Source organism: Pararge aegeria, chromosome 11 (genome assembly GCF_905163445.1).
Source record: "Pararge aegeria chromosome 11, ilParAegt1.1, whole genome shotgun sequence".
In the NCBI taxonomy this organism is placed as follows: Eukaryota; Metazoa; Arthropoda; class Insecta; order Lepidoptera; family Nymphalidae; genus Pararge; species Pararge aegeria.
The window spans coordinates 6,222,946-6,295,034 of record NC_053190.1 but is presented as its reverse complement, the minus strand read 5'-3'; the positions used below and the strand labels follow the sequence as shown (position 1 = coordinate 6,295,034).

Genomic DNA, 72,089 nt, shown 5'->3' with positions numbered 1-72,089 from the left:
GACTAGGTCTTGTTGTGAATTTAACGGATTTTTTTATCAGCCACCATGTACAAACTGGTAAGATATATAAAATTTATTTATATTTCCTTACAGACACCTATTTCTCAAAATCAAAACTTATACTCCTATAGTCTATCTATACCTACTTACTAATATTAAAAGTGCGCACGATTTCGACTATGTAAACTTACTGTAAAAAAACTTCTCCAACCCACTGCAATTCCTTTATCCTATAGGAGGAGACTGACTTAAATTTAAAACAATTTATTTCAATTCAAACTTATCCCCTATCCTATCCTAGGAATAATCAGATATTTTACTATTTTACCTTAATTCAGATGTAAATGTCTCAAACTTTAAAAGTTAGATTTTATGTTATACCTACATAATACATTCCATCCTTTATTTCACCATTATGGCTACGCGCTTACCTGTTAGCACCGTTCCAACTTCAAGACTTACTATTAAAACTTAAAAGTAATAATTATGTAAATAGTGAATTATTTTAGTAATTATGCTAAAACCGTATAGTGTAAAATCGTAAATAAGTTTAATGAAGGAAATTGTTTGACTGTGCAAAAATCTAGCGCATGCTTAAAGTTTTATCACCTCATTATTTTACTAACAACCCTAAATGCCACCCTCTATGATACAATCCTGCTGGCGTACCCCTCTCACCTATGACTTATGACAGAAGAAGTAGATAGATGGCGTTAATATAGTCCGAGGATGATAATGGGCATCATCAGGCATCCTCTTTCACAAGAGCTTAGATATACTACGTGACTACTGACTCCATATTGAGTTTTTGGGGTAAGTTACGGGTTAAATAGCACTTTTCAAAGCAAGAAGGAAAGGTAAATACCATACGTGTACGCATCCCGTAATCTACTTGGATCAAAGCTGCTTAACTAACGCATCACCATCCTGCATAATGAGGTACCAACAGTTCCATACTTACACTTTTCTTTTTGGTTCCAGTTGTTGCTGATCTTCGCAGCCTCGTTGCTTGTATCCTCGGTGGTCGCGAAACCCCAGGTTCTTTACGACTACGGTTACTACGCTCCGGCCTATGTATCCTCCTACAGCGCTCCTCTAGCGTACACGTATCCTTACGCCTACGCTTACTCTTACCCGTTAGCCTACATCTAGGCAGAGGTATGGGTACCTATAAAATACGTCACTAGTGCTTAAATGGTAACCTTTTAAAATGAGAAGAAACGAGTTCATTAATTTAAATAATTGTGATATTAACCACCATATCTAATCTAAGGTTATAAACATATGTACACCTTAATGTATATTTTATTGTAGTAGTAGATACTTTAATAGATAAAAATGCCAACTTTTTTTATAGAGCACTGACCTGAATATAATGACCACGATCACGATGATGATGGGTCGAAATATCGACATGTTCAAATAATTATCATGTATTTACCTACCATTTACTTTGGAAATGTACGAAACATTAACTCATTGTTATGACAAAGTAGCTTTTATGCCACCGCTGTCCGTATACCAATTGTGGCAAAACGCGATAAAAATAGTGCCTATAGCAGTCTATTGTAGTATAAAAATAGCGCACTAATTGTACTATAATATATATATAAGTATTGTACCAAAAAGGGTTCATTTCTCGGCAAAAGCTCAGTTTTACACATTCGTAAAACTGCTTCCAAAATCCACCACCACACACCAGAGGGAATATATCCTATTGTCAAAAAAAATGTTTTTCTATACCTAATGTTCTATAACTTTTTTATCTATTATTATGATATATGGTCTATGTTCACAACAATGAAATAAATGTTAAATAAAAAAATTATTATACTTTTCATTTTAAAAAGACTTCCCTGGTGAGAAACTTCTCATTTAAAGTTGACATGGGATGGTTTTAAGTATATAAAATAGGTATAAAAAAATAGGTTGAAGAATACTGATGTTAAATTTTCATTAAAACAATCAAATGTTTCCATGAAAATTTTTAATCCTCTGTTAACACAGCTTCAAACTTTTACGCCCCATTTAAAAGTGATTTTTTGAAAACTATAAACCTAAATAACGTTGATGTCAGAGTAAAACATCGAAAAATTAGGATTTCATTCTACTACCAACCATTATTTCGCACTCTTAGTGGAAAATAATCCGTAATGGATTCTTACTGCATAGAATGTTTCCTATGGACTAAGTGTAAATTTCACAGACATTAACCGACTTCCTTGTACACAGGTTGCCATTACAAAGTTCTGCAAACATATTATATCCAGAAATGAAAGTCTATTTATTGTTTTAAATGGTTAACCGGTCTACTCGGATTTCTATTCGAATTTCTTACTTACGATAGGTATGTATAGTTTATAGGAGCTGTGTGATGTATTACTTATATAAATATTTAATTCATGAAATAGGTCATGGATAAATCCGGATTCGTTTTATTTAAAGGAAGATGACATAGTCCGTGACACAATAATCGTGGTATGCTCAAGGCTTCCCATCATTCATTCATCATTAGTATGCAGAGATGGGAGCGATTTGACAGCTCGCATGGCTCATTTAATTTACCTACCCATAATGCATTTGTTGTAAACGCGTTTTGCATTCCACTAAATTTTTTTAAACATGTCATATTATGTAAATAATCTTAATTTTCTTTTTAGTCTAAAGTCGCAAGATTGAAAAATACTTAAATAAAATTATTTGTTTTTATTTATTTCAACATATAATTTTTCTGCATTTATAAAACACACTTTACACTATACAGTTATAAAAAGATGGTTTACATAATAAGATAAGTTATAAAATAGACTTTATTTAACCTCGTCACCTTTATACGGTTCTCAGTCTGATACGAATTCTCTTTTCGATGAGAACTTAGGGCAAATAGGTATTTGTAAATTGAAATATATTATTTTAGTAAAATGCAAAGTTTTGTAAGAAATCAAGTTAGCCCATTGACTACCTATCGATTTTTGCGAATACAAGCAAACGGAAGATACATTTTAATACCATCTGTATGTCTAATTGGACGTACAGTCAGTAATGCAACATCATTATCGATGTATATATTCGATTGACGTCCACTGCATAGTTCTTTTGTAGGGAGTTCCAAAATCCACGGTTCTGGTCCGCTTGTTCCCAGCGGCAACCAGCGACTCGTTGGATTTCACTCATTCGTCCACTGTCCGTCGTCCGACACGTCCGTTGGAGGCCAACCAACGCTGCGTTTACTGGTGTGTAATTCAACAAATTTATGTCATTAAAGAACTTTTAAAGTAGGCTAACTTATGGGCTCTTTTTAAAAAACAGTCTATCAAGACCATGTGTTACAAAGAGATTGATTTAAGACTTGACAAATTATATAGAAAAATAGCTGGCTTAACTTAGCAGTTGCGAATATATACAAATTGAATACTTTATATACTTAGGTCTGCTGGATAGTAAACCTACGATGTTCCAATGCAAATTATTTTTTAAACTGTACTGTATAGTTGGAAATTTCTTACAGAATCTGTCTCCTATCAGCTTTTAGCCCGAACGAGTACGGTGCCACACTGATTCTAGTAAGTATCAGGTAAATAGAAAAAGTATAATAAAACAATTGATAGCTACGTATATCAATTTCATTGTATGAAAATACGTTTGCAGTTCAAAAATATTACAAGCGCTAATTTGCTCGTACATTAGAGTTCAACGAGCTTTTCTTGATACAAAGGTGTAAAACCTCTTTAGTTATACTATGACAAAAAAATGCTTTGAACCTTGTGCTTTAGATCTGGTGAAGTAATTTATTTACATGCCTGTTTGTTTACGTGCTATTTATAAATTAAAAAGAAGTACGAAGTTAAAAAAAGAAATATGTATTAAAGAAGACCTCACGAGAATTAAAATAAAAGACGTATTTATTTGTTACTTTAGTTATTTATTGTTAGTTATCACTATTTTATCATTGCCAATACCTAGAAATATTGCGTATAATATACATAAGGATATATTTTGCAACTATGGATATTTACTTTGCACAATTACTGTTATAATATAATATTGAGATATCTAATAGCTTACCTATAATCTATTAAATCGGAATTACAATGGTAATATTTTATACATAGTGAATAGTGATGAAAGATAAACCCGTTAGTTCGACGCACATTGTTTTTCTACCTTACAAAGATCGCTAGTATGTGTAGGTAGTAATGCAGTTTTAGTACTAGCCTTAGTACAAGATTTGCTCGCTCGCAATCGAGAGTCGTTTTTAAAGGAGTAACATGGATCTTATTTGCATTCGTTTATAGCTCAAATTTGCCTGCAATTCTTTAGCTTGGGCTTTGTCACAACGTTTTTAAAAACAAAAATTTGAAGTACCGGACTTGCGAGTCTTAAACGAATGATTACGTCCATTTTACTTTGACAGAGTGTAATACTCGACGAAAAACGACTTCTATCTTGTTCTAAGGCTACTGATAAGAGCATTTGTTTAAATTAAAATTGCATTCAATCAGACGTGTTACAATGACGCAATACCGAGCTTATGTGGACAAAAATGTTTGGCTTGAGGGAGTTCGTAAATGAAGCTGAGCCATGAATTCTAAATAATACTTGCGCGACCTTAATTTTTTAATTTCTATACTACGGTGGTATTGTCAGAGTAACTCTAATTGGAGAGAGCTATGGTAAGAGCATCTCCGCGTGATCATATCAGAACTGAGAAGAACCTAAAAGGAACTAGAGTTACTGGCATAGCTCAGCGAGTCGCGGAGGTGGCACTAGGCGGAGAACCGATGGATGTTTGGATCTAAACATGCTCGAATACCGATCCCGCACCGGTTAACGAAGTGGGCCCCCAACGAGTTGGATATACGACATCAAACTAGTCGCTGGAAGCCGCTGGAAACAAGCGGCCCAAAACCATAGATTTTTGAACTCTCCACGTCGATCGGTTGAGTGAAGATGATGATGGTAATATCTTACGAAATTTATTTCAAACATTTCTAGAAGTTTAGGGTCCAGATCTAGATTTAGTAAGTTGTTTTGTATACAGACGTGGAAGTGAACCAGTGTGTTTTGGCGTTAATGATACTTAATTATCATCGCAAGAGAGCCTATTTTTAAGCAAAACTCAATTTAAGTTCCTTGTTTATATTTTAAGCAGAATTAGAATAGGATAGCGTAATATATGTTCATAGTAACCTTACAAAGCCTTTAAACTTTTTAGAAATTATGCAACAAATAAAAATGAAAAACAAAATATTCAGAGCAGTTCTAGGCATCTTTTGTTTCATGAAGATTGTTTCCAATCATGTGTTTCGTTCATTTCTTATCACGATTGGTCCAAAAACATTCAAAGGACACGGGTGCTTGCTAATGTTGCAAATAAATTAACATCCTTTTCATAGTGTTCCTTAAAAAGAATTAGTAGTAACTATTGCAATTTATTCTTCAAAGAAAAGACAGGCACCATTTTAGGACCCCGTCTCCCGTCCCCTACCCCCTCCCCTCTTAGGTCTTAATATTTTTCAATTTATGGGATAAGAAACTTTAACTCTCGTAATGCGGACGTAATTCTCGTTTTTAGTATATTTTAATACTATGTTAGTTAAAATAAGTAAATTTTATTTAGATTTACATTTCGCCCCCCTGTCAAATAACAAGTGAGACTAACATAACCTTATTTATAACGAGCCTCATAATGATTAAACATTGGAAAATCGTTACGTGAGATAAGTTAATATGTATTTAAAATATGTTAAGTTTATGTAATATCCTTCTATTAAGTAGTTATGGCAAGAATTAAAAAAATAATAGAATTTAAGTATTAAAAACGTTACGAAACGGAGCATTTCAGCATGTGGCAGCGAGTTTCTGTTATTTACTTTATAATCTTTTTGATTCTATAGTAATATTTTGAATCAACGGTTCTTTTAGTCATCTGCACTATACAATATCCATAGGCATGTTGGACACAGTTGAGGGCAGGTCTTAGAAATCGTTAAAAATTTAAACTTGCTTCGGTTTTTAACCCTGGTATTAGTATCATTTAGGTTAAGGTTTAGGTTCGGTTTATTAAACCGGTTGAATAGAGAAACCTTGACTTATTAGATTTCGCTAAATTAACAGGTATTAACCGGATTGCCGGAATAAAGAAATACGTTTTTATAACATGCATCCACCGGTTAAGGAAGGTTTATGGAGCGTTAGGATTATTTTTAAACCCTTCGGCTTACTGTGCGGTTTCCAACTAGTTTTTATATATAAATATAAAAGCGGTGATAGCGCCTTGGGCGGGAGCTCGCCTTCACTTTTAAAGGTCCGAGTTCGAATCCCAGCTCGCACCTATAACTTTTCCAAGTTATGTGCGTTTTAAGTAATTAAAATATTACTTGCTTGAACGGTGAAGGAAAACATCGTGAGGAAACCTGCATGTCTGATGATGATGATGATAAACAATATGACCTTGGTAGGGGATGTACAGGGAGATGAATCGTGAATAGAACGCTTAAGCTACGTTTAAATTCTCATTTAAATCAGAAACTTTACTACAACTTATCTAATAAATACAATTAAAATCAATAACTTAAAATCACTATACACTTATTATTCGAAAATGGTACAAGTTATATTTACTATTATAGGTATGCAGGCACTCTATGTACCTATTTAGTTTTAATTAGCATAATCAATACTTATTTACAGACGGAGCAAATGATTCCTGGGAAATATAGCTAACGTTTGCCCTAAAAGCTTTTTTTTATAAATATAGCATTGTCCTTCGAGTCCTTAAACGTTTACATATTTGTGCACTTTATTCGACAATGTCTTCGAACTTTTTTAGAACTTTCAACAGTTTTTTATTAGTCATTCACTTTGCACTTTTATTTTACTTAGCACTTATGCAACTTCAAGATCAGAGTCTTCGGAATCGTCGGTGTATGGGCGAGGGGTTGGTGGAGCAGGGAGCTGTGGTCGCACGGGGGACGAAAGTCGTGCCCTCGCTGACACCATCGCGCGGCCGCAAGCTCGCTCCTCCTGAAGCTTACGAAGCCGCTCTTGTTCTTCGCGCTTTTGTTTACGCCATTTCGCTCTCCGGTTCTTGAACCACACCTGAAATCGAATGAACTTTTAATAAAGATGTTGTTAAAATTTTATTTTAGTTTTAATTATTCATCTTTTACTAATGTACAAAGATGAACAGTTTGTTTTTGTGTTTGTTTTAAAGCGTTGATCTCAGAAACTACTGGTCCGATTTGAAAAATGATTTTAGTGTTCGAAACTATATTATATCATGCTAAGACCAAAAAGACTAGGAGCATAGCATCACTGAAGAATCATTGAAAATAGGGGTATTTTCACTTTTGAGGGCTTCCACTGCATGCGATGATGCAATGATTTCATGCAAACTTTAACCGTTTACACAGTAAACGGTTAAAGTTTGCATGAAATCATTTATGGTAAAGTTTATCCCTTTTAAAAGATCTAAAAAAAGTCCACGACAGTAAGTGTCTATCTTTTAAGGTTGACTTATACTCAGACGATTTCGCGAGGAACCACTAGTGTATTTCTACAAAAAAAAAACCTATGTACCAATTACCAAAATAAAACTAAATATAATCTAAAACCGCATAGTAAGGCATAGTGCCTAAGATGCTGGCAGCGTTGCCCTGTTTAATGGCCAAACTAATCCTTCAACGGTAGACTCGTTAAACATTTTTGAAAATTCTTTATAAATAGCTCGAGCCCCTGGTCCCCGCGGTCATAAAGTCTCTACTCCAAAAGGCACAAAAATGAAACTACTCTTAAGGTTTTCATATTTGCGCCTCCTTGCCTGCTCGGCACCGGTCGTAACCGCAAAAAAAAAACTACTGTTAAAAGCCTTTTTTTATTTGCTGCCCTGTGTCCATCGACCAGAGGAGTCAGTGGCGTGCATAGAGGGTATGCAGATGATATAAAATGAAGAAAATCTCGAGTATGAGTTAAAAATACTTGTGGGTAGGCTTTTTATAACTCTTACAATGCCTATCCTTAAGTTTTTTATAATTCGTACTGGAGATTTTCGTCATTTTATATCATCTGCATACTCTGTGCATACCCTCTATGCACGCCACCTCTCAGTGGCGTGCATAGAGGGTATGCACGTGTTAAGGGTAGTAGGTGTTAAGCCTCATTTAATTACACCGGCAACCACGCCCTTCAGACCGAATCAAAGCAATGCTGCTTGACGGCAGAAAGAAGCACGGTGATAGTGTGGCTATTTAACTTACTACTATATTTTGTAACAGAATTAATTAATTGACTCAATATATTGACCTATTTAACATTGCAGTACAAGTTATTTACATTCCTATTAAATCTTCTTCTTCTATCTATATATATAAAAGAGAAAGTGTGTGGGTATGTTCCGTATAGGCTCCGAAACGGCTGGACTGATTTCAATGAAACTTTCAGGGAATCTCCGGATTGACCTGGCGAGTAATCCTGTAAAGTTTGGTGACGATCGGAGCACTCCAATTTTTGAACTGTCAAACTGTCAGATACAGCTTTTATTTACTAGGATGATATTCTATTGTTGGGTGTGCATGGGTGTAGATAATGATCTTCACCCGCTCGAGAACAGAATAGAAGAGAATGAATACGGAGAGAAATAAATGATTTAATATATTATGACACTTAAATTTAAAATTTAATGATGTAAGTTTATTGTTGGCTGGGTACGCTAGTGGTATTATAAAATTTGGAATATCATTATTACAATCAGTTAATTACCTACTGTCTCATACCTGGTCACTGGTCTCTCTCATAGAAGAGAAATAAATAGAAAAAGATCTACCTACTCCAATGTAAGTTGATGGGTTAGCTAGCTTTATCGATTATTTGCTACCACAATATGTTAGTGACGACTGAAGGAGCTTGATGCTAAACGCGATGAGCTAAAGGTCGGACCACCAGCGGCCGTATTATATAACCATATTGCCGGTGTGGTAATGTGTAGCGAACCCAGCCGCACGTTTAGCACTAAATCAGGTTATGCGAGTCACCTAAGAGCTCTCCAGCGATGCTCTCAGCCGGAATCCGAAACAGTCACTGTAACCGAATACGGTTAGGATTGCTTGTCTGATGTTAGTGATAGGTTATGACCCATACTACGACTTAAAGTGTTCTTCGAGACACGAACGTCAAAGTGCTAACTCTGGTTCGGAAATGAATACAAGAGTTCTTAACCGAAATCCTAATTCCACAAAATTGTTTAGCCCGAAATTTACCACATCTTATTTCTAAAAAAACTCCTGTATCCAATCGAAAAAGAAAATTAAAATGCGATATATACAAAATAATTCAAGTATGAAAGACCTACGTATTCTCAAAAGATCTTTTAAATATGAATCTTCAATACAACATTCAATTATTATTTGTTGTATTGTACGGTCCACCAATATGTTTATAATACAGCGTGTTATTCAGGACAATTGTGCGACCCAGTTTTATTTAGCGATGCCCTCGCTACTGTACTAACACTGGAAGTGAAAAAAAAACTATTTGTTGGACGATCAATGATGTTCTCAGTACAACTGAGACGCTTCCACTCGACTTGGCGCGCACAAGTGTCGAAAAAGTCGAACTGCGGGTGGTCGAAGCGGCTTACAAGCATACTTTAGTCACAACACTAGCGGCACCTTTGCTACGCCCACTCATTCATAACTTCGGTGGATGACCCATTATTATATTCACATTCACAATTACTCAGTTGTCATTAAAAAAAGCAACCGGAATATGTGTATACAATTTAAAATTTAGTTGACCATACCTACTATGATTATTATTCTAATTTTTATAAATAATAGGCAAAATCTTTATAATACTTAGTCCGCGTGCAATTGATTTTACGTAAAATCAACCAGTACAAACTTTTACCGTGTACCGTGTGTAGTAGTATTTTTAAATAACCCTGAAAGGTGTTTCAGGGTTATTTAAAAAAAAAATCTCTGGTCAACTCTCGTGGAAGGATTCGGCCATGACAAAGGCATGTCTTGTATTAGAATAGAAAAAAAAATGCCGTATCTCAAAAACGCGTAGATACGTACGCCAAAACAAATGTATAAAAACAACCTATGTATCTTTCCTTCCCCGGGCAGTTAAAGGAGCTGAATCAATGTAAACTATAATCTACTTGCCAATCTATTCTGTTTACAAGTAAAGTCCGTCACGTAACCGTAATATTTCTTTGCATCTCAACTTTAAATACAAAATGAACCGGCGAAACGCAATAACAAAACGTGCCGTGTTTTAATAGCGTTGGAAGCTTATAAATAATTCGTTAACGATACCACCATTGTCGGAGTTAATTGCATTACAAGTGTCGGTCGGGAGCTCGACAAAAGCCCCTATTAACTTTCGGAAAATGAGTGAGGAGCTTTCGCACTCATCGAGCGTGGCGGTATTGTGTTGCACTCATGCGGGAAATATGGCCAATGCCACCGCCAGACCTCAGGGCTCCTTCCTGCGTCTCCATTTCTGCTGTTTTAGTCATCGCCCGCCCGCAACAAGATTAGCCGACGCCCTTTTATACGATACTCATTGTACTAGGTTTTAACCCATTCATTGTTTGTTTTTATTGAGTTTGATTCATATCTTTCATTTATTTGTTAACAATAAGAGTAGGAATGCTTATGTTGGTTTCAATTAAAACACAAAACTATTGTATACTTAAAAATACAATAAATGTAATAGACATGTTTTGACGATGGAACGATGTTAAAAAAATCCCTGGGATTTATGTAGTCCCAAATCACTATTTATGCCATAACCCTTTTAAAAATCTATATATTATAAGTATTTATGTATATTATTCATAAAAATTATTCATCAGTTATCTTAGTACCCTTAACACAAGCTACGCTTACTTTGGGACTAGGCTATGTGTGTATTGTCGTAGTATATTTATTTTATATATTCTAAAAATGTGAAATTCGTATTAATAGTACTAATTAGTGTTTAATCATCATAACCTAGGAGTATTTCAAGGTGATACATTTATATGACAGACGAGATAGATCCGTTGTTTAATATTTAATAAAAATAAAAAACTCAAAAAAATATGTTACTAATACATGAGTCCTCCATAAGTTTTTATTTTATCCGATATTTTTTACTTCTGTATTGTAAAATTCGCTCACCTCGACCTTTTTCTACCGTCAGTTATCTTACTATCCATTATTTTGTGTTTGAGCGATAATCACCTGAAACCCTGGCTGGACCCGGGAATCGAACTCATATCTGGAGTTACATGCTAACCACTGGACTAACAGAGTTGCACAGAGTATTCATCTAATACAACGACTTTATTACAAAGGAAGTTCACACTGAATACGGAGTATACTCTATTGTATAAGTGCACTTAGGGATTTACCAAACTCAACTAAGGTATATGTAGATATAGGCGCTGCGGTGCACTAACATGCATATGTAATTTTCAGCTCGCAGTATAACAAAGACAAACAGAGCCATATTGAAAGGCTAAACTGCATAGTAAATGTGTGTAAGTTTCGCCTTTGTTCCGGTTTAACTGCGACTACATTGTGCTGTGAGTACTTAGCCGGTCTAGCCATTCAATTCTTTAAGCTAATTAAACCTGGTATATGTACTAATCAACTTAAAAGTTCCGTTCTACCAACAAAAGATTGTTCATAAACTAAATTTTGCGTTTTGATTAATTTGTGGTGACACGGGGTGCTAAAGACCCTTGTTGAATATCATAGAGTCCAGCTGCAAAGCATTCTTAATACATTTACCGACAAAATAGATTGTCACTGATGTATGGTCTACTGACAAATCAGTCCTGGTTTTTACGTTTTTTATGATCGCTGGCATATAATAATGCTACAAATGCCTTGAATAATACGTTATACTACACTACTATACTACGTGGTAGTAATAACATCAACTTTTTATTTATTATATTAAACCCGACTACCTGCTATGAAAAATGCACCTACTTAATCTGACATCCCATGAAAAAATCTAACAGAAAATATGCATCTCACCGACGATTTTCTGTACACACTAAGGTACAGAAAATCGTCGTCGTAAACCAGATTATACTTAATAACGACAAAACATACAAACTGGTATAATCTAAACTTTTAAAATCCTAAACTTTCGTTGTCAGAATAAAATACTAGATAAATAAAAGCTAGTTAACAGAATCGTAGAATTAAAATAATCCCTATACCTACTAATATTATAAAAGTCAATGTTAGTTTGTTTGTTACGCTTTCATGTAAAAACTACTTAACCGATCCTCATAAAACTTTGTACACATATTCTTGGAAGTGTTAGAAGTAATATAAAATACTTTTTATCCCGACATTAAGCTCAGTTCCTTTGGGAGAGGAGATGAAAGTGTTTGACGATTTAAATCATTATTTTTGTACTGGTTTATATAATATGTGTTTAATTTTGACCAAACTTTGTGTAGATCTGATGAATGTGGTTGGAAATAGAGGACAGAAGTTTACTGATACTGGATACTTTAAATTTTTCAAACGCAGACGAAGTCGCGGGCAACATCTAGTACTAGATAAATAGACGCTAATTAACAGAATCGTGTCTAGAATTAAAATAATATTATATAAATTTGCCATCTCTTTATTCGAATAAAAGTTTGTAATACTTACGTAAGTTAAGTACGTAGATAATATGAGTATTGCAAAGTAAATATTCTTCACATATATCTTATTTTAGGTCGTCTTGTTTTAGTTACATTTTTGTTACGCTATTTATTTTTGTCTTTTAATATTTAAATGAAGTAGTTATTTGTGACTCCCTATGAAGACCAAAAAAAAGAATATGTGGCTAAAACATTGTTTACGGGTCTTATTAGACCAGGGCGCGTTTAGAATCCTCTGCTAGCCGTAGTTTTAAGTTAACGCAATAATGGAAACATATATGTATGAACGTTTCATAAGTGATATGGCCAACATGAATAAAGAATTTTTAAGTTCACCTATGTCAAACTGTAGGCGTTCATTGTTTTAGACGATGATGATGGTTTACGTCCAATTTCGCGTAATTGCCCAGTTGGTTCATACTTACGATAAGCTGCGTCAGTAATTTGTAAACAACGTTATTGTTTAGTTTGGGAAGAGGCACAGATGTAGAGCTCAGTGGCCTTAGGCTATGCACTACGCCTCGACGCCTGGTGTCGGAACTTCAACGCGCCGGCGGCGGCTGATTGTAACGCTCAATCCATTTATTATCATTCCAATTACGTACTCAGTAATAGGAATTTAACAAACCTTCTTCGACATCCAAAAGCTGTTCGACTCTCGGACGATTTTAAGGAACCACTAATAACAGCGTTAATTTAATTACCTATAACGAATAGGCAATTAATATCAATATTCGGCTAGTATTTAAAAACTTAGTAGCCCTAGTTTAAGTTTTCAAGTAAATTAACGTCACATGTGTTAGTGTAAATCTGTAATTTCATATAAGAGGACAAACATCAAAACTTGACAACTCTATACTAATTTGACGGATAAACATTAAGCCAAAGTTAAGCTTGTTAACATGATAAAGGCTCAGAAACTCCACGTTTCCCGCGACTTCATCCGCGTACAACTGTTCGTCTGATATACAAATTTCTCCCATACCAACTTTCATACTACAGCCCACCTTATTTCGACTAAATTTTCGGTGGCTACCGGAGGGTTATGTGGATAGCATGGGACGGGATGTTGATGTACTTCTTGAATGTACTATTCTTGACAGATTATTAACGGAATTTTTGGTGTGGAGTAGTCATAATTTAAAATTCATTCATTTCAAGTAGGCCTACTTTATAAGCACTTTTGAAACATCTAGTCAGTCTGTTTGAAGTGACTCTACGACAGGTTTGGAAGGCGGATTCTACCGAGACAAGCCGACAAGAAAATCGGCATATTGCTCTTTATTATCAAATCCGCAATGATCGATCGCGCGGTTTGCACTAAGTGACATTAAGATCCCTTAAGTTTAAGAATACGCGATTCCTCAACTTTGATATTATAAACTTATGAGCCCCAGTTAAAGCATACAGTCGAAATATACGATGATATTAGGAGTCCTGGAACCAGCTACGACGTAGCTCGACCCCGTAGCTACTCGTAGTTAGTTCCTTAATTTTCATTATCTCTCGTCGCAAGGAAAATCTTTTAAATGAAGATGGTTTTATCGTTATATATCATTTATGTTCCCATGGAATACCTAACCCTGATATTTTACATAAAAGTACACTTTTACATTCAACGATTCAGTATCGAAAAAAATAAATAAAAGAATACGAGTTCCTCATAATTCATCTCATCCTCGCATAATTAACTTAAAATTATTTCTTGTCTTTTATATCTCATCGTTGTCCTCTTCTCTCGCGACTTAATAAATTCAGTACAGTTAGTCATTGAGTATATTAATACAAAATGTACTGTTCGTGAAACGAATCTTCTTCTCTTCCTAAATATTGATGAATCTTCGAATCCTAAATATTGATGAACCAATATAAACAACATTGTCTTCTGAAATCACAACCCTTCCACAGTCTGATAAAAATACGTATAATCAGTGGACTATGGAGCTACAGACTACGGCACCCTTAGCATTTGTTTTTGATTTGCAAGCGCATAAGTTTGCAATCGTTTTCGAGTATCGAAAGACTAGACATCGGAGTAAAATAAACCTGATTTGTCTTGCTTGAAGGCTTACGGTTATCTACCTTTCTACGTTTGTAATATTCACCCATATAAAGAAGCATTTGAAAAATGAAATTTGAAAAAAAACTACCTTGTTACACCTTAAATTGTTATACCTTAAATGTAAATACAGCTGATGTTATGTCAATGCGTATTTTTTATAACAACTTTGTACAGTTATTATTCTAAAAGTTGTGATTGCAAGAAAGTGGCGGAACAAAAGTTTTTCATTGTTATGAATACATGCTAGGAACGCGTTCTATGAAATGCCGCCCTGTATCTAACTAGAGGCGTAGGCGTTAAGTCTCATATGATTGTAATTACTCACTTCAGGCAATTACAGCCTTCAGACCGGAATACAGCATATGCACCGAACATAATTATTGCGGTAGTTCTTCCTCGGACGAGCTATATATAAAAAAGTTATAATATAATAAAAAGTTTTACTAAACGCACCATGCTAACGCTATAAAGGCATGACCACTCATACTGAAATAGGTAATCTAGGTAGCCTGGAGATACCTGAAGAAAGGTTAGGAGTTCTTTGCTTTGAGACCCGCATTCCGAAGTGACCTAGGGTAGTTAAGGAGACCCTACATTGAAGGAAATAAAGGATTATTAAAGTAGTTTTACTCTTACACGTGAGGTGACAGTTCAGAAATCTAAATCGTTTTCGACGAACGTTTACGAACATCGAATTTCGTACTAAAGGCATGGAGCAGCAGGGTACAGCGGCGTGTGAACCACACGGTGAGCTCGAGTGCGGTTGATGGCCGCGGCGAACCGAACCCGAACTTATTGTAATAATGTTGTTAGAACAAACACCGCCGTTCTCTCGCTCCCTCCGCCTTGTTTGAGATTACAATTACGGTTTTAGCGAACTGATTTATTAATGGACCGCTTGATCCGCCTCTGATACTTTAATTTCGATTTTATTTACATTCCACGCTATTATTTTTACTTCATTTATCGTTTGTTATTTTAAATTAAATTACAAATTAATTGGCAGAGATAATTAAGAGTAGGTAATATATTTCATTTTCATACATCTAATTCACTCAGTACGCTGTATACGCTGTAGTATTTTGTCTCTTAATCGTGATATTAAGAGTGACTTAACATAGATACCTGACAAACTTTTCTGTTTGGTAAGTTAGAATAAAGTTATATTTTCCTCCTGATTATTGATAGCGGCAAGAACACCTTCGGCTCTCACATTATTCTGCGAGAAATAACCATGCGTCTTGTTTGAAACAAAATAAGGGGAACATACGTAGTACATCACTATATGTGACTTACTTAAAAATAAGTCCAATAAACCACGATTACATCTCTCCGATGCTGCGTAAAAGAAGGACAAACAAACACAATTTAGCATATATACTTAAACAGTTGTTCCACACGACTTTCATGCTAAGTTATGAAAATACCCCTGAAATATACCACTATGCTAAAAAATATGTCGATCTCTTACTCTATAAAAATCAGAAACAAATCTTTCCGACGGGAACCATCCATATATCCGGGATAAAAAGTAGCCTATGTGCCACACTGCTATTCTAGACTAAAATTCATCCAGATCCGTTTAGGCACGGTCATTGAGTAATAAATACCTATCTATTCATCCAAACTTTCGCATTTATAATAGTAGTATAGATTTGTCGTAGCATGATATGACTCCATTCATTTAAAATGTGATTTCCCGTGGTAGGTGAAATGAAAGTTTATTTTATAGCGATAATAAAAACATATTATGTCCGTCCCTACAACGCAACTCGCATACAAAATTACACCCATTTAATAGCTAAAATCTTGTTCCAACCATTTTTTAGTAAAATGAGATACCAAATTTAAAGTTAAAAATAATAGGATCTCTGTATACACTCTAGGCCCTTATCTCTACTCCTTAGGATGGAATTTCAATAAATCCTCACTTATCATACTATAGGGGGCTCTATGCTCGTCTTCTTCGGAAATATTTACCAAAAACACCTAGGTCTATTCAGGCCTTAGGCTCGGTGACTATATTAGGTACCTTCTGTTTTATCTTTATAAAAAAGAAGATGAGAAGAAACGCAGGTAACTAAGATGAATATTTATTACACTGCATCTAATTACAGGTCAATCGGCAGCGATATTTAGTGGCACCGATATTTAGTGGCACCGATATTTAGTGGCACCGATATTTGATAGCATCATACCGAAAAAGGAAAGTTTGATTCTAGGTTCATCATAATGTGTGCAATAGGTCCTATAGTCTTTTCGTATATAAAACTTCTTAATTGCATTCTCTCTTAATAAAATTTAAATAAAGGTAGGTACATAGGTACAAAACTGTAAGAATTATGACTATGAGAGTTTGATTTGCATCACTAAAAATAAAACTAAATAAAGCTTAAAGCTGTCGACAATTTTCCACCTAAGCCGCGTATAAAGCTCTCACACCTGTCGTGTTCCAACTCCCCATTAGCTGTGAAATGCATTAGTCAATATTAAAGATTCCGTCCGCGAGTATAATTCCACAAAGGGCACTTCAAATCACACCCATCTCTTTTCGGTTAATGTCAAAACATTACTCCTCTTCGCGGCCGGAGGCTGAAAAAGTATCCCCCAGTATCTGTCACTTCGTATCAATTACCGCACGCAAACAGCCGTGCCGGCGCCCCCATACTGCCGTAAAGGCCTATCTGCGTACAATGCGGCAACCAAATCGAAATTCAATTGTCAAAAGATTGCTTTAATGGTACGTCTGATTTGGCTCAGATGGAAAAAGTACTTTGTCATTTGTATTATGATGTAAAATAAAACTTATTGTCGTGATGATAAACGTGAAATTCGTAGAGTTGCAATGCTCCGTAGGGTTCCCCGGAGGGTCGTTTCGCAAACATCGGGCTCCCCTAAACGTTATACTTTGAAAACAATAATTTGTATTGCGTATCGAACGCGTCTATAAATAATAGAGTGATACATCGGCCGGAGCTCCGGATGGGAGCCGAATATTGCTTGAATTAAACAATGAACTTAATACACTCAATTGATGATTATAAGATTAAGTAGAGAATTAATTCGTAATTTTCCATAGACTATAAATAGCAGTTAGGAACTTGTCACTGTTTACACTATTTATGTTGAATTAATTTATCATCATCATTATTCCGTTCCCGGGCTGGGGCCCACGGTCTCATAGAAAAAAGTTTTAGAGAATTGACCTACCACGCTGCTTTAATAAATTTATTAACACAACACAATAGTGATAATAATCGGTACTGAGGGTTTAGCTTGCTCTCCGAGGCATGGGGGTGGACAGTTTCAACTTCCGAGTAATACTGAGTTTTTATTCTCTACTAGAAATATTTGGCCCCGGTCTGGGAATCGAACCCAGGACTTCGAGATCCATATTAAATAATGTAAACCACTAAACCGCCTCGTCAGTTTTATCAATAAGTGTTTATTTATTGAAAAACTTAGACCGCTGATTGTCGCAGTGGGCAGCGACCCTGACTTCCTTCTGACTCCAAGGCTGTGGGTTGGATTCCCAGAACTGGACAGTTTGTGTGGTGATGGTGAATATCTTTAAGTGTCTGGGTAATAATAAAAATATTTATCTGTCATCTTAGTACTCATAACACAAGGTACGCTTTCATTGGGGCTAGATGATAGTGTGTGTTGTCGTAGTATATATATTTATTTATTAATAACTAATATATAGGTATCGAGGGTAAGATACAAAATTAATTGTTAAGGAAAGAAATTATTATTTTTAATTTTAATTGTAGATATATCAAGATTCCCAGGCGAATTTTTCAGTTTACTTTAGGAAGTTGTTAATCTAAGTGAAGTATCACCTAAGTGCTGAAATGGCTAAACTATGACGTGCAAGGCTTTGACATAAAGAGTTTATAAAGTAGGTTACACCAAGGTGATTTTATAGCATAGTCTTGCGAACTGAAGGTACTGCCCGACTACGTCCGAAATAGAAACATTATGTTGGCGCCTGCATGACTAATTTAGCAAACTTGCCACAATAATAAACTGAATAAACATGTGTAATATCATTAGTGATGGGTTTCATTTATTAGATAACTAGCTATTGGCCGCTTTCTTCGACCGCGTTGGTTGGTTTTTTTACTAATCCCTCGGGACACGTTTGTTTTTCTAGCCTATGTTACTCTCGGTCTTTTCAACTGTATACCAAAAATCAAGTTGCTCGATTTCTTGGCTAGAGCCTCAAAGAAGGACACACATTCAGATTTATAATATTAGTTAGGATTTACATTCATATAAAATAACCATTTTTGAGTATCCTTCTTTATGAAATGATATGTTTTGACTATTGGTGCATCCACACCACTGTTACTTTTTGTAGGGCAACATAATGGAATACTTTAAGATAAGTTGACATTTTTAACCACCACTTCTTGCTATTTGATGAAAGTTGTTCACCGCATCTTTTACGTACTCGTGTGAGTTAAGAGTTAAATAATGTAGACACGGAAAATTTACTGCTATATTCTATTAAACGTCATATCACTATAATGTCGTGGTATCAAATGGTTTCAAGTGTCCATAATAGCAGTCAATTTATGTAAGTGTAAATTATTGTAGTATCAATATTTGAGATTATGTATAAGTTCCACCACGTATGTGTTTTTATAAAATCACTTATGTATAATAATTTCCTTACTACATAAAATTTTTTTGTATAGTTATATTTTAGCCAACGTATACTTGCATAAATTAACAAAATTAACCCTAAACGAAATAAGGCGAGCTGCAGAGCTAACTGCAGCTAACTGCATAACTGCATTATGTTCACGGACTTCTGCTAGCAACAATTTTTGTAATTGTTGCTACCGTAATTGCCTTCAAAAGTTGGCCAACGTGAATTAACTCTGCAACCAACTCAAATACCTACTTACTCACAACAACTTCTATGCCTTTTGGTCTTGGTAAGAAAATGAACTAAAAACTATATACCTAAATACCTAACTACATAGGTCACTTATTTCTAATAATTCCTACTTATTAATCAACTCAGGCCAGCCAATTATATGTGAACATGTTTATAGAAAAACTATCTGTCCAAGGAAATTGTGAAAATGTTTACAATACAAAAATAATAGTTACATTATAATGCTACAGTAGTTGTAAAAAATACTATATAAATGCAATTGCATTTTGCATACAATTTCGAACCATCCTAGCTTTAGTTTTAAGTTAACGAATGCAGTTATCATCATCACCAACATTAGTATTAACATGTTGATTTTAATTGAAATATGCCATTTTGCATATTTCAATTAAAATCGTTTGTTGTTTTTTCTTTCACAAAGCAAAGCAGCAATTGATTGACGTTTGATTTACGCAGTGACAGCTTCAATAGGTGCGACTTACTAGATATCTCTAACACAAAAACGGAGTTGACTTTGTTCTAGGTATGATGTGAACACAGTTTCAGAAACTTTTTTTCCCGCTGTGGACGTTTAAAGAAACCTTTTTGCTCTTCGTGAACTTAGCCACTATTTGTTTAATTAGTAAGCTATGTTTATTCGGACTTTTTTTCTATATATTTACATTCCGATCAATTAATAACTCAAAGTTCTCAGATCCCACTCTGTTAATCTAAGAACTTTAAATAATTTTATCGTTAACATTAATCTGCACAGAAATAAATGATGAGTAGCAGTCTTTATTTAAGAAGGTATTAAATAAAACTAGTGTTTTAGTTATACATCTCACGGTTAAAAAGAATAGTTAAAGGTTTTATCGATTAAAACAATCTCAGCCGTTTGGAGGATCTAAGGGTTCCATCATCATCATCACATCAACCCATTACCGGCCCACTACAGAGCACGGGTCACCTCCCACAATGAGAAGGGGTTAAGGCCGCAGTCCACCAGCAGCTGGCCCAGTGCGGTTTGGTGGACTCCACACACCTTTGAGAACATTATGTAAACCTCTCAGGCATGCAGGTTTTTATTCACGTTCGAAGCAAGTGATATTTTTGATTAGTTAAAACGCACATAACTTAGAAAAGTTAAAGGTGCGTGCTGGGATTCGAACTCGACCCCTGAAAGTAAAGTCAAGCTCCTACCCACTGCGCTATCACCGCTTTCATCTAAGGGTTACAAAGATCATACCCAAATCAGTACTTTCACGAGTTTAAGAACTTTGTTTAATAATTTGTTTAAACCCCGGTTTTGTAGCGAAACGTGCGTATAGGGTACATTGCCAAAGATCTGTTTGGTGTGGAATATAAGGATTGAAGAAATTATAAATTACACCATACGGATTCTACTGCTTTTCACGGAGTATAGCAAATTAAGCTTAATTTTCATAATATATCTATCGATTGCGAAAACTGTGGCAAGTTGAAACCCCTAATTTGCTTCTAATGTACCTACTATTGTATTACTTCCAGAAAAGTATAGGCAAAAGAATGATCCTGGAAAATATAGTATAGCTAGTATGCACAATAACGAGAGTTAAACACAATACAGTCGAAAGATTGAGTTATACACGTTTCGTTTGACAATCAGAGGGGGGCAACAAGCGGAAAATGTAACAGGACAGAACCTTTGATCAGCGACGTCGGATCGCTGTTCAACTCATAAAGTCGTTATTGCTCGCTGTCGACACGGAAGCAAAGACAAAATGGCGCCGCTTTATTACTTAGTAACACATTGCGAGCGTATCTCTTTTATTATAGCTACCTATTACGAGATAAATCCTGGGGAGGCTGCAGTGTGACTAGGAAGCGTCGGTCGCCCGCGCGGCTGTCGTTGGGCGGAGCGACACGCCCACTTTTTCTTGCTCTTGCTGTTTGGGGATGTGCTTTGTCATCGTGTTCGCATCGCATGGAACGTATCTACTGCTATGCAGAATGAGAATATAGCACCTTCTTATGGTACTATACAGGCTTACGTTCCTATTCAAAATACATTTTCGTTGTAGGTAAGTATGTGCATTAATCTGTTCAAATATTCGAACAGACATTCAATGTGATTATAAATTCACAAGTATTGGATAGAAGCATGCGTTAATTTGCGGAATTTCTGTTTCATGATATATTATGAAAATTAAGCTTAATTTGCTGTACTCCGCGAAAAGCAGGAAAATCTGTATGTGATTTATAATTTCTTCAGTCTTTATACTCCACACCAAACAGATCTTCGGCCATGTACCCTCTACGCACGTATCGCTCCGAAACCGGAGCATCTTCAGGAGATTTTGACTTTACAATGAATTGAAATTGAATTGAACAAATATTTCACGGAGTATCATTTTTTCGCGGAGTATAGCAAATTAAGCTTAATTTTCATAATATAAATTTACATACTGCGATAGGAATTTTGATCTTCAAACAGATTTTCGACAATGTACTCTCTACGCATGTTTCGCTTTACGGATCCTCCGGTGTTGGAGCGTAACGTGCCTAGAGAGTGAATTGCCAAAGAACTGTTTGGTGTGGAGTAATAAAGACTGAAGAAGTTATAAACTGCATCATACAAATTCTCCTGCTTTTCACGGAGCATAGCAAATTTAGCTTAACTTTCTGAGCTCGGTAATAAATCATTAAAATAGTTTCCTATTAATCATATAACATGGAAATATGAAGTTAATTTTGCCATGTCTATTGGCCATGGTAAAAAAACAAAGATTGCTACTACATATTTCAGGTGGTAAGTATCTATTTTAAATAAAGATATTTAATAAGTACTTTTGGCAAACTCTACAAAGGTAGTAGAGTAATTTATATGAAGTATCTTCCTATACCTTTCCTCAGGCGAAATTGCTATGCGAAAAATATAAAAAAAAACTTCACTTGGTATAGCTAATTTTGGTATTTGGTAAAACTACCTTGTTAATTATCTATTAATATTTAAAGTTATAATAAAAATAACAATAACACTTGAAGATTAATAAGAAAAAGCACCTAGCCTTCTAACGCAGATTGCTCGCAATAACAAAGCGAAATAATATTTATCTACCTTCGTTCCACCAAAAATACCAGTAGATACGTGATCTTATTAACTTTTCATTAGGAGAAAATATTAAAACGAAATACAAGTCAAATTGGTGTAAGCTTCAGATTTAACCAGACGGTTACTTTCAGTTAAGGCTGAATACAGACTAACTACATATTAAATATTAAACATGATCGCAAAATTTAAGTTTCCTAAAATACCTACCGTAAAATGGTTTTAAATACCATAATACATAAAAAATTTTGTAAAATTACTGGAGATAATGATAAGGAATCGTTTGAAACAAAACAGAATAAAGATGGTCGTCATAATGGCCACCTCGTTACAATTTCAGTTGTATATTTTTTAGAAAAACAATTTTCTAACTATACTATGAAATCTTGGTGTAATAAACACCAATATTTCCACTATCCGAGAACTCGACATCAAGCAACGTCTCTAAACATTAGTGCACAGCCGCATATTAAAATTCTTCGGACACGTCTCCCGGAGGGACAACAACTCCATAGAACGCCTTGTTGTGCAGGGCAAGGTAGAAGGCACTAGAGCACGCGGTAGGTCACCAAGCCGATGGACCGATCAAATCAAATCTTCAGTGGAAGGTCCCATGCATGAGTGTACCAGACTATCTGCAAACAGGGAGAAGTGGCGAATGATCGTGAGGCGATTAACAACTGTCACAAACAATGTCCCACCGTGATGACCACGACCACTCTGGCAAGAGTGTTACGACAAAGAAGAAGACTATGAAATAAGCAAAAGTGTACCTTTTTGTACTATTAAAAGACTAACTGAAAAACTATCGTCTATCCTCAGAGCAACACTTCGCAGGGCATGCAAGTAAAGCGACCTACAATGTGCTACCCTGTGTCCAAACCTGAGGTGTAGGGGTTAAGCCTCATGTGCCGTAGTTACACTGTTAGTCACGCCCTTTAGACCGGAACACAGCAATGCTGTATGGCATCAGAAATCAGCATGGCGGTAGTACCTACTTCGCCAAACGAAATCCGTTTAATTCAAAAATTCAAATTCAAATTCAAAATTTATGCATGAAAATATGTGGACAGAAGGAATAGCGTTTAGGCGATACATCGTTTTTAAGCACAAAGGCAAGCACGCTCCTTAGACGGCGGAGACAGCGGCAAAGGTGTGTAATTAAATAACTCTTAATGGAAAAAAATAAATGGGAAAATCCCTTTATGGAGCACTGGGTTGGTACACACTCACACACCAAGTGCTCAAGAGGGTACTTAACTTAGTTAGGAGATTTCTAATTTTTTATTGTTTATAAGTTTGACCAATTTTAGTTTAGAATATAGTAAATAAGAAAATTGTTATTATTGTAGCTATGGATTTCTATCTGAATTAAACGTTATTATTATTATTATTAAAATTCATTTATTTCAAGTAGGCCTAATATAAGCACTTTTGAAACGTCAAGTCTGTCTGTTTATAGTGACTCTACTACCGGTTCGGAACAAATCTCTTGTAATACCTACATAGACCTACTTACGCTTTATTTAAAAAAGCTGGTTACGCGACAACCGAGGGCTATTGTATTACGGACGTAGAAGTTGAAAAGTCTGTAAGCACCTATTTTGCGTCTTTGTAATGATTACGTAAGTCCGTCTTTTATGCCAACTTTACGAAGTTATACCTACTTCTTTTCACAGCATCCATACTAAGTTGTAAGTTCGAAAGTTAGTCGATTTTTTTTTTTTTTGTCTTTACCTTTCTAACCTATCAAATATTTTTATTTATGATCAGCCTCCCTATATCCAATGTGCCTAATAGTTTAAATGTTATATTTCAAAATAAGATTTTAATCGCTATTAATTAATGTGACAATTTATTAATCTAAGTGTTATTATTATATTCTTTTGACATCAATTAGTTGGGCGGTTGTAACTACATTGCATGCCAATTTACTGGCAATACACTGTACCCTTAACCAACATGTAACCTTATTGACGTGTATTTTGCAATAAATGATTATTATTATTATTATATAACGGATAAGTTTGTAGGATTATTTTGTGGGAAGGTTTGTAGGAAATTTTATCGCACTAGACGTACGATAAAATTTCAAAGAGCCCATTGCCCATTTTCGGGATGTGAACTATAGGTACATCCCGAAGATGGGCGCGATATGATACTTTGAAGTCTGGGATGGATTAAACGAATTCCCTGTGATTTTTAAAACCAAAACAAATGCGGTGAAATTATTTACAGCTATAATCATATGTTTGGTAGATATATGAAGACCAAGAGTCCAATAGAAGATAAGTCTCAAATAATATATCAATAAATACAAAAATTCAGAAGCCAAGATTTGAATGTCGTTGTCTTCTCTAAGTGTAGGTAACATCATTATAGCAATAACTATATAAATTCAAAATGTAAAAATCCCCGACACTTAATAATAAACATAGTATCTAGTATTCTACCTTTGATTTGATACCCATATTGCGATTTGAGGGATTTGTGAAAAAATAAGTATGTAATCTGTTATTTTGTGGCGGCGACAATCTTGGACCGATTTTTAACAAACAGCTAAGAACACTCCCGTATAACGCAGTTTCCTTTAAAAAAAACAAGTCAAAATCGGTTCGGGAGCTACGATTCCACAGACAGACACATACATACACACACGCGCACACAGACACTACAAACTTATAACACGCCGTCGTTTTTGCGTCGGGGTTTAAAAAAAGAAAATTCAGCGAAGTCTCGTTGTCGCCACGTGATCACACTAGACTGGTGCCAGCCTTATATCTTACATCAACATTGGAGGCTGCCGCCCGCGGCGGCGAGGTTCCAGCTGCGCCCGTAACTCGACACAACCCGAGATATGTACTCGTAATCTCGTCTTGTCTCCTTAATTATTAACTGTGTAAAGAGTTGAAGCCACGCTCTAGCAATGCGGCATGCCACCCTTTCATTGTCTTTTCGTTTACACAGCGTTCGTCATTTTAAACAATGGAGATAAGAAGACGTCTTTTTAGTTAAGTAAGTAGCTACCGTACCCAGTCAAATAACTTCGTTATATTTGTTATTTGTTGCCCAAAGATGTGAGCAGAACTCTATTTGAGGCTAAACTGGCCCTTTTTACAACACGGCTAGCAAGAACACGGTACATATTTTCCACGTGGAAAGAACGAAATATATATCCCCTCCTACAGTTTTATCCACTCTACGAGCATGGACGCACGGTAGAATATAATATACAAATAATATATCGACATGTAATGTCAAGTGGGGGTAAACTTATCTTTTCGCTTGTTGCTTTGGCAGATGGACATGTAAATTTTATTTCTTGTCAGTAGATATAATGTGGGGCAAACGGAGAAACTGTCGCATCCATAACATAATTACTAAGGTACTAAAGACGCAGAGCGAATAATATAAACCAGCGAAGCACAGACAGAGATGGTTAATAAAATAGTAGTATTAGGAAAAACTAAAAAACACGCTTGGTATAAAAAACCAAAAGAATTTCTACCTTTTAGTTTAGTTTATTTATAATAATCGACTATAGATTAAAATTATATAAATTAACAAATCTTTCTTTGCTAAAATCTTTTCTTTTTAAAATTAAAAACCAAGAGACATTTTGGTGGTGTCAGGGCATATGTACCATATAAGTTTTTGTCAATCTTATCAAATTAGTGTATTGTCATCGGTTCTCGATATATCTACAGAGTTTGAACGAAATCAGACCGTTTGAAGAGGGTCAAAATCAAGTCCATACAGGTGAAGTTAATATAAAGCGTGTAAAAATGAATTAAACTGATCAAACGTGATAAAAAAGTAAAACAATGAAATACAGTAACAAAGCATTTGGTCATGAGCTCAATTTTCAGCAAGTGTTGCGGTGTCTAAACAAAAGCGTTTTAATAATGCATTTTCCAATTGCCGCTGCGCAAATAACGGGCGCGCGGTTACCAAGTGGGTAGGTACCAACTGCGCACTGCGGCGAAAAAACAAGCTTTTGACAAATAACACGAGTTACTACAAAAGAAAACCTCGCACAACATTAATTATACAAAACTGTTATTCTTCTTGCAAGAAGAATAAGAGTTATCAAAAACCGGTAAAAGAATAGTTGTATAATAAATAGCTTTAAAGAATAAATAAATTACAATATGCTATAACTAGCTGGCCGCGATCACATCCGCGTTGGTACCGGTTTTTAAAAATTAGCATGGACTGTTTCTTTTCTTAGGACCTAAACGAATTACCCTTATGCCGGCCCTCACAATGCAGACTATGCTATAACATTTTATCAAAATCGGTTTTGCCGTTAAAAATGAAAACCATGAGACATTTTGGTGGTGTCAGGGCATATGTATGATAGTAAGTTTTGTCTATGGCCTACATTTGTAATTTGATCAGGATAAACAACAAAACAGGAAGCGGTGCTAGCCTAGTGGGTAAGGCTTCGGCGTCTTTCGTGGAGACCGAGTTCGAGCCCTTTTCCACCACCAACTTTTCGGAGTTATGTACTGTTATATAATGTTTTTAATTTAAGCAGTTTAAATATAAATTGCTTTAAACGGTAAAGGAAAACATCATGAGGAAACCAGCATGCCACGCCATAACGTTCTTAAAGGCGTGAGAAATCTACAAATCTGCACTTGGCCAGAGTGGTAGACTACGACCTAAATTCTTCTCATTCTAAGAGGAGACCCGTGCCCTGTCGCGTACCGGTAATGTGTTGATGATGATGACGAACAACAAGTTGCTCAGTCTGTGGATTTTAGGTTGCCATCAAATCAATATCATTCAAATGACATATACACACACCCACACACGCGCGAACACTTCTGACTTATCACACGAGTCGTTTTTGCGTAAGGGGTTTTCCTTATATAAGACTAAACTTATTTAAATTATAATATAAGACCAAAACAAAATAAGACTCAGCCTTAAATCATTACCTACACTTGGCACTAAGCTTTTAATGCCTCTCATATAGAGAGAGGAGGCATATGTCCAGCAGTAAAGCATGAATTAGCTTATTATCACGCTCCAGCAATGTAGTTGTGGTATATATTATACATTAAATATTTCGTATTATATGCACAAGATATTTTACCTAGGAAACAGCAGCAGGATACTTAGGTAAGTAAAGAACAGTTTTCCTTACGAGTCGTAGTATATAAACCATACCTTTGATACTTTATACTGCAAAGTATGCTTTGAAAATGCTCTTTTTCATTTATTTGGTTTTTCAAGCACACTTTTTTCTAATTAAAAAATATACTTAAATAATAAATAAATATACTAAGACAATACACACATCGCTATCTAGTCCCAAAGTAAGCGTAGCTTGTGTTATGGGTACTAAGATAACTGATGAATATTTTTTATGAATAATATACATAAATACTTATAATATATAGATAATCACCCAGACACTGAAAAACATTCATGTCCAGTTGTGGGAATCGAACCCACTGCCTTGGACAGATGGACATGTAAATCAGAAAAAAGCAGAAAGCAGGGTCGCTGCCCACTGCGCCAATCGGCCGTCAAATTCATCACATTTTATACTTATATATATAAAATCTGATGAATGAAGTGTGATGGTGAGTTTGCATAATAAAAGTTAAAAGCGAAGATGATTAGTGCACAAATCTTTGACTAACCTATTCTTGTACATAAGAATATACAGTCAAAAGGATGGCACTACTTGTGTAAAATTTGTAATATTTTCTGTTTAGTAATATGTGTACAACAGAATGGGATCATTTTCTACCATGCGCTTCTTTTATTTCCCATTTCTTATTTTCTGATCCAAGAAAGAAGTATCTAAGAACATTTTATTACACATTTAGCTTTTACCGGCGTTTTTTTTTCAATGTAGCCAGCCAATTAGCCAACCATTAGCTACCACCAGGGCTTAAGAAATATCCTCTAACTATCCTACTAAGATGTAAGCTACTCTGTGCAAAACTTTGCTATGATTGATTGAGTTGTGAAGCCATGCTTAGGTTACAAAGGTTGTTTAAAACAAAGTAAGAGCATTAACATCGCGGGGAACCGTGCTTAACGTAACTAATATTATAAATGAGATAGTGTGTATGTTCGTTTGTTTGTGGTCCTTTCACGCCGAAGAGTAAGTTGAAAGGACGGAGAGTAACATAGGATAAACGGATCCCACACGATTCGTAAAAAACCGTAATATACGCGGAAGTTAGTAAAATATAAAAATATTTCGCACGACGTGTACACGATCACATGCCGGGTATAAGATCACATGCCATGTGATCCAAGTCACGAGTTACGCAAATCGGAAAAACACTGTTATCCGAGGGAAAGCCTTAAAAGTGACCCTCATTAGCCTCATTGTTGTACTTTTATCGTTGCCGGCGCCCTCGGCTCGGGATAGCATAAATAAATCAAATTTAATTAACTCAGATTAATTTTCGCGGCGCCGCCACCGTCTCACCCTCAGCGTCCCTTTTTATTAGCCCCGAGGTAAAATTCTCAGTTCTACTCTCCACTCCCGGTGATTTACTATGGATTCTTTAATAAAAAGTTTATACACTAGCTTTAACGCGTCGCCCGCAACTTTCTCGTAGCGAAGCCGCATAAGGTCACTTAAATTAAATCTATCACTTTTAAGCTCGTGTTTATTTGGTTCTCATTTAATTTGTACCGGGAAATAAGTTAAATGAAGAAGACGGTCAAGTGTGATTAGGATTGGTGCCATGGCTCCGTACGATTACGGCATTTACTACCAAAAATATTAAATTCATCTAATAAAAGTGCCGTAAAAAGGTATAGGTGTGCCTTCTATTAACTCCACAAGCGATTAAAAAAATATGATTTTCATGTATTTATGTTCCTTCACTTATGCCAAAAAGACTCTTCATGAAGCTAAATTTCAACTCGTTCATAATCTGCAAAATTTCACTTGAATTCTGTGTTTATCACTAATGCCTTTTTTTTATTATGTATCTTTGGTTGGAATTCGTGATTATTCATTTGGTCCCTACTTATAATATAATATACTTATGTGAATGTGCGTATTTTGATTTACAGTTTATCCTTGTTACACACAGAGAATAACGGATTTACGTGATTTTGCATAGAGATAGAGTAAAAAAAAAAAAAATAGAGATTGAGTGTTATTATCTTTACCTTTTTAACCTAGGACAGACTATCGTACCAACTGGTGTTTGTAGTTGACAACGCGAACCGCTTAAGTGCTATTTCACCTAATATTGAGTGTCGTTGTAGTCTAAAATGGCAGCGAGTTTAAAATTGTTTAGTTGTCCAACTAGTGCAGTTGAAGTAGCATGGCATGGCATTGCCACTAAACCACTAAACGTTTCTATCTTTAGATAACTAGCTATAATCTATTTAATTTAATAACACCCAAACTCTCCCGATGAATCCCCAAAGCGACCTTAGCCGGTAAGCGACTTCTTACCTCGATATTAAAAGCTAATAGCGCTCATGTCATAACTCCTAATAGGTATTTGAAATTGGTATAATCTTCGTATAATTTTATTATATTTTTATATAAGTATTTATGCGGAGTGAGATATCGTCGTGAGATATCGTCCGCGGAGTGAGATATCGTCCTTTAAATTTCATTTATTGCTCAGTGCAATTTTCTATTCGAATTTACAGTAATTATTATGATTACAATTTTTAGTATATACAGTATTTTATGAACCATCAAGAAAATGAACTTTATAATAAGTGCATTTAAAGAACAATTTTTGATTAAAAAAAAAATAAACTGTGCTAAGCATTAATTTGTTCAAAATCCTTGTCCACAGAACAACTGGAATCTGTGTCCTTGTCATTAGTATTTCAGAAAATTTGTTCGAGTATAATGCTGTAAAATATAAAATGTTAGTTACGCGGACTATCAAAGATAAATTTTATAGTTAACTAGAGAAGTTTAATTTGCGCAATAGTATAAAAAAGGCGGGCATGTAAACAGTTGACGGAACGCAGTCTGGGTGGCTCGCTGGAGTGGTCGGCACACACTTGTCCAACACCGGTAGCCGCAAACATCCAATATCTCAAATTCTGGCTAACCGGACAGTTAAGCTGGACAAACATTGTGTAACGATTTATTTGAGCCACTGCTTGCCTGATAAAACAATGTTAAAACCACCATAAATTTCGGACACTTCGGTCGCTAATAGGCATTATGACTAATTTTGAAAAACTGCCCTATGTTTATCTAGATATCATCTACCATATACAAAATTATCTTATATTTGCAGAAATTAAAGATTTTGTTTGATATATCCCACAGAAACGCCAGGTGTCATGGCCGCAAGTCCTTGTTCCATAGCTAAAGATTCGATTAGACAAGAAGATTTTGGTATTAATAAGAAAAAACTTAGGAACTGATAGTTTAAAATCACAAAATACTTGATATACGCAGAGATTTTCAAAGTTCAAGCGGTACAAAATTATGTTAATACATATAGACGTGACGTCATAATTTTGAATGAGGCGTTTCAACCGGCGTGGAGGATAGCTAGACTTTGCGGTTCTATTCAATGAAAATAAATTAATCTCACTTCGAATATAAATAAGCAAAAATTATTGGACATATAATCTTAAGCATTTTTTTTTAAACAAAGAAAAGTTAGTTATGTAGCAAAACATTTCAAAATATCATGGTTGTAAAATGTAACAATCATGTTCATAAAATGAATGAAAATTCATTTTCTCAAACAGCTCCTGAGCTCGTTATCACTAAAGTTCATTTTTATTCATAAATGACAAATTTCTACAAAATATTCATAAAGAGATTTCCGTAATAGTGATTAATTTTTAGTTGGTGTATTGTCGAAAAGTCCATTTTTGATCAATTTATCAAAAACCGATGAGGATCTTTGGAAAACGACCTCGTTCTTTCCTGGTCTGGTACGACCTGTTATAAGAACTTACGATAAAATTGTCAACCTAAGTATAAAGCAAGACACTAACATAGCAAGTTAAGCTACTGCATCCCATTAAATGATTAACATTTCTCTAAATCGAGTAGTAGTCCCAGTACCCCTCTTCGAACTATATTATAAATAGTCTATATTGATCTTCATCGCATGCAGAATCAATTTAGAAATTATTTATTTATAATCAACTTCTAAAGTTGTATTTAACGTCTGCAGAAGCAAATCAACGATTACAAGTAAAAAGAAGGCAGTTTAAACAAAACTTAATATGTTTTTGGATGGGCCACCCACATAATGTTGGCACAAAAAATGTCACGTCAGCTCTATTGACTCGTAGCGCTTTACCTCGTCGAAACTATCCGCCTCGACATAATCTCATACTCATAGATATGACCCCATACCGCAAATGAGTTGAATGAATCCAATTCGTAAATATCTTTTATCCCCAGATTTAAAAAGTATGTTATAAAACGGTAATTGCCATTAACATGTCATAATAATCGGTAAAGCTAATACTAACCTGCATTAAAGAAGTCAGGTAGGTCTATTGTCTAAAAAACCCTCTGGGCAGGAGACAATTATCTCCCCGGGGAAAGGATAAAAATGTATCTTCTCCCACAGTTTTATGAACTCTCAGAGCACTGGCGCACTAAATAATATCCAAATATTATATATGTATGTATCTTAATACTTTTAGGACAAGCTACACTTACTTTTGGGTTAGATGGCGGTGTGTGTATTGTCGTAGTATATTTTATTTATTTATTTATAGCTACACTAAGTGCAAATTATTTGGCGATGGTCTGCGACGAAAACGATAAAACTATTAGGGAGATAGAGTTATAGAAATAACAACGAAGGAATCAAGGCATCGAAATTTAGATGTAAGGAAAATTGTATTTACACACAACTGATTGGTTGTGTTAACACAATTCGCACAATTTACGTCATAGAGGTTAGGAAGGTATCTATAACCACTACATATTTCAAGTGACCATTGTACGCGCTTAAAACGTAGGCTATTTATATTATGTGTATACATTACGTGCCTTCTTTAAAATTATTTTAAGTTTCTAGGTCAACAATACTAAAAATTTCGACCGCATCATCATCATCATCACATCAACTCGACCCAGCCATCAATTACCGGCCCACTACAGAGCACAGATCCTCTCCCACGATGAGAAGGGTTTAGGCCCTATTTATGGACTTCACACGCCTTTGAGAAAGTTATGGAAATCTCTCAGGCATGCAGGTTTCCTCATGATGTTTTCCTTCAACGATAAAGCAAGTGATATTTTAATTACTTAAAACGCACATAACTTAGTAAAGTTAGAGGAGAGTGCTGGGATTCGAACTCGGCCCCCCAAAAGTGAAGCCAAATTCTAAATCATTAAATCTGTAATTTTATAGAGACGACCAAACCCCGTGAGTTAAGTTACTTAAATAGGTACTCACAAATTAGCCCTTTTACTGTAACGATACTTGTAATCAAAAATCAAACTTATACTATGCCTATATACGATACTTTCATAGAACAGATCCTCTAAGAAATTGTAACGTCTAGCAGTTCTTCGTTACGACGTACGACGTACAACGTCTGATAAGTTGTACGCAATATACCCGGCGCGTCGCATCATCCATCCGAGCTATCTTTTGTTAGCCAGGCTCTTGGACAAGCAAATAGTTAAAAAATAGTTCTAAAAATTAGCGCGTCCAGCAAAAAAACTCTTCAGCTTCATTTATTATCAGTAGGTTTGTTTTGGCCGCATATAAGCGAAACGGGAGTCATTGTGGGTAAATTATTTTCGATGAATTAACTTATAACTTATAATCTAGTATTATTTTTACATTACCGCAAAATATATTTAAAGAAATTCAAAAACATACCTCTACACGCTCTTCTTTCAAGTCAACCCTCAAAGCCAGTTGCTCTCTAAGAACTACATCGGGGTAGTGGGTCTTGTCGAAGGTGCTCTCCAACTGCTCAAGCTGCTCCTCGGTGAAGATGGTCCGGTGGCGCCGCTTGCGCTTGGGTGGAGGGCCCGAGAGCCCCGCCAGCGCCGCCGCGGCGTACCCGCTGTACAACCCGGCGTACCCTCCGACAGACGTCACGCCACTGCCCACACCTACGAATGAAAATAAAAGTTAGAGTTTAATAATTATGGGGCTATAGTTGGCAGCCATTGTTACCCATTCTTGTAATCTCTAAACTAAATGGAGATTTTAAGTTTTATAATAGGTACCTAGTGCTAATATTTTCCATGAAGAATCAAATGGACAGTACTTCCTTTAGGCCTACTTCTATGATATGTGTCGATGTATGTGACAAAACAAGAATATATAATCCTTAGTACGGCTCAAATGCGAAAGTATGTGATTAAAATTTTGCATTGAGATTGCACCCTGAAGACGGACGGAATATTTTCCAATGAAGCATCAAATGGACAGTACTTCCTTTAAACCTACCTCCATTTTATGTGTCGTAACATCACATACTAATACAACTAATACAACATTGGGCATCTTTTAGGGTGGTGTACCGTGTAGACTAGAGGCGGTGAATAACATTCTAATCTCTTATACTACCTAGCAAGTTGGTCGTTTACCGAAGACGTATGGAGAACCAGGGTTCGAGATTGGTACTGAACAGGAATTCGGTTGACAAAGAAAATGAGACTTGGGAAAGTCACATTTTCTTTGTGCCTCGTCGAGCTAGTAAGCCGTGCGACCTGAATGATTATAAGAATAATCGCCTTACTCGTCAAACGGCCTCGTTGTTATACCTAGTCGTTTTCATGTTTGTCTACGGATCACAAGGTCCAGGGTCTTGGTTTTCTGTCTAGAAATTTCCATTATCTCAATAACTCCCGTGAGGTTAAGCTAAGATACGCACCAAGAGATAGTTATGCCTAAGATTTTCTCGCCCCATTTCTATAAGATAAATCGAGAATCGAGACATAATTTCCTCGCGATGTACTAGTATTAGCTACTAGGGAGTAAGGACATTGATAGTATCGAGCGTCGGATACCACTAACATGGTTATCGTTAAAGATCGCTAATTCCGAATGCAGTCACGGGTCTAATTTCTAAATCCCTCTCTCTTATGAAAGAGGAGACCTATCCCCGCATGGGAATTAATAGTCAAGGATTAATATGATAATGACACTCCAAATGACTAGAAATGAATAAGGATAATTATGAACAACTTACCCGACGTTATTTATTTAGTGGCTTTGAATATAGGTAGGTATAGGAGGAGGGTATAGGAACGGATATATGGGATTTTGGGTCGCCGGCTTACCTATTCGTTAATTTCCCAACGATACACAGCAGCCGGGGAAGCGGCGGCTTCTCAGTACGGAGTGTTTCAGATTTGTAATAATTCTAACGTGGCCCTATATTTACAAAGGCTCTGAAGTATGATCGCTATCTAACGAGTCTATAAGAAAGCTTAGAGTAAAATAGCTGACGGCAGGGAAGCTATCATCGGTTTTTTTCTGCATGATCAAATCGGATTCACCTATAACACTAAAAGATCCACTAACACTAATAGCGATAAACGAGCTATGAAGGTAAAGGGGTAAGGGGGTAGCTTGCAAAACTGGTGGACGCTTGGGTCCCAAGATACCGGTACGGCGTCCAGATAAACGGACAGCAAGCGAATTGCAGCGAAGAGTTCGACATAGGAGGCATAATACTATTATACAACAGTGAAAGTAATCATTCGATCAACTTATGGATAGTTGATGGATTGGTTACTTAAAACATTATAGCAAAAAAATAAGAAAGCTGAGTGTAACACAGTAAGTAGGTGTTATATGAAGGAATCAAAACCGTCAATCCAGCGAATCACAGCCTTTTAGGCGTTCACATATACCTACTTACAAATAAAATACTTCTCATAACGAGATATCAGCTTAGACGAAGCTCCGCTAGCTGATATCTCGTTATGAGAAGAAAAGAACATTTTTGATTAAGAACAGATTTAAAATATTATTCTAATATTGAACAGCGAAACATGTTTCACAAATCCGAACTCTACATCATTCGCGTGAGAGAAAATCAATAAGAATTGTACCCATCACCACCAAATAGACGATTCCATCACGTCATCGTCTATTAGAATTAGCCTAACATAAAAACTGCCGAACCGTGAATATCCGAGCTTAAGGCCGTATGAACGCTCCCCAGGCGCGGTCCAAACCGTCTGAACAATTCAAAATATACTAACGCTACGAAGAAAAATTGAATATTTTTGCATACTTCCGTTGCGGCAGGGTATTACACTGTATTATTTCCGATAGAAATATAAAAGCTTTTAAGGCCGCCAGCGTATTTTTAAGGCGCTATCGGTGGTTTTCTGCTCGCCGTCTTTACATTTACTTGAGCGCCCGCCCGCCTAAGCTGTATTGATTTAAAAATACCAGGTTACTTGTAATATGGAACGCAATATGTGCCCGACGAGTAACATAATATTATGCTCCTGCTTGTACTTTTACTGGTTTATACTATTTTGTATACCGATTTCTCCGAAGTTTCTTGGCCGAACTGGGTGACATTTATTACTTATTCGAATAAGTAAAGGTCCCATAAATAAGAAGCCATTTAATATAACTTCAATAGTTTAAATCATTGTGTCTTCTTCAAAATGTAATTCAAGCTAGCACAGAAGATAAAATTTAATTAATTAAATAAAAGATTCAAAAGCCAGTAGAAAATAAAAACATTGGCCAACCTATAAATAATTAGTTTGTAGAATAAAAATATTTAAATTACTCAACGGAAGGTACCGTTTTGATCTCAATAGGTAAAATCACTTTTTACTCTACTAAATATAAGCGTACATTAAATAAATATAAAATTAGAAAAATTACCTAATTGGTAATTTTACTAGCACGTGTGTCCGGAAAAGCGAAAAAAAATAATTTTACGTTTTGGTTAGTATAAAAAGTGGTACCTATACAACCTTTTTTAAAACCTTTATTTCAGCTTAGTTGATTTAAATATTTAAATTTTCCTAATAATAAAAATTATTTATACCCATTAATTATCATCATCATCAATTCATTACCGGCCCACTATAGCGCACGGGTTTCCTCTCAGAAATGTTTAAGGACCGTAGTCAACCAAGCTGGCCAAGTGCGAATCGGTAGACTTCACACGCCTTCGGCAACGTTATGGAAATCTCAGGCATGCAGGTTTCCTCACAATGTTTTCCTTCCCCGTTAAAGTAAGTGATATTTTTAGCTTTAAATCATAAACGCATATTTATTTATAACTCGGAATAGTTACGTACGGCATCAAACTCAGCCCTCCGAAAGGGAGGCCGAAGCCCTAACCACTATGCAGGTTAGTAAAATATAGTTAAAATGTTTGTTGATGGGTGCATCAGAATCTACGCTAGTGCATTAGGAAAATTCCTGTAATACTAGTCGTTAAATAAATAAATAAAATTTCAAATTAAAATTCATTGAAAAATAAATAAATAGAGTATAACCGCTTCAATTTCCTACCCAATAACCTTATGGTTACTCAATACATGCACATATGTAACTAGTTTTTATAGTTCTACTAAATTGCTTTCATCTACACAGAGATTGGAGTAAATATCAAAAGTTATACGTTACTAGGTACGGATCTACCTAACCCTACAATAATATTACCCATCCAAAAGATTAATTAAATCATATCAGAGTTATTTTTGTTTTAGCAAGCAAGCCTATAAAGCCCTCAAGATATTTTTAAAATTTAAAAAACTTTCACAGAGGAAAAAAGAGTATAATTGTGATAAATCCTGTCTTCACCCTCGGTCCCTGCGCGAGGGATCGCCCGAGGCCTGTGGCCCGCCGCTACTGCTATTTAAAAGTTTTTTTTATTAAACTACAACTTAGCCCTTTAGTGCAATCTCACCTGATGTTAAGTTACGAAGCAGTTTAAGATGGTAACGGGCTAACCTGATTTACAATACGCTATATCGCTTGACGATGGCCACTTTCGGTAAATTCTATGTCAGAAGGGTGGTAACTAGCCACGGGCTATGAGCTTCCCACCAAATAGACAACAGATAAAAATTATAAATTCCCAAATGGCCCCTGCCAGAGATCCCACCCGAGAACTCCCACTTGTAAGATCACTGTCTGCGCTAGGGAGGCAAACTTGCGCTAGGCTACAATTTTACCAGATTGTAAATGATGATGCAGCCAAGGTGTATCAAGTTTGCCTAGAAGATGCCTACTCACTCTTGACTTAAATACACTCCAGGAAACAAAGGTTCGTTAATAAAAAAAAATGGATGTATGATCCATTTTCGATACCATCATGGATGGATGATGGTATCGAAAATGGACGCCAGGATGACATTCGAAATTCGAACCTCAACCCATCCAATATACGCGGAGGTAAAGTTTTCTTCTAAATTACTGATCTCAGTAGAAACCTTTACCTTCGCGTGTTGGAGGAAAGTAAAGCATAAAGCTATACGTTGGCTATGATGTCCTGAAAAACCTGAGTAAGTAAACTGAGCGGAATTGCAGAGCGTTAGCTAGGCCTGCCAACCCTTTCATATGACAGAGGATGCCTCTTTCATATAAAAAAGTATGCCAACAGTATAACATGATTACAGCCAAATAGGGACACCACAATATTTGGTAAAGAATATTTTGAAAGAATATTGCTGTTTTTAGATGTTCATAATAAATAATGTAGGGCCATATTTTAGTTCTGTTATTTTTAATAAGTCAACTTCACAAATTTCATTGTTTAAGATTTTTTATTCTGGAAATTCGGTTATTGTAAAAGTAAGCTTAAAAAGAAATAAACACCTACATATTTTTTAATATGTAAATGACGCCCCTTCATATCTTCTGACCTAGTATTCAAATTTAATTTAGAGTAGGTACCTACTGTTAAAATTAATTTGACCTCATATTTAGGACCTATTCCAAGGAATTTCTTACCGAAGAAAACAATAGGTCAAGAAACGGCGATGAAAACGGTGTACTTACATACATTAAAAAAACCAGCCAAGTGCGAGTCAGGCTCGCGTACAAAGTGTTCCGTACCTTGAAAGGAAACGCATAATTATTTAATTGGTTAAATTAATCCACACCTCAAAATTAGGAAATACATTATAACCCCCAGCGTTATTAAGATTGCTTTTAAACCTCTTTCATCTCTGATTGTTAAATCAAATTGAGAGAAATGGTTATTTTTTACATTAAGGCTACATAATCATACTACATACTCTTTTCAGGCACATAAACACCCTTACTTAAAGGAAAAAGAAAGAAAAATAAAAAAACACAAAGATAATCAGCAGCCATAATCAAAACCTTGGGATGCACTTATGTGGCCTACACATTATTTTATAATATTCAGTATCGCTCTTGTATTTATTATAGTAAGTACTCCATTATCTAGGTTAAGTCGAGCGTTATGATAAATTATGTTAAAAAATTCATACAATGTTAATACTGGTAATAAATCAACACGGGTATTGATAATTTCAACATTATCAATTTCTGGACATTTATCATTATCTGTGCCGTTATATGTAGTCCTATCTACATATAACGTGCTTTTCACGGTTTTTCTCACCGGGTATAAAATGGTTAGTTAACGAGAACACACTGTAACAAGGATGCACATTTTAATTGACTTTAAAAAGAAATATCGACTTTTGAAGTCAAAACCCAACTTCTATTACAACTATTTCAAATAATTTAATTTAAATTTTACTATGGAATTAGAGTTGATAGAGGTCTTTGTTAATATTGCATGCATTATACTTTACCTACCCCTAAAATATTTAGAACTTAGTTCTCAATAGAAATAAATCTTAATAATCCAGAAAAAAACTTTACGTGAGAATAAGTGATTATTAAAAGTTGTCTTTGAGGCGGTTGAATAATTTTCCCAAATAAATAATTAAGTAGGTAGGTATATGAATATTGTGCGAGCCGGAGTCGCACTTGGCCGGTTATTTTGTCATAGATCATAAACCAAGGACCAAGAACTAGAGGATCTAGAGACATTTGTAGATGTCTAGTTCTGGGTCAATTTGTATGTTTTTTTTTAATTCAAATTACTTGAGCCTTGTCAATGGGGTGGCAGATAAACTCGGGAGATCTTCCAGCAATTTTTTTTTTTTAAAAGAATAGAAAATAATTCCTATGGGTGCCTCCTGTAAATTCGTTGTCGGAATACGATGCCTTCGGAGTTCATACATGCATTGTTGTTTATGGGGTTAAATTGGAGACTACTTAGTCTCTACATGACAGTAGAGTTGAATCATGTGCTGTGCGGCTTTACCGTGTGTGGAGACTTCACTGGCAAAGACATTGAGGTGCTTTAACTAGGTGTGTATTGTTTTAGATGGTCCTTCTTGTGAGGAAGTTTAGATGGAAAAGATTATTTTTTATAGTTTACGTTAATTATATCTAAGTATTCTTATGCAAAGTTGTGAGCAAATATCATTTTGAAATATTCTACATAGTATAAAACTAAGAGAACTCAATAGGAATAGGTAAATAGCGTTATTCTGTATAATTCAAATTTCATATATTCATATTAACTATAATTGTTCTTTATAGTATATCATGGAAAGATGCTTTACAGGAAGCCATACATGATAAAACAACGGAAAAAATAAATCGCTCGACCGCGTATTTTTTTTTTTAATTGTGTTACGTAAAGTTACCTGTAAATATAGTTTATTAACAAATTCCATAATTAAAGACAGTAACTTCACCCGCTAGTTTATTTATATAAGTGGGATTAGATATTTTATGTACCGATAGGTGCCTAATAACATCCGATCCATGACAACAATCAATCCTAATGCAAGCCAACCCGTAGGGCCGTAGTCATGGCTCTAAGAGCTATGGGATCCCCAGCTGGGGATAATAGGTTGATAATAAGTAATCGAACACGATAACTCTTTGATATAATTTGGCACACGTGTTTTTTTATTCCACTACAAGTCAGTCCTTGAATGCAATTTCAAATTGCTGGGAAGTGAAGATGCAGTCAAAAATAATTCCATGATCCATAGCAGGTGGACACGTTAATTATATCCACTGTCAGAGGATATAATTGGGGGATATATCTTGTTGCACAATAGCCCCATAGAGGTCGTAAAAATGTTGTTTGTGTATGATGAATAGCTATTGAAGCGTGTAGCGACATACCGAACAGGTCGTGCGCTCTGTGGAACGGCGTGTGCGCCAGCTGGTGCAGCTGCAGCGGCGGCAGCGGCGGCGGCGGGCGCGGGGCCAGGATGCTGTCGATGGTGAAAAGCGGCGGCGGCGGGCGGTCGGCCAGCGAGCCGCCCGCGCCTCCCAACAGCAGCGCCGTACTCAGCAGCGCGGGCGCGTCGCGCGCCCAGCCGCCCGCGCCGCCCATGTCGCTCGAGCCTTCCGCCACGCTGCCTCACCCACCGCAAACCCACCGCGTCGACTGCACTATACACCCTGCACTCATCGTACTTCCCCAACTCTTCTTCTGACCATTCTGAATCACTGGCACACTAATTCTGTCACTAGTCTCTAATTCTCTATACGATAGAAATGAAGCCGGCCGCTTGTTAGTGAAATGTATAATGTAATAGGATAATGAGATGGACGCGTGATGCGATTGCGAGCAAATCGTTTTAGTGAGATGTCGCGGCGTGACTCGAGCAGCGCGGCTCGGGGAGCGAGTGGGGCCGGGTGGCAGCGGGCGTGCGCGGCGCCGCGCCGGGGCGTGCCGGAGCCCCGCCCCTCGCGGAGCTTAATGGATGTGACAATACGACGCTCCCTAAAGCTCACTAATAATAGTAATCTTTATCCCTTCCTTTGATTTATCTATACAACCTTCCTTATGTTTAGGTGTTTAGATACAGTGTTAGGTAGGTAAGTCCCCACGGTTTCATTATTGCACCACCTACCTATTTGAAATTAAAGCTAATGAATAAATTCATCACTAATTTATTATTATTTTGACAACCTCCCTGGCGGTGTCGTGAGCGCCATGGTCTCTTATGAGTGGGGGGTCCGGGGTTCGATCTCCGGCAAGATAATTTCGGAAGTTATAATTTCTGTATCTATCTTTTATTTCATATTCTTTATTATTTCTGAATTTGTGTACAAATACAAGTAGGTACATGATTATAATATATATATTATTTATATATATATATATATATATATATATTGCAGTAAGTACAGCTTTTTCCATAGTATTCTCTTCACCTATTATAGCACCTAGGTGCATATATAATATTATATTATTAGGTATATATATACAGAATATTATGATATTATAAAAGAATATACGACTCCTAACCTACATAAATCGAGCGATAGCAAATTGGAGCTGTGGTCGTTGATCAATCTTTCCTACTATAACATAATCAAAACATTGATTAAATTTGCATTTTATACAAATAAGACGATCGACGGAGATTCTTTATCGATTTATGTTAAACCCATCGTTGATCCATGTTTGGTCGACGGTTTATCGAGCCGTTTCTCTTCACCCAATGCCATCGATCGACGATATATCAATTGGTATGGTAGCACCCTCGCAGTACAGCTTAGTGACGATTGTAAGAGACGCGAGGATTAAATCTTATCTAACAACGAACAAATTGAGCGTCGGCTTATACCTACCTATTTTGCTCAGCGTTACGCCCGCGGCGTTCACGGAGTGTTCGCCTTTTTGCAGCTTACAACACAATATCTAATTCAGATGTAAGTAGGTATGCCGTGCTTACACACAAAAACACATGTCCTTTTTGGCGGCGACAAAAAATGTGTTCTTTAATTGCTGCGGCTTACGAAATAAAAAATGGATCAAGTGAAAATACCACCCATTCTGTCTCCATTGCAAAGTTTGAACAAACAGGGTCAAAAGATTTACTGTTTGGCTGTCAGCGCATTCATAATTTAGATTTGCTGTTTTAGGTAATTGAAACAGATAGATATCCATTTTCATAAAAGGTAATTGCTCAGCTCAGCTCATATTTTTCTAGCCAGCCCTAATAGCACTTAGTAGTTCTTATGAAATTCAGAAATTTAAAACATACAAATTTTCATCCCAACGGGGATGTAACTTGGGACTTCCCACTTATGAGCCCACAGCACTCACTCCCTCGAGAGGGAGGTCGTCAAAATACTCATTTGTGATACCAAGAATTTATGTTTTCCCGCCCATATAAAATAATTTCTTCACTGGGACAAAATCTGGGAAAATTCTGTCGTCACAAATCTCAACTAAACTAAACTATAAATTGACAAGTCTGAAAGTAAGTACCTATTAGGTACTTTTATAATCCTTCTTCTGAAATTAATAAATTTTCGGGGTTTGTGATAAGGCGGATAAATCATCATCTTCTTCTTCTTCTTCTTCTTCTTCTTCTTGTCCTGCCTACGCTTCTTCCATCCAATTCTATTATATTTATTATCCTTTTCATTATGATTTAATGTAACAAGAAGACGTGAAAGGTTTTGATTTCAGTATCGTAACCATCTTTATCAATCAGATTAAGAAGGATTTAGGTTCTAGTCCACTAGGTATTTTTTGCCATTTTTAATGCAACCTATAAGTCGTGAAGGAATCATAAATTAAATTTTATATTCTTATTAATGTTCTTTTACCTACACTTGGAGGAAATATCTGTATAAAATAGGTAGTAGATACATAAATCATTTAAAACAACCAAAATACTCAGTAATATCGTGTATTTTCGATTTTATTTCAAAATATTAATTAATAACTAAGAAAAGCGTACCTAAGTACTTAATCTACGAGTACCTAATTTAGTTTTACTTAGGTAAAGTTGACATTTTTTTCAATCGGAAAATTTTTACTGATATTTGTAAAGCGCACAACCATTTAGTCAGAATAAAATATATATAAAAGAATCAAATTTAATATTATTTCACGGTGAACAAACACATGGAGTAGGTACCTACCTATATAAGTTTAATTTCTTTTAACCACATTTACCAACACCATAGTAATAATGGTTTGTTGGCCGATTGGCGCAGTGGGTAGTGACCCTGCTGTCGGAGTCCCTGTCCAAGGCTGTGTGTTTGATTCCGACAACTGGAAAATGTTTGTGGGATGAACATGAATGTTTTTTAGTGTCTCGGTAGTTTATCTGTATATTATAAGTTAGTAATTAAGTAGGTACTTGTATTGTTCATAAAAATATTCAACAGTCATCTTAGTTCACACAACGCAAGCTACGCTTACTTTTGGGCTGGATGGCGAAGTGAGTATTGCCGTAGTATATTTATTTATTTTAATTTATGTAATAGTGCCATTACTTTTACACCTGTCAATTTCGTTTAGATTTTTGTACAACATAATTAGCACCACTGTCTGACTGAGATCTAACACGAGAGGAGTTGAGACAGCAACGGGTAGCGGGCTACGGGCCGCGGGGGTAACTCTTCGCAAATATTTACAAAGGTGGGAGCCACGAAACCCGAGCGCGCTTCTGTTTGCCTGTAATTGATGTAATTAGTCGTGTCGACCAGCTGCCCAAGATAAAACCTCGCTACCAATGTTTGAACAGTTAATACGATACTTTCACGGGCCGGAAACATCTTTACGGTGTCCTGTTCTGGCAAATATTGGTCACACTCGACGATGCGTGACAGCAATATATAGGCCGCACAGACATGGCCCGCAAGTGCCTTTATGACTTACCTAAAATAATCTTCTACCTGCAATGAATCAACTTATATTAATTCTGCATACCTTACCTCGTTTATCTCTTAAAAACTCGGAAGTTGATAAATAAACTTGATAGGACTCATGTGTCGAGAAAATAACTTGCTTTATACAATTAAAAAAATAAACGTCTTTAACCACAATTCAGTTTTCGGGAGAAGGGAAGGTCGAATAATTTTTTTTTATTTTTTTTTAAGGTAGTTGGTCTAACTCGCACTTGGACGATTTAGTACTATTTTTATAAGTGTTTGCCTTATTTGAAATTATGTACACAATACGTTACAAAATTAACTACACAACAGTTAATGTCCACTGTAAAAATTAAATAATTAATGAAAAATAATTTCTTTTTTAACCTGACCTAACTGTATAAGATTTTTTCCATATACAATAATTAGGTCCGAGCTCACGACCAAATTAAAAAGTCGGTACTTAGAGAACCTACTTTATAAAGTTAAGGAAATTAAAAAGTTCCTTCCGAGAGCGAGATTCCCTACCAATTAGGTAATTTAAGTACTAAAAATTACGCAATTCTAGAAAATGATGATGATCAAGTAAAGCCTTGTTGGAAGTCGGTTAAAAAGTTACATGATATAATAACGAATGCAAAAACGGGTAGGTAGGTATACGTAGGTACATGTACCGTAGATGAATAAATACATGTCACATATTTGTGTCGCTAAACAGGCAGCTGCCAATCCCTTGGTACAAGCAATGGAAAATTAACTGCGTATAATGCGGCGATTATCCGCGTATGACTTAATTCGGCCGGTCACATAAAGCATAAGCATTAAATAGCCAACAATGGGCGGGATTATCCCGGCTAACCCCGGCCCCAGCAGACGTACAATGTGCCAAACCACGGCCGTTCAGCAAGCAGTGTGTTACAGCTTTATTTTACACTGCTGAAATCGATATTTTACCGTCCTTACTAATTTTAAAACCTGAGTCTGCCCGCGCGAAGTTACTGTATATCTGTTTTCCCACTTATGTTATATAATATAATAAATGCGTGAGTTACTTATGCCCGTTTTCACTAAACCTAGTCATCACCTTAATCGGAACTCTAGTGTTTTAGGTGATTCCTAGTGACAAAAAACCGACGTTAGGTGCCGTGAAAAATTATGACAGCCTTTCGGCTGCTCGTAAAGTTTAGGGGACTCGTAAACTGACACTTCACATTATAACAAAAATATAAATTCGGTTGTTGTAATAATCTTAAAAATATGAAAATACAAACCCAAAATACCACATCTTCTAGCAAGAACCATAAACAAGTTAGGTTATATGAGTTGCTTAGTGAAAATTGGTTGGTATAAGATTTGTTTATTTATTTTTCAACTTACGACTAGTATTACAGGTCTTTTCCTAATGCACTAGCGTAGATTCTAATCCACCTATCAACATACATTATAAACTATATTTTACTAACCTACATACTAAACATTACCAATGTATCAGTCAGAGTACAAGATAAATGTATGCGTAGGAATCTTCTTTGATTAGACATTACTAGGTATTTACTTAGGCGTTGCCTGAAAAAGGGGATAAGTGAAATAAGAATAAACGCACACTCTCTTTCGAAATTATAGGCGACTGGTAGAATTGCTCCGGCTTCGTCCGCTATTGTTTCGGATGTTTGGAAATCCCGTTGGAGTCGTTAGTTTTTTCTGGTTATTATTAGTGCTTCTCCGGGATGCCAGCTATCTCTGTGCCGATCGGTACAGCAGTTGAGCATATATTATGTACTACATGTATGTTCAAAAATACCATTAAAATTAATTTAAGTTATTTTTAAAACCGTAAAAAACCTTCAGATCCACCAGGTTGTGCTGGACATTTATGTGTATTAAGTACCGAACTTTCTTTTCTGTACAATTTCACCTAGGCAAGTTTACTTACCTATCTATTAAACTGTTTCCCAGACGGGCCTGACGACGAGCCTATATCTGAAAATCAGCTTTGCAAGTACTCGTATCATGCTGAGGTATCAGCCTTTTCGCATGAAGCCCCCTTGAACAAATTGATTTAGTTTGCATTATAGTACTTAATTAAAGTATTATGAGTTATATGTTGGGTATAGTTTAGGCTTCAGTTTTAGTAAATAATTTGTGGAAGTTGTATAGGAAAAAAAAATGTGTGCGTGTACTAGTGTACACACGTAAAAAGTGAAACTACTTTATGACCTTATTTTTCGAAAAATATTCAACTAGGTATATGAAACTTTGCAGAAATTGGTTAAATAAAGTCAAATTAGATAAAGTTTCATAGACATTAATACAAAAAATAAAAACCATAATCACACGTGTTTGTATAAATGTGACGCGTAACCGAAAAAATGTGACGGTAATTTTTTTCCAACTTCAATAATTATGTACTTATCTATTATAACATATGTATTTTTGCATCAACCAGCAAACGATTTTTCTTTCACTACTGAACCGTCCATTCATTCCCGGGGATTGTAACAGAATACATCAATAAGAAGCGGTGATAGGTATGTAGGAGCTCGATACTTCACTTTCGGAGGGTCTACATAATGTTCTCAATCTCAAAGGTGTGTGAAGTCCACCAATTCGCACTGGGTCAGTGTGGTGGATTACGGCCTTAACCCCTTCTCATTGTGGGAGGAGGCCTGTGCCCTGTAGTGGGCTGGTAATGGGTTTTATGATAACAACAAAAAGTAGATAAAGTATTTGTTTTATTTCTTGTCTTAAGTAAATAGTCACAACAAACAGGCTGTCTTAACCTTTCAAAAGTGCTTATAAACTAGGTCTAAATGAAATAATGGAATTTTGAATATTTTCACTTCTTTTTTTTTTTTAAAGCATAGTTTACATAAAACGTTAATGAAAAATGTAGTTTACATAAAAGACATGCAAAAAAAAAATAGAGAATTTATCCCTAAGTTACACATTATACTTAGAGATAGTTCACAGCAATATAACAGCAGTAATAACATTATGGGATGTGGGACTTCTAACAGGATTGTGCGATGTAGTGGGCTAGGCGGCTAGGCGGCTAGGCTTCTTAGTGAATAAGTAATACATAAATACGATGCTTTCTATGCGGTAAGAGCATTAGGGTCGGCTTATATTAAAACTGGGTCTTGTTTAATTTGATTGTACGACGTTGACGCTAGCGGGGGTTAACAAAGGGTATTTTTTTATTCCACTTAAAGCTAGCCCTTGACTATAATCTCATCTAGTGCTAAGGCAAGATGGTAGTAGACCCGATTAAGTGTAAAGCAGATATATTAAACCTATATTCAGTGGCCTCCATACAGATATTCATCAAGCAGGCAGATTAAATAAAGTGAAAAGAAATCTCCAGTACGAGTTATAAAAAACTTAAGGATAGGCATTTTTTTAAATAAAAATATTAATTAAGTATACTCATAATAATATACGTACCATATGAGATTTTTCTTGCGAAAGTACCGATATGATAGGAGATATATTTTATATCGAAAACATTCGTTTGGTATGCAGTACCTATATGATATACGCGTATATGTTCATCTATAACATCAAATTCCTACGCACCTAGCAAGGTTTATTGCTTCCGAGAATTTCAATCTAATAAATAATAACTCACTCTGTATTCCACTGGTCTCCTAGATACAAGCCCATAAAATGCTAATTTACACCTATTTATAGATATATTATAAAAGTAAGAATATTGATAAATTTTTTTTATTAAAAATTACACATCATGAAAATCTTTTTTTTTCATTTTTCTTTCTGACTGCCACAAGGTGTACAGAATGCTGGCAACTTTACCCCTTTCTATGACCAAGAAAACTGCCTTCTTGACAACTGTTGACGTAATGAGAAGCAATTATATAATCAACCTTTATATAACCTTATATATATATAACCTTTTGCTTATAAACAAGATAAATTAATCTTTTTTAAGTAGTATATATGTAACAAATAATATGACATTAGTGTGTCACGTACCTACATCACTGTCCTGTATTATAATTGCTGTTTTATAAATATACCAACAGCCTTTCCTTAATAAATTTGATCCAAGCTACAAGTGTACCAAATTTCATCCAAATGGGTTCAACAGTTGAGCCAAACATAGGTGACAAACAAACGAACGAACCTTCTTCTTTGAACCCATAAATATTATATGGTAATTTTATCAATTTATCTCAATAAATAAATAAGTACCTACCTATGAGTAGGCGGACTCATTTCTAAACTATACAGTTTCGAAGTAACTTTTTTTGTATGCCATAATCCTCCCTAGATAGCATTAAGTACCTATCTCTCTCCACAGCACTCTTAATTTTTCGTAAATATTATTTATTTAGTCTATTATTTATTTATTTTTTCTTGAAAAGCTTATACCTTCTTAAGGAAATCTAAAAAAACGCTGCTTTTACGATGTTCAGACTTCAGAGGCAGATATAAAAAAATATTATATTATGTTTGTAAACATCTGTATATAACGTGAAAAAATTGGGACGTTATAAGCTAAGCATCCGTTAGCATCACATAACCTTGAAAACCGTGCGTCTCTTGAAAGCGGACCTTTAGAAAAGCGTCCAGTAGACCGTGTCGATCGTGAACTTATTCGGTTGCGTAACCTAACCTATATTACCTATCTGCTGAATGGTTAAATTTTATTACGACGTAATACGCCTGAGTTCGATTCCCACCGTGTCATTAGAAAGAACAAAAATTAATTACATAAATCCATAAATATACAGAATACACACAACGCCATCTAGCACTAAAGTAAGATAGCTTGTGTTATGGATAATAAGATAACTGATGAATATTTTTTTTATGAATAATATGCATAAACACTTATAATATAAAGATAAACACACAGACTCTGAAAACACATAACACAAACATTTGCCAGATTTGGGAATCGAACCCACAGCCTTTGACTGATGAGCAGAATCGCTGCCCATTGCGCCAATAGGCCATCATTTGTATCCTCTGTATGTGTAGATAGATACTCATTTACATTTTAAAAATTGTGTTGTGGTTTATCATTTTCTACTACGAATAACGAGATTTTGAAATTGGAATTACTTTTCTTGAGAGCCTCTAGTACAATAAATTTAGCATTTCATTTAACTTGTAGGTAATTTATTGAGCAACTGAGGGTTATTGCCAACTAAAAAAAATTTCGTATATGATATATCCTATTTGAACGTTTCCTAAACGTGTCTGCAAACTACGGGTCCTGGAATGGGTACTTTCGTTTCCAATTCGTAATCACGTACGATTTTTCTAGTACAACTGATATCTATCTTTATGGAACTATAATCTACAGACCTTAAAATTATAGATATAGGTATATTATGTACCTAACAGTCATACAAGTTGGTAAACGCCGCTGGGATATAATAAGTGTAGAGAATAAAAATTTACCGTATCCTTAATTTCATTTTATTTTACACTGCATATATAATATTATAGACACGGGGTCACGGATTAATAAGGCAGAAGAAAAAAGTTTATGGTCCTAGGTCAAATAAAAAAAAAACACAATCCAGATGATACGCACGCAAATACACGTGTTAATGCGATTTCTAGTAATACCAATTAGTTAATATAGTGTTGTTATTTTTCTTTAACATTGTTTAACTTTTTTGTCATTTAAACTTATAATTTTCTCTCAATCAAGTATTAGTGATAGCTACCTACTTACCTATATATCACAACAATACAACAATACAACTAACCTTGTATACCTTTTAATTATTTAGTTTAAACCACGCAATCGTCTGTCAATAGAACCTAGGTTTGCTAAAATTGTAATGGATACAATTAAGTTTTACAAATCAAGTGTGAATTATAATATCAATGCTATCTTATAAAAAATGCTAGCAGCTATGAATAGTGTTGAAATTAGTGAACAACTAGTGAAGTAGCTATAATGTACAACCAAACAAGAACATTCCTCTGACACGGATTCTAATCAAATGATTCTATTATCTCATAAAATTAGATATTTAGTAACTGTGATTGGTATTGTCTGACTACAATTCCCGATTCAGCTGCCAAATGTTTCAAAATATTGCTGCCTCTACATTTGTAAGAATACTTTCTTTTTCCTTTTTGGAGTAAATAGGAGCACCAATGGACGCTGGGGTCGCAAGGAGCTTGGATGGCGACCCCGCGCCGGTAAACGCAGCGTTGGACAAACAAGGTGGCCTGACACGACCTATGTCCAGCAGTTGACGTCAATCGGTGGAAGGGGTGAAGCACCTGAACTTAATAGCAACCCGCAAACCTGCATGAAAGCAGCATATGATTGAGTCAAAGATCTGAATCCCCTCTCCTATAGGTAAGATAGGTGGCCTGTTATTTCAAATATAGCCGTCAGAGTTAATTGTAACACAAAAATGTTGACGACCTTCCTGGCGCAGCAGTGAACGATGTCGTTTTAATTCTGAGATCACGGGTTCGATTCCCGACAGGGGTACTTTGGGAATTTATAATTTCTGAATTGTTTCTGGTCCTGTGGGAGCCTGGGTATCTTTATAAAAAGAGTGAATAGGCATCTTTTAGGCAAGAGCGTCCCCTCTTAGGCCACACCTGCACTTTCCATCAGGTAAGATTGTGGTCAAGCGCTAGTCTATTACCAATAAAAAAATAAGAAAGGCTTCGCTCGTGGCTATAGTTACCTCCCTACCGACAAAGACGTTAGCGATTTAACGTTCCGGTTCGATGTCGCGTAGAAACCAATTAGGGATATAACTGCCATACTCCCAAGCGGTTTAGCCAGCTAACATCTTCCACTGAATCATGGCTTACCACCAATTGAGATTACAGTCAAGGGCTAACTTGTAGTGGAATAAAAAATTGTAGGTACGATAGGGATAGATCAATCTGAAACTATGAACGTTGGTACAGAGCCACGGCGAGCGACCGTCCTTTCCGGTCTGGACAAGGCCAGACTGGTCCCTAAGGTTTTCGAAAAACCCCTCCCAAAACAGCTCAACGCGCAAAACATATACTTAGTTATTTTATATGCGCCGCTTATGATTAGGTTTTTGACTCTTATGATGTCAGTCTTAATACATAATCAGTCCACCAATCCAGCACTTTAGGTATTAATTTGTTATTTGCTCACGTACCTATACTAAATGAATGAATGATCACTTTTATTGTACAATATGTACGCCTCATAAAAATATTGTTTAAGTGCAAATACAACCGATCGATTAAGGTAGAAGATACAATTTAGCGGCCTTATCTTTAAATATTTAGGCAACCAATGTCTTCTAGGCAACCAAGTTGTAAAAGACAATGCTTTAGAATTTTTTCAAACCGGGACACCGCCTTCTGTCTCACTGAGGATCACTGAAGTTTTACTTATTTTCTGTGTACCTACACACCTACGCAACTTTTTGATTGGGTCTGAAAAGTTGCGTAAGTGTTCGCAGAAGCCTCGTGCTTTTACTTAACCGTATACATGACATATAACTTGTTATTTTCTGTAAGCTTAAAGCCGTGATAGCCTAGTGGGTAAGGCTTCGGCTTTCGTGGAGATCGAGCGGCACGCACCTCTGACATTTCGGAGTTATGTGCGATTTAATTAAAGCAATTTCAATGTCACCTGATTTAAAGGGTGAAGGAAAACATCTTGTGGAAACCTGCATGCATGAGAGTTCACCATCATGTTCTCAACAGCGTGTGAAGTCTAACAATCCTTGGCCAGTGTGATAGACTACGGCCTAAACCTCACTCTGAGAGGAGATTCGTGCCCCGTAGTGGGCCGGTTGATGATGATTTTCTAATATGTTTAATTGCTAATTCAGTAGTGCTACATAATCGTTAATTATTTCCAAATTTTTGCAAAAGAGATATTAGTTATATAGTTATGTTTTTAATGGGTATTTTATTAATTTAGACGAATATTCTGGAAGTATAACTTTGTGAATTGATTTAACAGCGTCTTAAGAGGCTAGCGGTTATTGTGAGAAATCCTTATTGCTTGACGTACGCCAACTATAGCGTCTGTCCTTACCTGAGATACTTGCTGAGGTACGTGCTCTACACTGTCTTTAAAAAACGTTGATACGTAATACCATCTACTTCGATCACCAACCCTTTGCCCAGTATGGGGAGGCCTTTAGTCCAACCGTGGACTGTTATAGGCTATCGATGAGAAACGTAGCCGTACGTACATACAAGTGCTTCGTGATAGCTTCGCGACACTTTTGTATAGTGTGATGTAGGTACTAGTGTAACGTTAAAAGTTTGCACAGTCAATGGATACCGAATCTTTCTTAACAATTCTTTATTATCAACCAATTGTTATGGAGCATATAGATAGAGAGATAGTTAGAGATAGAGAGATACAATAGGTATTAGCTACGAAGCAATGAAGTCTAGTTGTAAGAGCTCCGCTTTCGGGGTGACCGAGATCGATCTACGGCACTTACCTGTAACTGTTCCGAGTTTTGAACGTTAACGTTACGTTTTTAATTAATGGAATTTAAAATATCACTTGCTTTATAGGTGAAAGAAAACATTGTGAGGTAACATGAATGCCAGAGATTTCTCTATAATGTTCTCAAAGACGTGTGAAGTGTACCGATCCGCACTTGTGTAGCGTGGTGGACAACAGCCTAACCTCTTTAAATTCTGTTTTTACTTTAGGGAATTTAAAATATTAACTTTCTTTAACGGTGAAAGAATCGTGAGGAAACCTACATTCCCGAGATTTCCCATAACGCAAAGGTTAGTGGAGTCTACCAATATGCACTCGGCCAGCGTTGTGGACTACGGTCTAAACCCACCACGGAAACCCGTGTCCTGTAGTAGGTTCTTACTGGGTTGATAACGATGATATACGAACAACATAATAACACTCGAACTTGCAATTTTTTCAAACAATAGAAACGTTTCTATCATGTGAGAAGATTCCTACTCGTAGACACCCACCTGGCGTACCTACCTGCCTTGTTGTAATCTCCTCTAAGCTATATATCAAAAAATCGCAGATAAACTCTAAAGCGTGTATAATCGAGCTGAATATGCAAACAGAGACTTATTGTAATTGAAGATACCGGACGTATGGAGCAAGGGCGTGCATTAAACAAGTTTAGTCGTTCGGAAGAATTGTTTAACGCTATCCAAACAGCGGTGTCCCTAACGCGAATGGATCCACTAAGCAGATAATTTCCGAATGGTTCGAGATTATAAGCTGTCAATCAAGTAGGTATATTGAATTGAATACAATTTTAAATATGAGTAAAGGAAATATGACTTAGACTATAGGTGTATTATTGACTTTATTAGTGTTACGACCTGGAAAGAAAGAAACCCTTATAAAAGTACCTACTGACCCATGCCCAAAAGAAAGACTAACTTAATTAATTTAAAGAACATTTTAATTGTTAAAATATGCATAACTGCGAATAAATAAATAATAATATAAATAAATAATAATGTAATAAATGTTATCCCGTATTTGGGTGCATTCTTATAGATTTGTTGGAAGTTATACTTTTAGATTCAAGATTTGAAGCTTTCGCGATTACTTACTTTAAATAAAAACCCAAAGGCGAAAGGCCACAGGTGGAGTCACATATTATGAAGAACCTGATAATACTAACGTACGGCGAAATAGATAAATGAAATAGTAGTCGATATATATTATAAACGATATCTAAAAAAACAGTGTGCTTTATTTGATTGTCCGTGAACCGAGATAGGCAGTTGCGGAATAAAAATATTTCTCCACCGCCTTAAACTATACTAGCATCAACTAATATAAAACAGACAAGTAGCGTGCAGAGGTCAGTTCCAACCGGACTTCCGATACAGACCACCGCCGATTATGAGAGGGTTTATATTGTTGGGAGTGCTGTGCGCAGTGGCGCTATGCAGCGCTCTCGAGGGAGACGCGGAGGCTGACCAGGCGGTCGCGGCCAGTCACCACCACGAACACGGCGAGGGACACCACCACCACGGGCACCACCACCATGACCACGGTGACCACGAGCACAAGGGTCACAAAGGACACCACCACCACCACAAGGGGGACGAAGGCCACCACGGCAAGCACCACCACGGCGAGCACCACCACGAACATGGTGGCGGCCACAAAAAACACTGGGATGAACACGACCACCACGGCGAACACCACGAGCATGGTCACCACCATAAGGGCGGCAAGCACGGCCACCACGAACACCACGACAAAGGCGAGCACATAGACGGCTACCACAAGAAGCACCACAAGGACCACTTCCACAAAGACCACCACTTCCACGACGGCCACCACCACGAGGGCAAGCACCACAAGCATGGACACCACCACGGACACCACCACGATGACGAGGGACACCACAAGAAGGGTCACCACCATCACGATGGACACCATGAAGGCCACCACGGGCATCACGGCCACCACGACAAAGGCCACCACGACGAAGGCCACCACGATCACCACGGTCACCATGGGCACGATGACCATCATCACGGTCATCACGACCACGGCAAGAAGGGTCACCATGAGGATCACAAACACTGGGGACACCATGAGAAACATTAAAGGGTTGTTCAAATGTAGTTGTTACAATGTTTTGTTACCAGTTATGAAGTTTGTTAATATTATTGTTATTGTTCATACTTTTTTACCGTGATTAATATAATCCTTAAACCATATTAGTTATTCCTTATTTAATAATGCATATCCTCTCTTCACTACAAATAAGAATATTCTTTATTATCCCTTCTAAAACCAAGGTAATTTTATAAATGCAAGAATGTTTTTCTTATTTCACGCAGCAACGGTATAATGTAACGGGTACTGAGATTTTTTATAATAGTTTATAGATACGTCGAAGAGTGCAATAGACTACTTTTTATCTCTATGAAAAGTAGTGAAATAGATCTAAAACACAATTTTATTATTCCATATACCAAAATTGAGCTTTAGATCGTTCACCAGATCGTTATTAAACGTGTGACGTCAATGGTATACTTACGTAATTTAAACCTTATTTTGGAAAACCTACTCATATTTTTAATGCATGTAGCGCATAACCACTGGAAACCTGTGACCTGTTCACATTGCTCTGCACCACGCCAGACAGGTCAGATATAGGATATTTCATGGCAAGGATCACAACCCTCAGCAGTGAGGTTGACGATGCATGGAGTGCATTGTATCGTGCTTACCTTTTTAGGGGTAGGGCAGTTATATTAAAGGGTTAAGCCCTTATCAGTTTCTAGGCGGCATCGTACTAGAACGCTGAACCGCTTGCCGGCACGTCTTCGTCTTGGGTGGCTAGCGATATAGTAAGTGCAGGGAGATAGTAAGTGTTTTTATGAAATATACATCTTCTGCGGTATTTTAGCAGTTTAAAAAATTCCGCAGGCCTTACATGCAGTTATCCAAGTTTGTCCTGAATGTGTGAAGGTATCCAAATTTTTCCAAGATTGGTTAAGCTGTACTTAAGTAGGTACAACGTACAAAACAAGTTTTTTTTTAAATATGAAACAAAATATTCTCCGGGATATAATAAATATTTTCCGGTATAAAAAGTATCGTATATCTATCTCCAGGATACAAGCTACATATACCTACTTAATATATATACTTGGCAAATACCAAGTTTCTTAAGAATCATGTTTGAGCAGAACACAGGCAACAAACGAAAAAACTAATAAACAAACAGACACTCTTTCACATTTATAATATAAGTAGCTATGGATTTGTATATAAAAAAAGAAAAAAACTAAACTATTGTTCCGTTTTCGTCAGGCGACAATCCAAGTTGCGACATCAGCTTCTCATCGATGCCGATAAACATTGAGAAACATTGTTTAGTAAGCCGAATTACGATTGCAGTTTTCAAAAAAAATTTTCATGAACGATAGTTTTAAAATTAAGATATTTTGTTTCTTTATAGTATTAATTTACGGACTAAGCAGATAGGCCACCTGATGCTAAGTGGAACACCATCGCCAGAGCAACACTTTTTCATGGCATGCCAGGAACATCTCCTACGACGCGCAATTCGGTGCCCTGTGTCCATATTTAACTAACGCAGAAATAAGAATGGCAGTACTAAGTACCCCGGAAGAGCTCTGTCACAAAAAGCTCTATTATTCTTTTCCTATGCCTACCGTAGGCACGAGACACGGTTGCTAACTAAAAGAAACCATGTTTCTTATGTGGCACAAAGAACAAAAGTTTCACTAGGCGGACAATGGAGAGAGCTATGTTCGAAGAACTAGAGTTACCAACATAGTTAAACGAGTTGTGACGCTGAAACGAAGCTTGGAAAACGGATGGATGTTGAGGCTCCAGGCTACTATGCACTGCAAAACGCAGCATAAGTGGGTCCCATCTACGTGGTAAAAAACTACTAGACATAAGTAACACAAGTCCGTCTAAAATACCTATGACAAGCAGTTATAAACACTATTACGTCAGTGGTAATTAACGCAAAGAATTCAAGCTTAATTTTAACGAAGTTGAATCAGTGCATTGCCTTAGAAAATGTAAACATACGAACTGTAGATAGTACTTTTGAAAATTTATAATCGTGGAAGCTATTTTAGCGTTATTTATAATCGTGGAAGCGTAGGTTTTGTACCTGATGCACCTAGCTCACATCGGTATCAGCTTGTAGGTAGTCAGGAACCATAGAGAATGTTTATCATCTTGAGTGTAGATACTTCCCTGAAGCTTGAAAGCTAATAGACAGTATCCCTTTCTAAATACCTAAGTACACAAAGTATTGGGCCTAGAAAAGCAGCCATACAGCTTAGACCAGATCCGGGCTTTATATTAGAATAAGGAACATATACTGAAGCCTTCTGAAATTTCTGGACGTCTATAACAAACCCCGCATATTAATTGTGCCATGATTATTTTTAATATTGATCTTAAAAGGGAAAAGAGGGGCGTGGGGCACCAATACCAACATCTTAGGTTCGACCATCATATCCACACCCTCTTGCACATACACTTAGCAGTGGATAGACCAAGTAGGCAGTTATCGAATCAATTAGGATATTTTATTTTCTAAAATTACTCTGGTCTGGTCTGGTCTGAAAGCCTTTGCTTAGTATCGATACTCAGAATTCATTTGAATCACCTCACGATTAAATAATAACTTTTAAACAGTCCAAAATTGCAGTCATCATGATCTTATCAATCTATGGACCTTCATGCTGGACATGAATCTGTTCGGTCATAAAATGTTGACAGACTATGAAGGATCTAGCGATTTCGCTTTCTGGTGCAGTGTTGTGTATCTACCTTATCATTTTAGGGTTGATATAAGATAATGTGGTAGTTCCGGTAGCGCAAGCAGTTGTAATGTGGACCCAAGTCGAATGCCTGGTTAAGACATATTGTAGAATAGGTACCTAAGGCAAATCGAAAACCATAAAAGTGACAAAAGAGAGAGTGAATTATTTTCAACAAATGAATGGATAAATGTTCGGATAGCGCATTGTTATATTTGTTGCTATAAAACTTGCATAGGTTGATCATCAGGCTTTTGACACCTAACGCTAGGCTTAGGCCGCCTCTTGTATAGATGAGCTACAGATTAAGCCCTCCACGGAAAGTAGGTATTATCTCAGAGTTATTAAGGTATCTAATAGTACCTACTTGTCAGGTAATTACCAACGAATAAATTTTTAGCAAGCCAATTGTGTGCCAACGAAAAAAGCGTTCACTGTTACAAATTTCTATAAGATCTATCTAGGGTACAGGTCAAGGTAGGTACACATTGCTTTTGATGGATCAGCCTGTTAAAAGACTCATCTGAGATGAATCTATTGTCAGTGCAAGACGACAAAGTTTACTTCGCCATCGTAAAATCGGTTTTCTATTATCGGTAATATTTTAATAATAATTATTTAACTTTATTATGCACCTTCAAAATATTGTCTCTATGTACAGTTCTTTTTTATCATATGACGTTTACAATGAAGTCTTAGTTTCTATCTACCTATTACTATACTACCTATTATAAGTATTTTGAAATAGGTACGTACTAGCTACTGGCCCTAGAATTAAATGTAATCTTATCGCATTTAATATTTTTAGTCTTAAACTTATTTTGTTCGGAATCGGAAGAAAACTCTATTCTAATTATTCTATTATTATTAAGTACCTTAATCAATTCCGGCGATTATTTATAAAACAAAAAACCTTTTGTACTCCTTACCTAGTAACTACTGGGTCAAATTTTAAACGCACGACTTTACACAGTTAACGTTAACTGGTCACAGAAGACGTTGTCACCTTACGTAGGTTTTTTAAAGTAAGGTCACAAAGAATTTTTATCAATATCTAACATTAAAAGTGCGTTTTAATTTCGTAACAAACGAATGCTATGGGCGGAACGGTCGTAGCGGCGTCCTTGCCCGGAAATTTCACCAGCTGCAATCAGCTACTTTAATGATTGATATAAATGCCCTCTCGTTCAGTTGTAAAGCCAGTTCAGTCATAGTGTTAAAACCTTAAACGTAGAAAGCCAAGAGAGCGACAAAAATGAGGACGCTTGTCGCCCTTACTTTGTTGGGATGCGTTTTAGTCGCTTGTTCCGGACGAGAAATCGGCCAGCAAGAATCTGACTTAGTCGCTGCGGCTAGCCACCACAAAGGACATCACCACGAGGAGGGCGGCGGCAAAGAACATCACCACCACCACCACCACGAGCACGGGGAGAAGGGCCACAAAGGCCACAAAGGGCATCACCATCATCACAAAGGCGACCACGGCGAGCATCACAAGCACCATCACAAAGGCCACCACCACGAACACGGCGGCGGTCATAAGAAGCACTGGGATGAAGACGACCACCACGGGCACCACCACGAACACGGCCACCACCACAAGGGCGGCAAACACCACCATAAGAAGCATCACGACAAAGGGGAGGAAACCGAAGGCTATCACAAGAAATACCACAAGGACGAATACCACAAGGATCACCACTTCTACGACGATCACCACAAGGAAGGGAAACACCACAAGCACGGCCACCACCACGGTCACCACGAAGATCACGGTGGTCATCACAAAAAAGGCGGCCACCACGACTCCGGCCACCACGAGCATCATCACGGAAAGAAAGGGCATCACGATAAACATCATTACGATGAGGACCACAAAGGACACAAAGGCCATCACGGACATGAAGAGCATCATCATCATCACCACGACCATGGGAAGAAGGGTGGCCATGAGGACCATAAGCACTGGGGATTCCACCACGGAAAGCACTGAACTTCTTATTTTAATGATAGCTATTACTTGTTTTTTATATACATACTATGACCGTCAGTATCGTGTAAATAAATACCTACCTAAATTATAATAAAATTGTTTTTCAAATTCCATTCAGAATTATTTTTTTACCTTTATACCAAAATTATAATTTATAGTTCATTTTAATTATGTATTCATTTGGCTACTGAAAAAAAAACTTACTTTTTCGTTTTGAGAAATATTTTTGTTACAATTTCTAACAAAATCGTTTTGTGAGCACTGTGGGTTTTACGGAACTAATTTATTTACAGTGAATAATGAATGTCGTCACTATAACCGACAGAGTCACTCGTCCAGAAATGAGAAGCAATGTGATTGCCAAAGATCTCTGTAATCGGCAACCGACGAAAGCGGCATTATCTATAAATGCAATCTGTAGAAACGTTCATAACACAACACGCCTGGCTCTCCTTACAGCCATACCTTCTAGTAAGACAAGATTTTTAATTTAAGAAAATAAATAACTATAACTGGAATAAATGATTTGATGTAATAATATTTTTTTTACTTGCAGGCAATATGAAGGAATCGTTATTGATTGTGCTGTTAGCATGGGGTCTAATAGCGGCGGTTGCACGACATGTTGAAAATGAACCTAAAAAAGTAGAAGATGTAGCCGTAGCCGCAATTGACGCGAAACCAGCCGCAACTGACGTCAAACCCGAAGCAACTGATGCGAAAGCAGAAGCAACTCATGCGAAAGGAGAAGCAGAAAAATCCCTTGACCAAACTTCGTCTGGAACGGAAAAAAAACCGGCAAAGAGTAATAGTAGTCATAAAGAAGAAGGCGGCGGTCACGAACATCACGCCGACCACCACAAAGAAGAAGGAGAAAAGGGAGACAAAGGATACAAATCGCATCATCACCACGACAAAGGCGAAGAGGGCCACCATCAGAAACACCATCACGAAGGGCATCATGACGAACATGGTGGGCATAAAAAGAAACATCACGACGAACATGACCACCATGGCGAGCATCACGAAGCGGCGCACGGGCACAAGGGGGGCAAGTTTGGACACAAGAAAGGCCACAAGAAAGGCTCAAAGACAACTGGTTACCACCACAAGTCTCACAAGGATGAGTACCATAAAGAACATAAATTCTACGACGACTTCCACAAGGGCGGTCATCATCACAAGCATGGCGATTTCCATGGTCATCATGACAATAAGGAAGGACACCACAAGAAGGGTGGCCATCATGAAAAGGGTCATCACGAAAAACATCACGGCAAGAAAGGCAAACATGACAAAGGACATTACGATGAAGATCACAAAGGGCATAAAGGTCACCACGGACACGAGGAGCATCACGCCCATCATCACGATCACGGCAAGAAAGCGGGACACGCTGGAGGCAAAGAGTTCGGTTACAGCCATGGAAAGAAAGCATAAGGAAGATGAGTTCCTACTAGTTAATACTGTGTTTTATATTTTTATATACTTCTCAGTTAAAATAAGCCATTGTTGAATATTTCTAAATAAATGTTGTTAATTTAAACATAAATATACACGATATATTATTTGCCATAATGAAAACATAATATGTAGTACTCAAAAATATAAATTAAAAATACGTACAAAATTTTGGAACCCGCAGCCGACAGGATTTGAATCTTGGCTAATTTGCGACAGTTATTTTACCCATAATATTTTACTACTAAATAGTACGTATTACGGAATGAATTACCTATATGTAGATATTAAGTTTAACCATCTAATAGACTTTCTTAAATAAGAGTTAATACCACCAATAAGGTTCGAACCTAAGCTACGGACATTCGCAATTGCAGTGAATGATGGCTGCAAAGTAGGTATGACTTCTTAAGATTATATTAGCAATGATTTTTATTATTTTTAAAATTATAGCAATATACCTTAAAATAAATAAAATAATATTATCAAGATTTAATAATAATTTGAAGATATATGGATCTTGTTATATAAATTTGACTGAGATGACTGAAAAATTACCCTTTATGTTTAATTCTGAACTGATTTGTTATTGAAATGATTGAATAAAAAATTGCAACATAATTATTGTGTTGCAATAACTACAGCTTGACCCACTTCGAAGAATTTTATAATATTTATGTAATAGTTTTTTTTTTTTTGACACCTAATTTTCCTATGTAGCAACTCTGCATCAATGTAATTGCAACCGCGTGATTCAGTAACTCAACCTTAGCTCACTGCTCAGCCAGACTGGTTCATATCCCGCCGATTCCACAATACTTTCGACCTCCCGGCGCCGCGCCGTGGCCTACGCTCTTAGCAGTGGAAAGCTGCGGGTTCGATCCCGACAGGGGCAATTTTGGAATTTATAATTTCTGAACTGTCTCTGGTCTTGTCTGGTGGGAGAGTCTTCGACCGTGGCTACTTACGATGGCCCCCAGACATCAATAAGGTTTTTGGGTTTATTAGGAAATGCAGTGACTCAAACGTGTTAGACCGCTAACATCATATATATATATATATATATATATATATCATCACTTACCTAACTTGTAGTGAAATAAATAAAATAAAAAAATGGGATAAAGTAGACAAATAAATATATATAACACTCCTGATAATTGAATTATCTTATTCACATATAATTTGTATAGTGCGTGCAAGGTAGCTTGATAAAATAGGTTACATTGTGATTCCTTTAGGTAGAAAGATATTTATTCTTATACGAAACACCTTTCACGTTTCACCTAATAGGAATTTAAAATTAACATCAACAAAGTTCAATATATTATCTAGTTAGTAAACTATAAGCTTATACTTATGACAGCTTTTGGTATCTAAATAAAAATGTGGCGCGTTTATAAGAAATTTAAAAATGCTTTTAAAGGATTTATCGCAAAAATTATTTTTACGCAGACTATTGTAAAGAAGTCATTTTCATTTTCAAACTTATAAAAGCCAATTAAAGTACCTACTACGCGTTACGTTCCTACCTACTTATGTAATAAGTAAAATTGACACCTTAATCGCAAATTATTCTAGACCCGAGTTATACTGAATTCATAAAAGGAGACCGTGGAGAACAAAAAAAACAGCCAAGTGCGAATCTTCCTCGCGGATCTAGGGTTCCGTGCATAAATAAATTTAAAATAGTTTTTTAAATAAATAATGGTTCGGTATGTTGAAGCGGACCGGTAGGTATTTTAGTTTAATGTAAGTTTAGAGGAATCGTTTTATTCTTCCTATATTCTTAACACAAATTGTTATCAACTTCATTATTTTTAGATTTTCCGTAGGGTATTTTCTGGTATTGTCGGTTACTCGGTCTAGTTAAAATAAAAGGTAGGTAATGTAGGTATATACCGGTAGTTTCTTATTTTTTTACGTTTTGTAGACTTACCATTCGGAAGTGTCCTGTATCTATAAAACCGTTCTACAATATCCCAGGAACCCCACTTTAAAACTTCGCAGTCCCTACTTCGGGCTATTTTTTGCGATCAAAATAACAATAACAATATTATTAAAGTATTCTCATATCAAGTGGATTGCATTAAATAGGTAGGTACGCTGAAGGCAGGCAGGTTCATTATTTTGTTACTGTTGCCTGCTACTTCATCCTAATTTTTCAGTTTATTAAGTGTCCCGCAGGAACCCTGACTATCCCAGGATAAAAAGGGCCATATATATAAGTAGTATGCAAGCTATCTCTATGAAAATTTATTTTTGAAAAAACGCCAAGGTGGATAAAGTTGTAAAGCAGTTTTAATAATTTTCAATACATTTTTAGAAAAAGTACATCTTGAGATTGTTTACACTTAGTTAAATTCTTCTTCTTGGTTGTACACTCTGAGAAGTGGTTATGGCTGCCAAAATGATTTACAGGGCGTCAGTCGCCATTGGTTAGATGACACCGCTTCGCCAAACATCATCAATAATGTATTCTCCAAAATGTGAAGAGTTTATAATGGAAGATCTTTTATTGTACAATATGTACATCTTGATTTTAACTACAACATAATTTGCACCATTTTTACAATTTAAAATGGCGTTAACAAATCAAAGAGAAAAACAAAGTATTTCCCGCGTAAACGCTCGCTGGGTGTCATTGCCGCACTCATGACGTCATAGGCAAATCAGAGCTTTAGTAAGTCCTTGTGCCATAGCTAGATTGGATTTTGGAATTGGAATTCGGCGTTTCAACTGGCGTATTAGACTGTGCAGTTTTATTTATTGTCAACAAATACCAATCTCACTTCGAATATAAATAAATAATAAGTTTTTCATAATGAATTAATCAAATATCATGGTGTATGCAATATTTTAGCGATTCTTTGTTACTTTGTGGGAACCGTTTGTTATCCTGGTATAAAAAGATGCCTTAATTGATCTTCGCCAAACATCAAGTTGATTGGTTGCTCAGTTAGGGCGTAAAGGAAGGAGAAACGAACATACACACATTCGCATTTATAATATTAAGGATAATATGGAATCCTTGTTTGACTATGTAACCCTATGGAATAATAACATGTCATGTTGTGATAAATGGTCGGAATACAGCTGTCACTTCTTCTTATGAGTGTTGTACGAGGCAACAAATGGAATAAAATGGAGAACGGGCAGTGTGGTGATTAGAGCAAATGTAAACCCTCCCTTTAGTAGAGGCCTTTACTCCAGCTGTTATATGCTATAGATGATAAAAATTAATATTTAATTTTTAATAAATCTATGTACATGCGTAGTTTTTTTTGAGTAACAAATTAAAAAGAGGTTATTTATTTTCCTTTAATTTTCTTTCCTTAATAATTAATTACTATATTTTTATAGTAAAAAATTTATTTCAAAAAAGTTACAGAATCGCCATTAGAGGTGCTAAGTGTTCGAACTCAATCTTTTCTGTGATGTTTTTAGTCTTGATGTTTTCATCTTGTGTGGCTATGAAGATTAGGTTACCTTCATCCTTCCATCCATACTTTTTAACCCAGTGTTTTAAGCTCACATCTGAAAATGGAATTTGTGTCATTAATTATAAAGTATCTATGTATTAACATCACATTAAAAGAATGCTGATTTTCAATATGTGAATCTAATAGATTCACAGATAGAAAATTGGCAGCTTTATCATCTATATGAATGACCAGCACGAGATCTATTAAGCCAGGAGTGGTTACCCAGTTAATCCATCAAGGAATATCATAAGCACTTCATTAATTTGGTACAGACCACATAATTTATTTATTGGGAAATAATATTATTATTGAATAGATAAATAAAAAACAATATACAATAATGATTTTTGTATCCTTTTTTGTATTGTATATTGTATAGAAGCAGGCGTTACTTTGCGGAAATCCATGATATATTATCAAAATTAAGCTTAATTTGCTATACTCCGCGAAAAGCGCTAAGTAATTTTGATAATGTATCCTTTTTTTATATATTTATGTTTATATGTATTCATATATTAAAATTCCATATAACTTAAAGTGATCAATAAATAAATAACAATACTCAAAGGTAAATATGTTATGTTATGGTGGAACCAGACTGCATTATGCTCCATTTGTTGTGTGGCTTATTAGTACTCATTGAGCAGTGTGTAGAGTTTATTTATATTCTGTATATATTTGTTTTCTTTGCACACATAATGCATAAGCACAAATAGTGATGATGTGCAAAATAAATTGGTCAAAATGTCGTTTTTTGACACATCATAGGACTATAATGAAGAATAGACTGAATTGACCCGCACTTAGTAATTTTGCACACAAATAAAATAGTATGAATATGGCATTGCATAGCAATTTTTCATAACAGTTTTGTAATATTCTTTATAATTCTATATTATATCTTCACCCAACATGAATAAAACATTAGAGAATTAGAGCTCATGTTCTATCTCTCTCTCTGGTTGCTCCTTCATCACTGGAGATTGTGGTCCTGGTGAGATCTTAACTTTGTGCTGGTAAACTGTCTCTATTGGCTTCCGTTGGAGACCATTTTTACTATTCAATATAAAAGCGGCCCAATGTGTTGTGAATGAATGAATGAATGAATACACTTTTATTGTACACCAAGGAAAAAAAAGTCGTTACAAAGATATAAATACATATAAAGAGAGTACAATTTGGTGGCCTTTTCGCTACATAGCGATTTCTTCCAGGCAACCAATGGTTGTCGTTGTCTACTAGGATCTTATGAGAGGTATATGCACCAGGTGCATAATTTCCATGTGGTGCCTGGTGAGTCACACCTAATTATAATATTAAGGTGAAATGTTTTACAGGTACTTACCATCTATTCCTCCCAGGAGATTAGCAAGGTTGCTTTTGTCAATTGTCTGAAAGGTGATGCCCACAACATGGCATACAAACTTGCGTATGGAGTCATGGAAGCTGCTGATACGATTGCACAGTTCAGGCATTTGGTGGACTCTGTTCCAGAATTGAGCAAAATCACATTGCTCTAAGATATCAGCCAAGTATTTAATTTGGGATATGGTTTCATTTTCTACCTATAATGATAATAAATAATGTTAAAGTAATCATCAATAAAAAAAAATGAGGTATGTCAGGCTTTGACACATATTGGTAATATTGCTTATAATAATATTGTTTGCAGTAGCAACAGTTTAAAACTGAACATATTAAGGTACTAGATGTCTGAAAACTACGAGGGTTGTATCTTTTTTTGTGTAGGAAATTGAAACAGGAACGGTAAATCGTAGTCGAACATGCAAACTACTAGAATAACGTCCCCTTAACTTAATAGTACAAATAATTTTATGTATAGTACTCACTACAGACTCGAGGAGTAAGCACTTGCACAAAGTGAAGTCGGTATGTGGAAAATTTGTGAGCGCTTTCAATAGTATTTGACAAGTAATATCAGGGTTAAAATTCTCAGGATTGAACTGGTAGAGCTTTAAAACAGCCAAATTCGCTTCCAAATCATAGGTGTTCTCCCTCGATTGCATTTCCACGTAACGCTCTAGGGTTTGCAGATTAGCCGGGTTGTACCTCTCGATACTCTTCAATATGGTTGCTACGGTTTGTCGCATTGTTTCCGCCATGTTTTGTAGTTAAATTCTTAATTATTTATCACTAAGAAAATGTCTGAATTCCTCACGCGTGTACCGTGGTCATCCAAAGGTAGATCTCTTGACATTTGACAGGCGTCTGACAATCAACTTTTTTTATAATATATTGTATGGCCATGGAGTCAAGTCTTTAATAAATAGCTAATACACAATAATAATAATCCCAAATACACGTAACTATACTTAAAAGTGACATTGGCGAAGTACAACGTTTTGATTAGGCACACCTTAAGCAGAAGAAGTATACTAAAAAAGTAGTATTTTATTATCTTTGACTTTAAGCCATTGTTGTGTTTGTATCCTCACTGATGACAAGCCAACAGACTTCAAAACGCCATCTGTAATTTGTTCTTCACATGCTGTTTAAATAAAATAGAATTTTATCTACCTACATTAATCAAATACCCGTATTATTAGAAGTGTTTATTAATAGAGGTCAGTGTTAAAAATACAAACCATGAAGGTGCAGAATTAAGTTCAGTACATCTTGTTACATATTTCTAGGATTTGTTGCTCCCACTATTATTGTTCTAATGATGTTAACATAACATTAATAGCAATGTATGACAACATGCTAGCTAAATATTAGCTAACATTTTCTAACAGCGGTACAGCAGCTCAATTAGAAGTTATTAAATGATTGAAATAAAATAATAGTAAAATAATAAACAATGCAATAATACATTCTTTACTTAGATTTATTATTTAATAACAAGAACATACAAAAATATCTTAATTGTTAAGAGGAAATATTATACTAAACATCAATCAGTCTATTGTTTCTTGAAACTTTTTAATATTGGATAAATGTTATCGAATGCTTCATATATTTCTTGACGTACTTTAGCACCAGTCAACACTACTTTTCCAGACACAAAAATTAACAATACTATTCTAGGTTTCACCATTCTATATATAAGTCCAGGGAAAAGCTCTGGTTCATAGGAGCTAAACTGTCCGTGTGTAAGCACTAAGCCTTCAAGGCGAATTGGAAATTTGACATCACAACTGCCAACCATGTTCTGTATTTTGAAGTCTAAAAATTTTGCCTGTAAGAAATTAACTTAAATTTACTACACCATTTGGATAATATTAAAGTATAAAAAATAATAGCATAACAAATTTTAATAAATCTTAGGAGTTTATGTGGATGAAATTGCACTTTCTTCTTTCCTATAGATTATAGGATAAAATAATGGCATGCATCACATACATTCACAAAACCACTGCCTACCCTAAATTTTTTATTACTTTTATAGTATAAATTTTATGTACAGCCTCCTACATAATAGAAAATCTAGATGTTACTTGTTTCTTACAACAATACACTATGTTTGTTATTTAAGCAGAAAATAAGTTTGTGAAAACTCTCGAACCTGTCACAATGTATGTATTTATTATAGAGGCAAAAATGAAATTTGAAACTAAAAAATTTGTTGTGAGCAAGGGTCAAATTACTTGTTGGAATAGCTTTTTTTAAAAAGAACAAAACAATTGTATATTTACTCATTCATGTAAATTATTTACTTAATGATTTGATATAACAATCCTTCTGTCATCAACTATCACAGCTTATTTGGTAGTAAAGTTATTATGCTTACCGTAAAACCTAGTTTTTGAATAATTCTAGCATATTTTCTTGCAGCTAATCGGGAATCTTCCTCACTTTTAGCACCAGTGCAAACCATTTTACCGGACGAAAATATTAAAGCTGTTGTTCTTGGCTCTCTTATTCTCATAATAACAGCAGCAAATCTCTTGGGATTGTATTCAGCATTCCGGGCATGTAAAGCAATTTTTTTCAAATCAAGTTTGCAATTGAGATTTACTGTAGATACTATGTTTCTGAAATGATAGCAAATACAAAATTACTAGATGTAAGAAATATATTATTACCTTCATAGAACTTTATTTTATAGGTAAAGAAGTGTGTAGTTAGGATGAGTGTGAGTATAATTTATAGTCACATAATAATTACAGACTTGATTAATAATCTATAATTTTTATGTATGCCAAAACATGCTGAATTTCAAGGTCCTTTATAAGAATTCTTTATGATTTAATTTTTTATTATTTAGGTTTTAATTGAGGGAGAGTGAGTGAGAGCTATATTTTCCCATTATAATTTTATTTATTAAATAAACATTTTCAATTTAATAGATATGAAAAATAGACAATATACATACTGTAATTGTGGTAATATTCCAGGATCTGCTGAATGTGGTGTCATAGGAGTCATAGGTGCAGGACTGGCCTGACCCAAAATCTGTTGACCGGCTATTGTACTCCCCGTAATCATTGGTGACATTAAGTTTTGCTGTAACATAAATGAGTAATATTATAAGTATGTACATTGTACAATATGAAAGAATTGTTTGCTTTAGGTTCCCAACACAACTGTATCAAAATCCCCATAAATTCTTTAAAATCAGAAAAATATAATTAGATTTCAGTAGGACATTTTCCATAATGCCAAGAAACAACAAAAAAGTTGGGTTTGAGTTCCCTGGAACCAAATAATTACTTTCTATTACTTGTTATAGTGTAGTTCCTTTTTTTAAATATTCATTATAATTATAAATTATATATATAACACACACACAACAAATTTTGGTTAGATGCAGGCGTTACTTTGCAGAATACCATGATATATTATAATATACTATGAAATAACCATTTTCTGAATATTTACTCGTATATAATATTTGCAACATCGTAACTTAATATAATAATACTTAGCTTGATAAGTTCATCACCCCTATTTGTAAAAAATAAAAGACATTAGGAGGGTAAGGCATATAGGAAGGTTCCACCAATTTTTTTATTGAAGAATTCAATACTCTAATTTTTATTTACGCTGCATGTTCAGTTTGGTTAAGTTTTTGAATATGAGAGTAGGAATATTATGTCAAACAAAAATGAAGAATATGAAGTTACTGCAAAATTTTGAGTATAATATATTAAAAAGATAAATACTGGAGTTTGTGGCTGCATCATCTGCTGAGGCGTTGCATAGCTGGCGGTTGGAGCATAGGTGTGAATAGTCCGTTGCGGGGTACCCATTAGTTGCGCGCCAAATCCAGCCAGCGGCGACGAGCTTAGGGAAGCCAAGGAATGCTGTTGCTGTTGTTGTTGGGCCTGTTGTTGTTGGTGCTGTTGCTGCAAAGCATTTGGTAGAATCTGTTGATCTTCTTCAGGCTGATGCAGCGGGGTACCTATTCCCGGTATATTGTACGGACTCGGCAGCATTTGATCCATGTTTGTAGACTATTTTTGCACTGTTATTAGTTGATGTTATGAATCTACAAATCAAATTGTTAGGTACACAAAACAAGAAACAACTTAAGGCAATTTTTAATATATATATAACTTTGGCTTTACTGCTTTGCAAGATTCTGAGTTTTCAATTTGGACATGTTGTCAGTTGTCACTTGTCAGTAGTCAGTGCACAGATTACATACAGTGCAGGGTATCTAAGCCAGATGCACAGATTATTAGGATTTCTCAAATTCTTGCACGCCCAAACTTAAGAACTCAAATTGAGAATCAACTTTTTAACACCTTTTAGATAGGATGCAATGTATTAGGATTTGGCCGTAAAAGCTACAAAGCAAAAGAAGCATGAACTCTCTTAGGCGCGGCGACGACGCGGGGCTTGGCGTACCAGTGAATAAGGAAGTGTTTCAATCCTATTCGAAAAATGACAAAGGAGAAAATCTTTTTTTTTTCTTTTGCTTTTTAGAAAAGCACCACAAGAGTGATTTATGTTTAATTTGCAGTATTTACATAAAAATAAATGTTAATTTCTGATAGACTTCACTGTACACCATTGTCATGTTATACCATGCATTTTTTAATATGACAATGGTACCAATTACACTTATTACAGTATTGCCTGAACAGTATAGCTACTAATATTGAATTGATTTTCGTGAATTACGAGCAATTTCATGCAGTGAAAAAAAAAATGAAAAACGAATAAAGAAAGGAAAACAACATAGACTAGAACAAAATGGTACATGAAAAATATGTTTCTAGAGTTTTTTTTGTAAGAATATTATAAAATAATTAAAACATTCTTTTATTATACTACTTGTGTTTTTCTATTCTTAAAACATACTAAAAAGCTTTTAAAAAGTAACGAATATACTAAACATCATAAGGCAAGTTGGGAAAAAAAATTGGGGTCTCTCTTCCCTTATCCAGGTGAAATTGCAGTCAAGGGCTAACTTGAAGAGAAGAAAAAATATGTTGTTTGTAATCTTATTACCTACGATAATTAACAAAGACAACCACCTGTGTTCAAAGTTCAAGAACATTATTTAGATTATGCCTTGTGATGGCTTCCGGCTTGGCTGGTGAAGTTTTTTACCAATGCATCGAATGAAACAAGGAATAAAAATTATGGCTTGTGTCAGTGTCAAATGCCAATGTCTTTAATTATTTAATTGTAGACTCGGAAAAAAGATGGCGCGAAACAACGTTGAATTTTTATGCCGCCAAATATAAAATTTTCGGTTACAAAAATAATAACTGTTTTGAGTGTCTTTTTAATAGCTGTGGTTAACGCACGGGTCAGAGAGACTTTGGTGTAAAGTATATTATAGTTTTGTGTTAATATTTTGTGCAATATTTGTTGTTGGTAAGTGCTTGCTTATTGTATTCGTCCGCCGAAGTACCAAGCTGGGGGAACATGGAGGCAGATCCTCCCATGCCCCCTGATCCAGGGGAGCATGTAGAAATCCCACAGCGTACGCCGACTTCCTCTGGTCGCAAGCGACCACTAGAAGAGAAAATCCACGCCTCATTTAAAAAATCTATCAGTGATCCTGCATCTGCAAATCCCTCTATTCAGTTAATTTATATCCATCCATCCCTAGAAGTTGCATCTAAAAAATACTTGGACACGGATTCAGGCCCTTTTGTTGTTTACGTATCACGCGAAGTGACTGATCCCTCGGCCGGCTCTTCTATCAGGGCAATAAAATTCGGACAATTTTTATATAAGAATAAAATTAAATCTATTGTTAATGACGGTGTTAAGAGCGTAGGTAGAAATAAGATCTCTGTGGAATTTAAGTGCGGGGAAGCAGCTAATAGCTTTCTTACTAACCCTATTTTAGAAAATGCAGAATTTAAGGCATACATCCCTACGTTTAATATAACTCGAATGGGTCTAGTAAGAGGAGTTCCTGTTGAATGGCACCTGGACGAATTTGTTGAGTCTCTTGATCTCCCTTCCGGCTGTGGAGAGGTGCTCAAAGCCAGAAGACTTAACCGTAAGCAAATAACAGAAGGCATTGTGACTTGGGTTCCAACCCAATCGGTAGTCGTCACATTTAGAGGACAAGTTCTTCCCAATAAAATTTACTCATATCATACATC

The 72,089-nt window shown here is 35.9% G+C and overlaps 4 protein-coding genes and 1 pseudogene across 4 annotated transcripts; 2 read left to right on the top strand and 3 right to left on the bottom strand.

The window, feature by feature from the left end:
• Window positions 1-31,953: 31,953 nt before the first annotated feature.
• On the bottom strand, window positions 31,954-41,047 carry LOC120627596 (visual system homeobox 1-like). Its single transcript, XM_039895608.1, has 3 exons — window positions 40,834-41,047; window positions 33,532-33,770; window positions 31,954-32,004 (listed from the first exon to the last, which is right to left on the bottom strand). The coding sequence occupies exons 1-3, from the start codon at window positions 41,045-41,047 to the stop codon at window positions 31,954-31,956; spliced, it is 504 nt and encodes a 167-aa protein (XP_039751542.1).
• Window positions 41,048-54,187: 13,140 nt separating this feature from the next.
• Window positions 54,188-54,904, top strand: LOC120627188 (histidine-rich glycoprotein-like). The gene has a single exon (XM_039895046.1). The coding sequence runs from the start codon at window positions 54,188-54,190 to the stop codon at window positions 54,902-54,904; it is 717 nt and encodes a 238-aa protein (XP_039750980.1).
• A 3,966-nt stretch (window positions 54,905-58,870) lies between these two features.
• On the top strand, window positions 58,871-61,048 carry LOC120627621 (annotated as a pseudogene).
• Window positions 61,049-64,421: 3,373 nt separating this feature from the next.
• LOC120627709 (eukaryotic translation initiation factor 3 subunit K) lies at window positions 64,422-66,776 on the bottom strand. The gene is made up of 3 exons (XM_039895736.1): window positions 66,405-66,776; window positions 65,900-66,119; window positions 64,422-64,606 (listed from the first exon to the last, which is right to left on the bottom strand). Exons 1-3 carry the CDS (start codon window positions 66,675-66,677, stop codon window positions 64,455-64,457), a joined length of 645 nt encoding a protein of 214 aa, XP_039751670.1. The 5' UTR covers window positions 66,678-66,776; the 3' UTR covers window positions 64,422-64,454.
• A 610-nt stretch (window positions 66,777-67,386) lies between these two features.
• Window positions 67,387-70,125, bottom strand: LOC120627723 (TATA-box-binding protein). The gene is made up of 4 exons (XM_039895747.1): window positions 69,681-70,125; window positions 68,891-69,021; window positions 68,306-68,549; window positions 67,387-67,753 (listed from the first exon to the last, which is right to left on the bottom strand). Exons 1-4 carry the CDS (start codon window positions 69,960-69,962, stop codon window positions 67,478-67,480), a joined length of 933 nt encoding a protein of 310 aa, XP_039751681.1. The 5' UTR covers window positions 69,963-70,125; the 3' UTR covers window positions 67,387-67,477.
• Between the last annotated feature and the right edge of the window lie 1,964 nt (window positions 70,126-72,089).

What these genes read in the sequence shown, in the direction of transcription:
- LOC120627709 (XM_039895736.1), bottom strand. Translation starts at nt 66,677, where the DNA reads ATGGCGGAAACAATGCGACAAACCGTAGCAACCATATTGAAGAGTATC. An exon ending in GCTTACTCCTCGAGTCTGTA is followed by an intron (nt 66,120 to 66,404) that starts GTGAGTACTATA and finishes TTATCATTATAG; the next exon opens with GTAGAAAATGAAACCATATC. An exon ending in TCTCCTGGGAGGAATAGATG is followed by an intron (nt 64,607 to 65,899) that starts GTAAGTACCTGT and finishes TTCCATTTTCAG; the next exon opens with ATGTGAGCTTAAAACACTGG.
- LOC120627188 (XM_039895046.1), top strand. Translation starts at nt 54,188, where the DNA reads ATGAGAGGGTTTATATTGTTGGGAGTGCTGTGCGCAGTGGCGCTATGC.
- LOC120627596 (XM_039895608.1), bottom strand. Translation starts at nt 41,047, where the DNA reads ATGGGCGGCGCGGGCGGCTGGGCGCGCGACGCGCCCGCGCTGCTGAGT. An exon ending in CAGAGCGCACGACCTGTTCG is followed by an intron (nt 33,771 to 40,833) that starts GTATGTCGCTAC and finishes TTTCATTCGTAG; the next exon opens with GTGTGGGCAGTGGCGTGACG. An exon ending in TGAAAGAAGAGCGTGTAGAG is followed by an intron (nt 32,005 to 33,531) that starts GTATGTTTTTGA and finishes GATTATGTCGAG; the next exon opens with GCGGATAGTTTCGACGAGGT.
- LOC120627723 (XM_039895747.1), bottom strand. Translation starts at nt 69,962, where the DNA reads ATGGATCAAATGCTGCCGAGTCCGTACAATATACCGGGAATAGGTACC. An exon ending in TGATGCAGCCACAAACTCCA is followed by an intron (nt 69,022 to 69,680) that starts GTATTTATCTTT and finishes TTTATGTTACAG; the next exon opens with CAAAACTTAATGTCACCAAT. An exon ending in GGAATATTACCACAATTACA is followed by an intron (nt 68,550 to 68,890) that starts GTATGTATATTG and finishes CTATCATTTCAG; the next exon opens with AAACATAGTATCTACAGTAA.